This window comes from Pinus tabuliformis, chromosome Q (genome assembly GCF_031772625.1).
Source record: "Pinus tabuliformis cultivar Carrire ecotype Pingquan chromosome Q, CPIR1, whole genome shotgun sequence".
NCBI lineage: Eukaryota > Viridiplantae > Streptophyta > Pinopsida > Pinales > Pinaceae > Pinus > Pinus tabuliformis.
Genome location: NC_142296.1, coordinates 1,323,941,340 through 1,324,013,428, shown reverse-complemented (window position 1 = coordinate 1,324,013,428; position 72,089 = coordinate 1,323,941,340). Strand labels below are relative to the sequence as shown.

At 36.2% G+C, this 72,089-nt stretch overlaps 1 pseudogene across 1 annotated transcript; it reads right to left on the bottom strand.

Moving 5' to 3' along the window:
* Positions 1–45,032: 45,032 nt before the first annotated feature.
* On the bottom strand, positions 45,033–69,107 carry LOC149224719 (cytochrome b-c1 complex subunit Rieske, mitochondrial-like; annotated as a pseudogene). The gene is made up of 3 exons (XR_016249531.1): positions 68,952–69,107; positions 68,544–68,770; positions 45,033–45,853 (listed from the first exon to the last, which is right to left on the bottom strand). The product of XR_016249531.1 is annotated as a cytochrome b-c1 complex subunit Rieske, mitochondrial-like (transcript).
* Positions 69,108–72,089: the final 2,982 nt, after the last annotated feature.

The following is a 72,089-nucleotide window of genomic DNA, read 5'->3' as shown; positions in this document are numbered from 1 at the left end:
TGGAAATGCCCGAAACAAGATTTGGTGCAAAACCCCTTACTTGTGTTCTAAGGCCACAAGTGACTCTTGTGGTGCTTAAGCCTCCAATCCCCGAACCCTAGGGCTTGGAGTACCTCCTAAGCTACTCAAAAATCAACACTCCCTCTTAGCAAGCGAGGTACTTCCAAGACTAGGAAGTAACTCATCAATATCATCACTACTCGCAACACTTGCCCAAATCTTGGCACTCACAATCACATAAATCCATGTTCTGTGAACTACGCCTCTATTGGAAGTGTCACTGTCACTACTAGAAGCACCCTGCTTCTTCTTTTCCTGTAACGTCTTCCACTCTCTCCATGATTCCTTCTTGGCATCTATAGGAGCACCCTTTCTCCCCACTAACCACATGCTCTTCTTAGATTACAAAGTCTCCCTCTGAATCTGCAAGCTCCCTCTCGAACTCAACTCCCTCTGAATCTCTGGAATCTGGACCTTCTTGGGAATGTGAACTTCTTCTCGGGATCATGTACCTTCTCTCCTGAAGCTTGCAACTGCACCTGCACCTGCTCCTGCTTCTCTAGAACCTGCATCTGCTCCACCTGATGCTTTCCATGATCCACAGGCTTGCCCGTCAACCTGTAGAGACCATTCTCTCTAACTCCTAGTACAATCTCATCGGACTTAGAGCCTCCAGGCCTGAGTCTTGCCTTCCCATCCTTGAATAAGACCTCAAAAACTTCTCGATCATCGAGATAGATATCATGTTATATCTAAAACCTGGTACAAATAGTACATCCTAGACCTGCATCACTCATCCTTTCTCCATCCTAAATGGCGCAACAGCCGATCCTCGAATCTCTTTCTGACTCTTGTCACCCAACACCATGTGCAACTTTGAGTCTCATTCAGCTAGAGTCTCAAAAACCTCATGTGAACTTGTCATATGTTTCATCACACCACTGTCCATGTACCATCCATCCTCATCAATAGTACCCTACGAGAAATGAGAGATCATAGCAAATTCCTCCTCCTCCAATATCCTAGTGAGATCATCTATCATAGAAGAAGTGGCAACACTGGTGACCTGCTTTCCTTTCTTCTTTTATTCATATCCCTTCTTCTTCATCATACATCTCGACAAAAAATTACCCATCTCGCCATAGTTGAAACACTTGACCTTACTCAAGTCCTTCTTCTACTTACCCTTCATTTGTGCTGCATGTGCCATGTCATCATAGAAAGTATTCTTCTTTGGTTGAAGATCCTCGTCTCACAAATCTTCCTGAATGAAGTCATCCCACAGCCTATTCCAGTCTGGAAACTTATCTCTGGCAACAATCCCTTTGATGAAGGGCTCCCATTCCTCAGTGAACCCTTTCAAAGTACCCTACGAGAAATGAGAGATCATAGCAAATTCCTCCTCCTCCAATCTCCTAGTGAGATCATCTATCATAGAAGAAGTGGCAACACTGGTGACCTGCTTTCCTTTCTTCTTCTATTCATATCCCTTCTTCTTCATCATACATCTCAACAAAAAATTACCCATCTCACCATAGTTGAAACACTTGACCTTACTCAAGTCCTTCTTCTACTTACCCCTCATTTGTGCTGCATGTTCCATGTCATCATAGAAAGTCTTCTTCTTTGGTTGAAGATCCTCGTCTCACAACTCTTCCTGAATGAAGTCATCCCATAGCCTATTCCAGTCTGGAAACTTATCTCTGGCAACAATCCCTTTGATGAAGGGCTCCCATTCCTCAGTGAACCCTTTCAAAGCAACCCTCACCATATCTCCATCTGAAATAGTCACATCGACGACATCAAGTTCATCTTTGACCTGAGACAATCTCGTTAGATACGAGGTCACGCTTTCACCCTTTATCATCTTGGTGGACTTCAACTTAAACTCCAATACTAGTACCCAGTTCTCGTTCTTATTATGGAAAAAATTATGGAGAGACATCCACATCTCATGTCCATTGTTCTTCCCAAAAAAATGAGGTATTAGGGCATCCTTCACACCATCTAGGATGATCAATCTCGCCCTCGCATCCAAATCACCCTCACATCCAAATCTTCAAATATTTCCAGCTCTTTATGGTTTTTTGGCTTCTTAATCTCTTTCTCAGCAAACTCCCAGATCTTGTTGACCTGCAAGACCAACTTGATCCTTCCCTTCCAAGTATTATAGTTGGACGACCCCTCCAATCTATCCTCATACTGAAGACCTACCTGAAACTTCGACATTGTCACCTACAATGCGACCAACTCCCTCTTAAGTTGTACTTCATTGTGCACACTCTGAATCATTTTCTTCCAAAGTAGCTCAGACACGCTCTGATACCATGTTCAATTTCCACAATCTTGGATCTAGGTTATAATCTTAAAATATCTGATGCTACCAAACCAAGAATCTCAACAAGAACTACTTTGCACAAGTATACACAATTTTTAACAAAATTGTACAATAATGTACAACCTAATCTTCATTATATTAAACCAAATCTGAATAATACAGCAGTCTATGGTATACATGATACAATGACAAACTTCGTTGCAGCTTATATGTCATATCTTGTCCTGTTGGTCCTTTGCTTTGGTACTGCTCATTATTTTCCCCTTAGTCCTTCAAAGTACAACACATCGAGACTCCAGGAGGTCTACCACCTAACACTGTTGCAAGTCACTTCTATAGCATGTACACAGGTTGATCCAATCAGCTCTCTGGGTTGGCCAATTCCCAAGCTCCAAACTACCAGGCTAGCAGTCACCTTTGTCCATCAAGGTTCTGCACTTCAACACCAAACTTCACCCAATATTCAGCTCCTCTCATCACTTCAAGATAGTTCGTCTAGGGATGCTTTGGGCTATCAACACATTTCCCTCCACCATACCAATGATGCCCAATCCTCCACTATAGAATCTGCTCCTAATTTGGGTTTCTTATCGCTCAAGATAATCCCAATACATGGCTCCCACAGGCTGCTCTAATTCTAGTCAACTTCTTTGACCCAACACACCTCTAAACTCTACTCCAAATATTCTTGCACACTGTTGTTCATGACTATTTTGGTTAGGTCACTAGGGCACACTGCTACAACCCTAAACTCCTCGAACACTCCATAAACAGCCCTCTAGAAAATTGTGGTCTAGGCTGGGACATACACTCCTCCTCCATGTTGAGGTTAAGGGCTAAAACCATCCCTGAATATAGCCTATGCAAGCCTTGTTGTTGTGATATGGCCTACGGCCTACCACACAACTCTTCTGTTGCAATACGTTGCCCTTAAACACTACCATAGTCCATCCGCAATCCTCCAAATCAGCCCCAAACAGGCTTGTTTCCAGCTCTTAAGGCCTCGACCTAGCAACCAACATACTCAGCCTCCAACAACAACCTTCAGAGCCTGTTTAGCCCTCGAAACAGTCCTCCAACCCACGCTTCCCTAGACTCCCTTTTTGTAGCCTCAAAACATAGATCTCCCTTCCTCCATGAGTTGTCCTCAAGGTATGTGTTTCACAAAAGGATGAGTTAAATTGTCCTCCATTTATACACTAAATGAAGGGCTCCAAGACGTCATATTTTAGGGGCTTCCAACTGTCATATGCCTAAAATCACCTTAGGCCGACCTTGACACTTATGGTGTCAACCCCAAAAATAACTTCAAAATTTCATCTCTCCACTTCTACAACTCGGAATTCAACGATTCTTGAAGCGTTGGATTCTCCTTGCCGCCCTCTATCATCCCATGCAATCCATGTAGAAATGTGCTCATGGAAATTCCCAAAACATGATTTGGTGCAAAACCCCATACTTGGGTTCCAAGCCCACAAGTGATTCTTGTGACATTGTGTCCTCCAATCCCTGAACCATAGGGCTTGGAGTACCTCCCAAGCTACTGAAAAATGATCAACTTTGACCTCCTTGTATATATAGGCTTCTTGTGGGTCGAATGAGGGTCCTTAGGCCGACTTGATCTCTCTTAGGCCGACATGATGTGGAGGGTACATAATTCATATTTGACTTGATACAAAACCTTTTTACATGATTCAAAAGCCCAAGAATGGTCTCTTTGAATGTACAATGACTCTATAAACTCAATATTAACCCTAGGAGTTGACTAATATAGTGATGACCCAAGCATGAAACTTGTGCTTTAATAAGCCATTGTTACAATAATAAAAATTATTTTCTTTATTCTTTTGACAAGTACATTACAAAATGAATCAAGTACATTATTGAAGGTTGAACATAGTTACATTTTCAGCACTCCCTCTTAACTAGGGAGGTATTCATAATGTACATATACAATGTAAGATCTCAAACTATATGAAACATAAAGAACTTTTAGGCACCGCAATGCCATGGACTAGATTCCTAACCAAGGCAATCTATCTAAGTGGTAATAAGGTGTACTCAAGATTTCAACCTATCTAGGTACCATCATGCTTACTTTCTAACCACCAACCCAAACATATAGGTGTGTATCCAAAACAAAGCTTAATAATCAACACCATATTTTTAACTTTGGGATCTAGACATCAACACAGAGTGTCGGCCTAATGTCTCCCCAAGCAATGAAATCTCTTCCATTTCCTCATCATCAATACAATCACCAATATCTACCAAACCCAATAGGTTCCTTAGATATTCGAACTTATTTTTATGAAGAGCCTTTGTCAGTATGTCTGCTACATGTTCATCTCTCGGGACATACTCTAACTTCACAATCCCATCCTTCACCAAGTTCCTAATAAAGTGGAACTTATCATTGATATGTTTCATCCTCGAATGAAACACGGGATCTCCAGGCATCTTGATACAACTTTGATTGTCATAATTAATCATAGTGATACCCCGAGACTTCTCGAACAAATCTGTCATAAGCTTCCTTAACCAAATAGCCTCTTTTTCCACTTCACATGCAGCAACATATTCTGCCTCGACACTACTCAATGCAACGAGATCTTGCTTCCTACTCATCCATGATACCATAGCATCTCCCAAACTAAATCATCCACCACTAATGCTCCTTCCATCTGTCTCACTACCACCCCATTCAGAGTCTGTGAAGCCAGTTAGCTTGACTTCCTTACTATCATACTTTAGGAAGTGATGTATAGTGCCACAAAGATACCTCAATATATGTTTGGCAGCTATCCATTGATCATGACGAGGCTCCAACTGAAACTAACTAATAATGTTCACTGCAAAACATATATCTGGACTAGTATTTACTAGATACATCAATGAACCCACCAAGTGTCGATATGAGGTAGGATCCACGAGACTAGAGTCAGAGCCCCTCAACTTCTTGAGGTTGGTGATCATAGGAGTAGTCATCGGCTTGGAATCCATCATCCCAAATTTATGCAATAACTTAATGATGTACTTTCCTTGCCCTAAATATATCTCCCCAGGTCTTTTCCATACTTCTAAACCTAGGTAATAGTGCATCAGTCCTAGATCCTTCATTTCAAATTCAGCTGCCAACATCTTCTTGCATTCTTTAATTCTTCGCTCTACACCTGTGATGAATAGATCATCCACATATAGTATAATAACGACATGCTCATTATTCACGACCTTGATGTAGAGATTCGGATTAGCAAAACTCTTCACGAACCCAATTCTAAGTAGATATGCATCGATTCTTGCATACCATGCCCTTGGTGCTTGCTTCAAACCATATAGGGCCTTCTCAAGTCTTCAAACATGAGAGTCCTTGCTATTCACTTCAAATCCCTCAAGTTGTTCTATCTACACTTCCTCATCAATGGTCTCATTTAGAAATGCGGTCTTAACATCCATTTGATGGATATTCCAACACATTGTAGCAACCAATGAAACCAACAATCTAATGGTAGTGTACCTTGTTATAGGTGCAAAGCTTTATTCATAGTCAATACCTTCATTTTGAGAGAAACCCCTTGCAACGAAACTTTCTTTGTACTTGTCTATACTTCCATCAACACCACGTTTGATATTATAAATCCACTTTGATGTGACAACTGATTTAACACAAGGTCTGGGAACGATCTCCCAAACCCCGTTCATCATGATGGATTGATATTCTTCCTGCATAGCTTTCTTCCAAACCTCTTCATGTTCATCTTCCTTGAATGTAGATGGTTTGGCTTCAATTAACTTTTTCATATATGCAGGATAGCCATAATATCTCTTTGGTTTCTTACTTTCCCTGGAAGAACCTTTCATAGCTTCATGTCCTTCAGCATCTTCTAATGTAGCCTTCAGCCAATTTGGCCTCTTCCTTGTGGTTGGGACAACCACCGATTGAATATGCTCACTTGGTATTTCTTCTTCTAAATTTGTAGTAGAGTTCTCATGATGAACTTCTTCTTCTTAAAATACAGGAACTTATTCGTCATCACAATCAATAGGAATATCCTTTGATTTCTTGTAATCTTGATTTTCATCGAATATGACATCCCTAATTACTTCAATGTGTCTTCCTTCCTTTATGTAAATTCTATATGCTTTTGAGTAAATACTATAACCAATGAATATTCCCTTGATACTTGTCGATTCCAACTTCTTTCGCTTGTCTTTCAGAACATGGATATATGTTGTACTTCCGAAGATTCGGAGATGATCCACACTCGGCTTCTTCCCAGTGAATACTTCTTCAAGTGTAGAATTATCAAGACTCTTATGAGGACTTCTATTTTGAATGTATACGGTGGTCATCACTACTTCACCCCATAATAATTTTGGTAGATCTTGATCAAGGAGAATAGTTCGAATGTCTTCTTTAATTGACCTATCCTTCCTTTCAACCAATCCATTTTTTTCGGGATAATATGGAACAATGAGCTCCCTCTTAATACTTGCATCCTTACAATATGCAATCAACTCTTTAGAAGTGTATTCCCCACCATTGTTAGACTTTAGTATTTATCTTTCTTTCGGTTAGGGTTTCCACTTTAGCCCTAAACTCCTTGAACTTATCAAATACTTCATCTTTAGTTTTGAGTAAGTAGAGCCATGTCTTCCTAGAATGGTCATCAATTAATGTTACATAGTAGAGATGACCTCCAAGATATTTGCTAGACATGGGCCCACACACATTGGAATGGATGAGGTCTAATATTTCTTTGGACCTAGTTTCACTATTATGAAATGGCTTTCTATTATGTTTCCCCAAAGAGAATCCCTTACACACACCTTCATGATATAACTTCATATTAGGAATACCATGAACCAGTTGAATAAGAGTAGGGATGACCAAGCCTCCTATGCCATATCTCAATGGGACTTATTCCCATATGAACCAAGGCTTGAGGTGATGGTGTAATGACCTGGTAAAGACTTCCTTCACGAACTCCAATAACCCTAGCTTTATCAATGTTATAGTCTTTTCCCCAAACCAATACTTTTCCATCAACAAAATAATTTTTTTCCCCTTTATCTTCTAAACAAGAAATAGAAAGTAAATTCTTTTTCAAACCTAGAACATAGAGAATGTTATTGAGATGCAGCTTTGATCCATTATCCAACTTCAATGATGTTGATCCCAAGCCTCTAATAGCATATCTTTTGTTGTCACCTAATTCCACTGCATGAGAGGATGGCTCCTTTGATAGTGTATGAATTTTCTTGCTTTCACTTGTCATGTGTCTCGATGCTCCACTACCAATGATCTACGTATTGTCATCAGTGAGAGAACCTGTAAGGACAGCGAAGAATCCTTGACTCTTAACCTTGTTGAACAAGTAGTATGTTATGAAACCAACTCACAAAAAGATAGAAAAGATAGAAGAACGCCTTAGAAATAAGCCTCTTCGAGGGGGAAACCTCCTTTACATTACACAAATGAACAATTCTTGGATGATTCAAATGACAAAACCTCCTTTCTATATATAGGAGTCTAAGGGGTCACAATATAACCAAGCCGACCTAAAATTAATAATATAAAGGCACAAAAATAACAATAGAGGGATTCTATGGGGCACGGTAATAACAATATGGGGACAATAGGGGAACAACAATATTAATAAGCATAGAAAACAATATGGGGACAATAGGGGCACAACAATATTAATAAGCATAGAAAATTTTAGGGGCGAATGTTCGCCCTTTGGCGAAATTAAGGGATTTTAAATTTTTAGTGAGGAATATTTTGTATCATAGTACATTTTTACAAATCACCTCAAATAGCCCACCTTATTTTAAGGGAGAGGGTAGAAAAGGTAAATTTAGCCCTTGAAATTAGGAGTTACAACCTTCCATTCGCCCATTTTCAAGAATAGGTTTTATTTAAGTGAATCCTATGGGCCAAAGGCCCAAATACCATATTTATAAAAGAGGTATGGTAAATTAATAAAAATATAAATAAATGAGAGGTATGGTAAATAAATAAAACATTTTTTATATTTACTCCATAAGTCACCTTATATACATGCAAGGGTCTAAACAAATAAAAATATAAGTAAAGTGGAGGTATGGTAAATAAATAAAACGTATTTTTATACTTACTCAAAAGGTATGGTAAATAAATAAAAATATAAATAAACTAGACGCATGGTAAATAAATAAAACCTCTTTTTATATTTAGTCCATAACCCTCGTTCTATTTATGAAGGCTCAAGAAAGAGGTTTTATTTAAGTGAATCCTATGGGAAAAATACCATATTTGTAAAAGAGGTATGGTAAATTAATAAAAATATAAATAAACGAGAGGTATGGTAAACAAATAAAACATTTTTTATATTTACTCCATAAGTCACCTTATATTTATGAACACTCAAAAAATGCGTTATATTTAGGTGAAACCTATGGGCAAAATACTATGGGACAAATACCATGGACTAGATTGTTATTAATACCATGCAAAAAAACATTATTAACTCTAATATTAGTATTAATAAAAATAAAAATGGCACATGGTATTGACCCATGGTATTCACCAAAATGGCACATGGTATTGACCCATGGTATTCACCTAGAATGTAGCCTATTTAAATGGGGGAATTAAACCAGCATAGATCCATCTTTACTCTGGATCTACTAACCCCGGAGAGGTATCAAATATCGTGATATGCAAACTAGCATAGTACGTGATATGCAAACTAACATAGAGTGAAAAAATATTTGATCCGATCAAGAGTAAAAATGGATGTTGTAATTTAATGTATGTTAAACATTTTAGCTTGGTTAAAATAAAAAATAAAATAAAAATCAACTATTAATTTTATTAATTTTTATAAATTACTAATAGTAATTTTTAAGCTCCAGGTTTATGATAACCCATGGTATTGACCCATGGTAATACCATGGTATTCATGTGAGCATAGACTATTTAAAAAGGAAATTCTATCATCTTAGATCCATCTTAATTCTTGGTCTACCAAGTGCTCAGAGGGATAAATAGATTTCATCCCCCTAAGAGTGGTAGATGTGGAGTTAAGATGGATATAGGTTGGTTTTTATGATAATGAAGTTATTAAATAGACTTAGGAAATTATATTGTAAAAACATCTTTAGGTGAATGGTTAAAGCATAGACATTGGACAAGTATATTTGTATACTCTGTTTTAAACTGAAACAAATCCAGGGCTAAAAGGAATGGATTCATTGCACTAGTCATCCTTCTATAACTTTCCAACATATGTTGGAGTAAACAGATTGTAATTTGGGTAATTTTTCTAATTGCAAACAGGAACATACTTGTGTATTGGAAGGGTGGTTACAAGGTCCCTAGAAGTGATGAATTTGAATTTTTCTTGGTTTTATATATAGTATTAGGTTTTTTCTCATGCTTTCTGTGAATGGCACGGGTGAATTTTATCCTACACCCACTAGGTTATCGATATGTAATTTCGGTAATTTTGATTTCAAAAGATATTTTAAAGAAATGAAATGATTCATTTGTGTATTCAATAAACACAAGATTTTATAATTGAGTAAAATATTCGCCATGCTTGGTGAGAGATTCGCCAAAAAATTATATATACATATCATATTATTGATAAAATCGCCTTCCACTTTTCCTATATACGATGGAGATTCGCCCATTTACTATACATGTAAATTTGGGGGGGTTCTTAAAATTTTCCCTATTAATAAGGGATACAACTACAATAATAATGGGGGAATCACTAGTATTATAGGGACCTAACATGCCCCTCTCCTTCAAAAAAGTGTTTTCCTCAATGCTTGAGTAGTTTGGATGATTATGTATAAAATTCTCATCCTCCCATGTGGAATATCTAGCGGATAAGTTCTTCCACTTGATGAGATACTCTGAAATTGATCGATTTTGTAGCTGTCGAGTTCTTGTTTCTGTGGCTGCTTCCGGCTCCAATATAATTTTTCCTTCCTCGTCAAGTTTTGGAAATATTGTTTTAACTAGGAGCTTGTCACCTATAACCATCTTTAAACATGAAACATGGAAAACTGGGTGCACTCGAGAAGCTGCAAGAAGCTCCAATTTGTATGCCATAGTACCAATCTTTTGCAACACCTTGTACGGATCATAATAATTTGGTGATAATTTATAATCCTTCTTAGCTTGCTTGAGGGACATTTGTTTATATAGTTGTAGCCGTAGGAATAACCAGTCACCTACATCAAAACTTCTTTCGCTGCGATGTTGATCTGCCTGTTGTTTCATTCTATTCTGTGCCAACACGAGGTTATCCTTTAAGAGTTGGAGAACTTGTTTTTGATGCTCGATGTGATGTTCCACTGCTTGAACTTTAGAATTTTCTCTTAAATATGATGTGATGGATGGTGGCCAATATCCATAAAGTGCCATAAATGGGGTTATATTTGTTGCAGTATGGAAGGAAGTGTTATACCACCATTCAACCAGAGGCAACCATTTGACCCATTGTGTCTGTTTATCAGATACAAAGCAATGAAGATATCCTTCCAAAAATTTGTTTACTATCTCAGTTTTCCCATCAAATTGAGGATGATAAGATGAGATATGAGCTAACTGAGTACCAAGACAAGAAAATAATTTTGTCCAAAAATTTCTAGTGAAAATGGGATCTCTGTCACTTACAATAATCTTTGGGTTTCCATGTAGCTTTTGAATTGTTTCCATAAATGCAGTAGAAATTGTATTGGCTTTGAATGGATGTGATAATGCACAAAAGTGTGCATACTTGGTAAGTCTGTCAACTACCACCATGATGACACTCTTTCCTTCATACTTGGGTAAACCTGTGATAAAATCCATTGAAACCTCCTCCCTATGTTGGTTTGGAATGTATAAAGGTTCTAATAGGCCTGGGGTCTTAATTGTTTCAACTTTATTTTGTTGGCAAACCAAACATTCTGCCACAAACTTTTGAATATCCGATTAAAAGCCATCCCAAAAACATTCCTTCTTAACCCTGTGGTAAGTTTTTAAAAATCCTGAGTGCCCTCCTAAGGGAGAAGTGTGCAATTCCACAAAAATCTTTTGTTTGAGTTGCGAATTTTTACAGAGGTATAAGCAATCTTTGTACCATAACGAATCATTTTTCCAGCTAAATGTATTAGATGTATTGGAATCTTGTTGTAACTTTCGAATACGTGCCCACACTTCTTCATCATTCTTCCATTCCTCCCTTGCTTCGTTTATCCAATCTGGTTGGATAATATAAATGGTGCATAACAATGCTTCCACATCCTCATCCTTTCTTGAGAGTGCATCTGCCACAACATTTTGCTTCCCTTTTTTGTAGATGATTTCAAAGTCATAACCCAACATCTTTGTGACCCATTTTTGTTGCGCTTCAGAGGATAATATTTGTTCTAAAAAGTTTTTAAGGCTATCATGATCTTTTTTTACCTTGAAGTGTCTTCCCATTAGGTAGGGTCGCCATTTATTAAGTGCATGTAGTGTTGCCAACATTTCCTTCTCATAAATAGCTTTGTGTAAATACTTTCCCTTGATTGGACGACGTTCGAAAGCAATGGGTCTTTCATCTTGCATTAAAACAGCACCAATTCCATTTCCTGAAGCATCACATTCCATAAAGGTTTTTGTGAAGTCCGGTGTAGCTAAGGCTGGTGCTTAGCATATTGCCTCTTTAAGATGTCTGAAGGCCTTTATTACTTATGGAGTCCATGAAAATGCATCTTTCTTCAATAATGTTGTTAGAGGTGCTGCTATTCTCCCATAATTCTTAACAAACTTGCGATAATACTCTGTCAACCCGAGAAATCCTCACAGATGCTTTATGGATGTAGGGATTTTCCATTCCTTAATGGCTTTAATTTTGCTAGGGTCTACCTTAACAGCTTCATGAGATACAATATGACCCAGATATTCCACCTCTTGTACTCCAAAGAAACATTTGGAGCTTTTTGCATATAATTGTTTCTCCTCCAATAGTTGTAACACCCTGTCAACATGTTCAATATGATCCTTCCAAGACTTGTTGTAGATTAGTATATCATCAAAAAATACTAACACAAATTTTCTAAGGAAGGGTTTGAAAATGGAATTCATCAAACCTTGAAATGTAGAAGGTTCATTGGTAAGGCCAAAGGGCATGACCAAAAATTCATAATAACCCTCATGAGTTCTAAATGTTGTTTTCGGAATGTCTTCAGTCTTCATTCTGATTTGATGATATCCTGAATGAAGATCCAACTTGGTGAAGTAAATTGATCCATGCAATTCATCCAATAATTCATCAATGAAAGGAATGGGAAATTTATCTTTAATAGTGAGCTTGTTGAGCTCCCTATAATCTGGACACATGCGCCATGATCCATCCTTCTTGTGCACCAATACTACTGGAGTAGAGAAATAACTTTGACTAGGTTTAATTATACCAGCCTCTAGCATTTCTGCAACCATACGTTCAATTTCACTCTTTTGGGCATAGGGATATCTGTACGGCCTGATGTTTGGAGGAACACTTCCTGGAATCAAATGAATAGCATGATCTTGATCACGAATAGGTGGGAGACCTTTGGGAGTCTCAAATGCCTTAGAATGATTGTCCAAGACTTTTTGGAGATCTGGAGAAATAGATGATTTCGATGTGGAAACATCTAGCGAACATAATTGTGCAATTACACCTCATTGTTCCTTTTTTAGAAGCTTTGTCATACAGTTAGAGTTGATTATCTTTCCCGGTTTCCCTGCAATACCCCTTAATTCAACTTCCTTTCCTTCTGCAAAAACTTTCATGAAACGTTCTTGAAAATTAAAAGCTATTGTACCTAAGGATTGTAGCCATTGGACTCCTAATACAACATCAGCACCACCCATTGGAATGGAAAGCATTGGGCTATTCAATACATATTCTCCCATGGATAGCTTGATATTATGGCACTTTCCAGAGCAATTTATCATTCCTCCACTTGCAGCCATCACTTGACACTCTAGTGTTGGATATAGGAAGCAATTCAATTCTTTTGCTATCTTACAATGAATAAAATTGTGGGTACTTCCTTAATCAATCAACACTATTACCTTTTTCTTCTTGATATGTCCTTCTATCTTGATAGTTTGAGGCCAATTCATTACAAGATATGATCAAATTCATTTCTTCTTTATCTAGGGTTTGTTCCTGGTGTATATCCTCTTCTTTTGACATTTCTTGTTCCTTTTCTTCCTCCTCTTCACAATCTATGTAGAATAATTTCTTCTCAGCACACTTATGACCTTTAGTGTATTTGCTATCACAACTGTAACAAAGCCCTTTTGCTCTTTTTTCTTCCAATTGTTGTGGTGTCAACCTTATAGGTTGTGGAAGGCTAGGGGTAGCAGCACTTCCATATTTATAGTTTTGAGTGGTAGGCTTCCTAGTTGCCATAATTTTGCTTTCCATTTTTCTTGCTAACCTAAATGCCTTCTCCAATGAATCAGGTTCCCAAAGGCAAACCTCATGTTGGATATTATCCTTTAAAGTCCCTATGAACACATCAATCCTATGCTCCTCTGGAATATCTTTTACCCTTATGTTCAATTTTTGGAAGTCCTCAATGTGCTCCATCATTGAACTTATTTGTTTGAGACATATCAATTGGCTAAAAAAGGTGTTGCTTTTTGTATCCTCATAATGTGTTGTCATTTCTTCCATAAAAATTGCCCAAGTGACAATTTGTTTACGAGAGAAAAGCCATCGATACCATACAAACTGATTTGGTTCCAAATATAAAGTTGCAATACATACCTTTTGTGTGTTTTTCACATTATGGAGATCGAAAAATTGCTCCATCTGTAGTATCCATGTTGCGGGATCCTTGCCATCAAACTTCCTCATATCGATTTTTGGAATATGGTGGGTCTTCAATCCAACATTAGACTCTATGAAATCATGATTAACATTTCTTTTGTTCTTATCGTGAATTTCCTTTACTACCCTTTCACCATTAGCAACCATTTCTTGTAGCAACTTATTCAAATTTATCTTCAATTCTTCCATCTTATCATCCATGCCATTCATCTTAGCGTCCATGCCATTCATATTAACTTGCATGCCATTCATATTACCTTCCACGCCATTCATCTTAGCTTCATTTACCTTTAGTGAGAGTGAAATTTGTTGTACTTGGTCTTGTAATTTTGATATATCATGTTGCATTTCTTCCTCTTCTTCACGAGTCATGCTAGAGCTTTCAGGTTGCTTACTAGGTGTTTCCATTTTATTTCTTCGGGGAATTAATTAATGCTAATAATTATTCACTATTCCCTTTGAATTCCTTCAAACTAATTTTTCCAACCAATCATATGCAAAAAAATAAAATAAAATAAATAAATAAAAATTACACACCTTTTTTTTCACTTTGTAAGAGCTCCATATTGAATCTGTTGTATCTTTGTAGCCACGGATCTTGAATATCTGAAATCTCATCCTCTAGTAGCCCTTTGAGTCCTCTTTCTAACCCCACAAGTCTGATCAAGATTGGATTCTCCAAGGAAGAGTTATGCCAAATCTCCCACGGTGACCTGATTATAGACTAGTTAAGTAGAGCAAACTTGTATGACGTGCTGCATCTCACTGTTTCAACCTTAGGTTCTGAAAATGATACTCACAAAAACTACAGTCTATCCTCTTTCTGCAACTTCTTATGAAAATTCAATCTGATATTCAGAGCGAAAGTTATGACGATTTTCCCAAGGTGACCTGTTTGAAATGTAATTCGGGGGTCTGCAAAAACCCTAACGTCCACAGATCATATCTCCAAGAATATAGTGATACAAGCTCTGAAATTCAAACCCAATGTTCAGCGCGATTTTGTCTCAAATGGGTTTTTTTTTCGCTTCTGAAACGTCGCAAAAAATAAATAAATAAAATAAAAATAATAATAATAATAAATTATAGCGAAAATGCCACGATGTCTTGTTTGAAGCAGCGAAACCCTAGAATCCAAAGCTTTGATACCAAATGTTATGAAACCAGCTCACAAAAAGATAGAAAAGATAGATGAATGCCTTAGAAATAAGCCTCTTCAAAGGGGCAACCTCCTTTACATTACACAAATGAACAATTCTTGGATGATTCAAATGACAAAACCTCCTTTCTATATATAGGAGTCTAAGGGGTCACAATATAACCAAGCCGACCTAACAATAATAATATAAAGGCACAAAAATAACAATAGAGGGATTTTATGGGGCACAGTAATAACAATATGGGGACGATAGGGGCACAACAATATTAATAAGGGATACAAATACAATAGTAATGGGGGAATCACTAGTATTATAGGGACCTAACATAGTAGATGACCTTCTTGATCCAGCTTCCAGTGGTGTTGTCACCCAATCTTATGTAATTCACTATAGAGGGAGAATCCATGCCAACAAAGTGATCTTTGACTTCTCTTAACCATAGCTCTGAAACCATCATGGAGAATCAAAGTAATTATATTAGGTTTGATTCTCCTTTCTTGATAATTACTTGTGAGTGTGTTGGCTTCTTTTACTTCTTTATTATCATATATTTCATAAAGCAATTACCATATTATGTGTGTGTGAAGATCACAAAACAAGAGACACAAGATATAGGCACATGCCAAGGAAAAACCCCCCTCGAGGGGAAAATGCAATCATGATAATTCTTCCTTTCAATAGTATTCTTTGAGATTCTTTACCCTAGACCAAGACTAGACTTTCCCTCCACACCATGTCAGCCTCCTAGATATTTGACCCCTTCCAGCAACTTCAACTAGGCAATAGCTTCCAGCAATAGTGAAATCTTAGGAGACTTCGATCTTCCAGGCCATACCACGAAACGAATAGAGAGAGGCACCAAAATCTTGACTTTCTTCCTCTCTAAATAATTTCCCAAACTCACACTTCTTTCGACCTCCCAACAACAGAATTCGCACTTCTCCAGCTCTTCTTGAGATATCGAAATTGCTTGAGAGTGAATGCTCCAAATGACTTCGACCTCCTTGTATATATAGACTTCTTGTGGGTCAAATGAGGGTCCTTAGGCCGACTTGATCTCTCTTAGGATGACATGATGTGGAAGGCACATAATTCATATTTGACTTGATACAAAACCTTTTTACATGATTCAAAAGCCCAAGAAGAGTCTATTTGAATGTACAATGACTCTATAAACTCAATATTAATCTTAGGAGTCCAAAATGGGGAATCTGGCTAATATAATGATGACCCAAGCATGAAACCCATGCTTTAATAAGTCATTGTTACAATAATAAAAATTTGTTTCTTTATTATTTTGAAAAGTACATTACATAATGACTCAAGTACATTGTTGAGGACTGAACATAGTTACATTTTCTAACATGGCCATGGGTCGAAGCTTAGTCGAGGCCCCTCCCCACAGTGAAAAATTACATAGACTTTAACATTAAGTTGACAATTATGTATATTAAGAAACATTAGTGTGGCACAATGGTAAGACTGGAAAGTGTTGTGAAAAAGGTCGTGGGTTCGATCCCACCCGGGCCTGTGGCCGATCAAACAAAAGTTTGCACACCTTAGAGGTGCCAAGTGGAAGCCCATAATTAGGCCATGTGGCATCCTCCAATTCATCCACTTCAAAACACCTGAACCAATCAAATCCACCCATGTGCAAGAACCAAAAGAGGACACTTGTCATCACCTGATTGGATTGATGTTACACCCAGTTATTTTGCTAACTCAACTATATGGACTGTCAGAAAGCAGTCCTGTCAAAAACTTGCAAAATTTTTACCTATTTAGGAAAATGACCAAAACAAGATGTTTTGAGCATACGATGTCAGTTTTGAGATGTTCAAGTTGCATTGGATTCAGGACGGCGAGCTCTACGTATTAGAACTAGTTTCGATCACCTTTGAACACTTTCATTTTTTAGCACTTTACTAATCCACTGGATCACTCCTCCCCACTGGAATCTTTTGGACCACCAAAATACTATTTTCAGTCAACATATAGGTGAGGATACAGCTCCCTCACCCTTCCAATCTCAATCCATTTTTCCTTGCTTGGATTTGTTCCTTTGAGCCCCACACAAAGGTACTCCACGTTCCCTCTTCTTGAAGTTCTTGTTTTTCTGTCAAGGATAGTATCTTGCTGCAATTCTTCGAGATATTCAAGAGAGAAATATTCTATTAAAGGAACCTGAACATTCTCTCCTTGATCTTCAATCAAATGAGGCTTATATACCCTCGAGTTCGTAACATTAACAACTGAGAAGACTTGCATATATAGAGGCAAATCTAACTGGAAGGCATTATTACCAATCTTTTATAAAATATTAAAAGGTCCATATCTTATTGGTTTTAGCTTTTTACCTTCTCCTTGAAGCCTCTCCTTGCTAATGTAAAGCCAAAATTCATCTCCAACCTGAAAACTGTGGTCAACACGATGCTTATCATGTCTTGTCTTGTATTTGGCTTGACCCTTTTCCAACTATTCTTGAACCATTTGATGCACCAATTGAACTTGTTCAATGAATCACTTGGACTTATCTATGTCACTATGTCCATCAATAGAAACATCTTTCCAAAAGATAAAATCTAAAGGAGATTTTGGTAAGTATCCCAAGCATGCCTCAAATGGAGATGTTTAATTTGATGAATGCTTGGCCTGGTTGTAAGCATGTTGGAAGTAGCGTAAGTGTTCATCCCAAAGATTAGGATGTTTGTTGCAATAACCACAAAGAAGATGTACTACTCTTATGTCCACCACTTATGTTTGGCCATCGATTTGCAGATGGAATGTTGTGCTCTTCTTCAACCTGGCGTCCATGAGACCCTGTAAACTTGACCAAATTTTCCCGACAAATCGAGAATCTCAATCAGAAATGATAAATGTGGGAAACCCAAAATGCACCCATACATTTTGAAATAACATTTGTGCAGTCCGTTCAGATGTAACTTGCTTCTTACAAGGCATCAAAATACACATTTTGATAAAACGATCCACATCAACATAAAGATAATCATGACCTTTCCTAGACATAAGTATCCCTCCCACAAAATCCATTGAAACACTTTCCAAACTTTCTATTGCTAGGCTTATTAGTAGCACACAAATAACATCCTCTTACATATCGGGACACACTTTCATTCATACGAGGCCAATAACAATACCTTTGTAATTGTGCCACTGTCTTGCCTACACCAAAGTGGCCAGCAATAAGAGAAGTATGTGCTTCCCTTATGATGTTTACTCTTTCACCTTGTGGAATACATAGTTTGCCAAGATGATACGTCAATCTATCATGAACATGATAATATAATTCCTCTACTTGGTTGCCTTGACATAAAGTTGCATATACATCCTTAAAATATTCATCTAAAGCATATTGTTCAACATAGCTCTCATGTATGATATAATTATGCTTAAGAATAATGGATGCACTAACAATTGGTCTAGATAACATATCAGTAACTTTGTTATAGATACCTTTCTTATACCTTTTTACTAAGTGGAATTGTTATAAGAAATCCATCCATCTGATGCCTCACTTGTTGTAGCTTCGTTTGTGATTGCAAGTATTGCAAAGGTTGATGGTTAATGTGAATGATTGTTTCCTTACCCATCGGATAATGTTTCCATTTCTTCACACTTTGCACTAAAGCATACAACTCTTTCTCATATGTTGGATAGTTAATCATTGCACTGGTAAAGGTTTCATAATGGTAACAGACAGACTTACCATGTTGCATCAAAACTGCTCCCATGGCATAGTCACTTGCATCGGTTTGCATCTCAAATGGCTGCTTAAGATCTAGAAGTGTAAGAAATGGTGTTGTATTGATTCTCTCTTTCAATGCATCGAAGGATTTCTATTGTTTTCCTCCCCACTGAAAAACTTTTTTCACACTTGTCAAATCATGTAATGGAGCTGCAATTGATGAGAAGTTAAAAATGAACTTTCTCCAATATTGGGTTGCTCCAAAAAAGCTTCTAACCTTTGTTACATTATTAGGTTTAGGCCAATTCATAATGACTTTGACCTTTTAGGGATCAATCTTCAATTCACCCCGTCCAACAATATGACCCAAATAAACTAAATAGGTTTTTCCGAATTCACCTTTAGACATCTTCAAAAACAACTTTTCTTTCTTTAGGACATCTAGAACTTGCCTAAAATTCTTGACATGCTCTTCACCAGTCTTGCTGAAAAGTGGTATATCATCTAAGTAGACTGTTACAAAATTATCAAGAAATGGTATTGAAACATCATTCGTAACTCTCATGAATGTTACAGGAGCATTGCAAATCCCAAATGGCATAACCAACCATTCAAACAAACCTTGCTTTGTTTTGAAAGCAGACTTCCAAATATCACCTTCAGCAATCCTGATCTGGTGATAACCACTTCTCAAATCCAATTTAGTGAAATAAATAGCATCTTTCAATTGATCAAGAAAATCATCAATTCAAGGAAGATAACAACGGTTATTTACCGTGATTTTGTTCAAGGCTCTAAATTCCACACACATGCACCATGTACCATCATTATTTGGTACCAGAACAATAGGAAACCCATAAGGAGATGTGTTTGGTCTAATGATCCCTCTATCAAGAAATTCTTCGATTTTCTTCTTAATTTATGCATTCTCCATAACTGACATCTTGTACATGCCAATGTTTGGAAGAGGAGAATCCTGCTACAATTGTATCTCATGTTGGATTCCTCTTTTATGAGGCAATCCTTCAGGTTCCTGAAACATCTTATCATATGTGTTAACAACCTCAATCAAATCAGATTTAAGTTTTGCATCACATCCTTGGAAGGATTCATTTTCAGTATCAACTTTGGGTTTGATCATCAACAATACAAAATTCTTACTAGCATTAACAAGCCTCTTCATTCATCCAACATTCACAAGAGACAAATTCAATTTCTTGCGATGTGCTCTAACAATATACTCAATCCCGTCTTTAAACAAATGATCATTTTTCTCATGGCGATGAAATATGGCTTTCCTATCATATAAGTATGGGCTTCCCAAAACAATCCTACATATGTCAAGTAGTACTACAACAAGTTCTACCTCATCAAAAAAAATTGCAGTGATAGCGAATTTAAGTATGCATTTTCTTGTCACTTGCAATTGTGCATTGTCACACACCCAACCCAAAGGACAAGGTTTAGGATGAGGAATGGTTTCCAAATTTAGTTTCTTGACAGTGGCCTCTGAAATAAGGTTGGCTTGGGATCCATTATCAAACAGTGTATCTACTTTGTTATGTTTTTTTATGACCCTAATATGGAAAATTCATTTCTTTCTTTTTCATTTTGAGTTTCAATGGACTTGCTAGAAGAACTAGTACTTGCAATAGAATCCTTACCTTTCAATACCATGGCTGTGATTTTGGTTTCATCTCCACAATTAGATCCTAAATCATGTTAAGTTTTTGCAGCAATCTTTTGTTTCCCCTTGTTTCTAAAATTTTTGGGTCTCAACTCTGGGGGAAGTTTTCAACAATGGTCTTCATCATGGCCTTCCTTTAAATAGTGTTTAAATGTGAGTTTTTCTCCCTCTTTATTGATTGAAGCAATATTTTTACCCTTGCCTTTGAACTTCCCTTTTCCTTTGTCTCCACTAGTGAATGGCTTCTTGCTAGTTTATTGAGGAACATTTTTCCCTCTTGCTTCTAAATGAGTTTCTTGTACACAAACTTCATCTACCTTTGTATGATTAAACATAAGAATTGTATGCCTCAAGTAACTATGTAAACCACCTATGTATTTTCGGAGAGTGTCTTGAGAGGATAAATCTACACCCAAAATGAGAGCTCTTCTTCTAAACTCTTGGTTATAACTTTGAACATTCATCCCTCTTTCTTGTCTAAAGTTTTTCCAGTCCATTATTTCTTTCTGCATATAAACTAATGGATAAAATTGTCTCCTTAATGCATCTATGAAATCATTCCAAGAATAAATTATCTTACCTCTTTTATTAAAATCCTCTTGGGTTTTGGCCTCCCACCACATGAGAGCTACACTTTCCAAATGAGGAGAAGCAAATTGGATCTTAGTGGAATCATCATCAATTTGTTGAATCCTGCAGTAGACTTCAAGTTGAAGAACCCAATTATCCAATTTCTTGGCATTTACTTCTCTATTGTACATAGGAAATTCAAATTTGACATCAAGCTTTAACAAAGGTGTTTTAACATGTCCTTTTGGAGTTCCTGGAGGAGTGTGTGAAGGGGTTGAAGTTGAAGAAGAGGAGGGTGAAGATGGAGGTGAAGGAAAAGGTGTAGGTAGAGGTGGTGGTTTGTCACCATTTCCTCCATTTCCTTTAGGAGGATTTGAGCTCTCTCCTTGCATCCTTGTCACTCCTCTCTTCAAAAACTTTCACCATTTCTTACATTTCAAAGAAAGACTTCCTAAAATTTCTCCCATCCTCAAACATGGTTTCATGGCCCTCTTCATGTGCCATTATTGGTGAAGCTTGAGGTATGTGTGGCATCCTTGAACCCACTTTAGGATTTGGCTCTTCAAGCACTCATTCTCCTCTTTTCAACTTCAACCTTGTAAGCACGGAAAACACTTGCAAACAAAATCAAACATTCAAAATAACCATTAGCTTTGATACCAAATTGATCTGTATTACAAACTTGAAGGTTTATGGAAAATTTGCAAGTAAATTTTTATGTCTTTTAGGCAATGGATCAATTTGAAAAAGTATATAGATTAATGGTTTTCTTAAACTTAGTTGTAGCATAAAAACAGAGACAAATATACCATATGCAGCAACACAAGCCAGCAAAATGATAAAGGAGTTCACCCCTCCTAGGCTACATCTCTTGTTCCAACTTCCATTGTTGGGCCTCTTTCATTAAGTGATCAAATCTAGGATTTCAAGGATTTACAGTGCTCAGAATGAAAAATCAATGTCTCCAATGGCTCTATAAGACCCAAAATCCCCAAGTTGAGCTCTTGTTCAGCTCAAATTGGCCAAAAACTTACAAAGTTATGGCTCAGAGAAGTTTTGTTGCTAATTGATATACAAACTGGCAATTCTGGCTAATCATCCTATGTTTTCTGCCATTCTAGAGATCGTCGAGCAACAATTTCACCTGGTGTTAGCGAGATTCGCACCGATACGAGTGAATTTTTTTGGATAGTTAGTTTTCCCACTAATGCCTTAGCACCAAAAATTTTGCCTCTAATCCTGGTCATATGGCGCATGTGGTCAGGGGGTCGGGTTGACCGCTCCCCCGCCACTCTGCACCTGCCACCAAAATCTATGGTCACGTTAAACCCATAGGGTCGAGAGTCGGGGATAACAGCCCGCCCCCACCGGTAGCTCCAACTACCTCTGCTAGTAGGTTTTATGGCCGCCACGGAACCTAGGGCTAGGGCCTAGAGCCCCACCCCCTCATTGCACCTTTTGTCTAGTCATGTGGGCACGCATATGGCCATGGTCCAGGGCTAGGCCTGAGCCCTCTGTCGTCGCTCCCGCAGAGGTCGTGTGGGGTGTCGATGACCAAGGCCAGGGCTTAGTCCCGCCACCTCCCCCCAATGAAAATTTACATAGACTTTAACATAAATTCGACAACTATGTATATTAAGAAACATTAGCACGGCACAGTGTTAAGACTCAACAGTGTTGTGAAGTAGATCGTGGGTTCAATCATGCCCGAATTTTTGGTCGATCAAACAAAATTTTGCTACACCCTGGAGGTGCCATGTGGCATGCTCCCATTGGTGCACTTCAAAACCCCTGAACCAATCAAATTTTCCCATGTGCACGAACCACAGGAGGACACTTGTCATCACCTAATTGGCATGATGGTACACCCATTCAGCTTGTTGACTCAAATGTAAAACTCCTTAGTTAGCAGTCCTGTCAGCAACTTTCAAAAGTTTTAACTATTTATGAAAACAATCAGAACGCGATATCTTGAGCATATGATGTTGATTTTGAGTGATTCAACTTGCATTGGATTCAGGACGTCAAGCTCTACGTTTTGGCACTAGTTTTGAGCACTTTTGAACACTTTAACTGTTTAGCACTTTACTAATCCACTGAATCATCGAGTAAGGCACAACGCTTCTTCAGGGGACTAATTTGTTATCTTCCTCTTCTTGAAATCTCTCACTCATTCTACAAACTTCTCCACTAGAGAGTCAAAAATAATGGACTTGAGTCACTCACTAGCTTTCAAGGTTTCAAGATAATGAGAGTGTGTAGGGTAGAGGGCCTTGAAAAAGTTTGTAAGAGGAATGCCCATCTTAACTCTATTGGCATCTACATCATGCATGATGGGTCTAATTTTAGAGGATAGGGCCAGGGGATCATTGTATTTCAACTCAAGGTTGAAGATTTTGACCATCAATTGAACAACATCCAATTCGGAGTGTGATTCATATAGATCCTTCAACTTCTTCAATGCTCCATAAGAATTTGTAATTGAAACTATATACAACCCACCTCTTCACTTATAGAAGAAACAATCAGGGCATAGGCTTTGTTGTCCTTTTTCTCCCAAATGGTTAGTTTTTTATCTAATGTGGGCTTCATAGGTGCATTTTCCTCCTCTCTTTCATAGATGATTTTCCACAAGTCATTAAAAATGATGGTATGACTCATCTTTTTAGACCATTCTTAATAGTTCTCTTTGCTAGTGAGCACTACGTCAACAATGGAGATGACAGAAAACATCTTCAAAGGAGATGAGCTAGGTTTGAATAAGCTCAAGAATAAGAGGGAATAAAACTAGGATAGTAGAGATGTCAAGAAAGGCTTAGCACAAACTCAATTGCATGATATCAAAAATTAGTATATGATGTATTTTGCTAATATTCTTCCTTACAATATATCAATGTTGAGCAAGACATCAAAGACATAACATTCCACATTATTATGTGTAGTAAGATGTATAGAAAAATCAAACTGAGCCTCTTAGAGTCCTAGATCACCTCAAGGCTTGAAAATTTAGTTATAGATTGATATCAATGAGATCCCTAATCAACTTGGAGGAATACTTTAACAATAAACAAATCCAAGAATCATCCAACTGAAATCAAAGAGCAAGTGGAGGAAAACTTCAACTGATCATTCTATCAGAGTTGTACTCAGTTTCAACCCATGAAAACACAAATATATCATCCTCATGCCCAAACTTAGAAATGTTTACACTAGTTCTACTTTTCATTAGTTGAAAACTGAAACATGAGCACATGAGCCAAGGATCTTATGCAACTTCATTACCATGCAAGTCATCAATGAAATGGTCAAGCTCGTGCAACATCAAGTTAGGATATAGTGTGATACGAGTCGGTATACCACTCGTGACATCAAAGAAATGGTTGAGCTTTTGAAAAGAAAAAAAAAAGAAAAAAAGCTTGGGAAATAGTATTTTCCTTTGGGATAGTAGACAACTCAGACACGTGGAGAGTGAATAGGAAATGAGCACGACTATCTACTTTTGCAAGGAACCTCAAGTATGCAAAGAAATGGATGTGACTATTGATAACTTTTCTAGGCATCTATAATCAGGCTAAAGATTCCTAAGGGTGGCAAAGAACACTCACAAATACCAGTGAATAAAATAGAAAGAGCTACAACATACTTTAACACCATTGTTAGAAATAACTCCATAATTGTATTCCTTTTTCATTAATCAAACATTCCAAAATTTGATGTCTCTTCTTATTCTAATGATTCAAATTTCTCATATTTAAATATATACAAAATATTCATAATTCACCCGATCCCAAAGATAAATATCTTTGATATATTAAAAATTATAATTACTATACATAATCATTACGCTGATAAGAATGAAAATAATTGGTCGGGTTATGAAAATAATTGGTCGGGTTATGAGAGGCCTAATAGGTTAGAAAAAACCCAAGATTTTCTTTGCCCGTGTTTCTCAAAGGAGATTGTTTTAAGACTAAAGGCAATAAATGAATTAAGCATTTTAATTGATATAATATATAAAGGGCAATATTCTTGATAGTCTATTTGACACTATTGGTAGTATTAGGCATAAAAATTTATCTAAATAAGATAGTGTCTATACTATTATGTTATTTATAGTTTGTGTATTCATTAAATAATATTTAGATTTTGTTAATATTAATTTTGGGTATTATTTAAATATTAAAAATTTATTAATATTAGTTTTATTTATTTATTGAAATATTTTTATTTTGCCCTAATTTTTATCATATATTGTGTGATTAAAAATTAAGGTTTACATATTTTAAGAATATGGTTAGAAAAATATTTCTTATATTGCAAAAATTGATGTATTAGTTTATAAAATAAAGAAATGTGTATGAGTGTATCATTGAATAATTATATTTAAATGTGTAATATATGTTTATTTAAATCTGTAATTATATGTTTAGGTGTCAGATGGTGTTTGTGGTGGTGGGTAGTCTTATATTTTCATTATCAACACTTTTTCAAACATCAAATTGGATTGGGCAAAGGCACAAATAATTTTGCAAAGTTTCTCTTTTTAAAACTTTTTTTATGTTTCGTCATTGAAAAAAAGTGTTGAACAATACAGATCCTTGGTGATTCTATGAATGTCATAAACTAGTTCAACGAAACACAAAGATGCCTCAATCACACACTTCTACCTATTCTTGAGGAGACTCTTCATCTAAAGATGTCTTTTGATCACATTACTTGTCACCATATCCATAAGAAAAGAAATACAGTGGCAGGCGCCCTATCTATGGCAGGAGTTGAGCAAGCTTTAGGAATTTGGAAGGTACTGAAACAAATAGGTGAAGACATTCAAGAGTTCTACCATCGGTCATTCATGGAGGGATGACGACATACACAGATATTGATAGTTTATGTTTTTGTTATTTGTAGATGTTTTTATAGACCATTATAGTGACAGTGACATGATATATATATATATATGTTCTGTATTTATAGATATTAAATGCACCTTTCATGGTGCATCTACATACTTGATACTAGGCTTGAAAAAGACTTGTTTTTTTGGCTATGTTTTTCAAACTGCTTATCGAAAAGCATGAAAATGCATCAACAAATTTATGTAACTTTTTCATAAGTTAATGAAATATTACGATTTTTTTCCAAGGAAAAAAAAATAATGATTAAGTGTACTATATTTTAGTTTATTGTTTATTTATCTCAAATTCAACATTCAACTTATTAATTTATAAATTATTTATGTAATACATGTGGGAAAAGTGTTAAAGTGTCATGGAGATTTCCTTTATGTCAATTATAAAGAAAAAAATAACTTTATTAAATCATCTTATTATTTTTAAAGATGAAATTCTTAGTTGGTGATGGAAGAAATGTTAAGTTTAATATAAGGGAATGAATGATCTACATGCATGAAAATGATGGAACTATTCTATATATTTCAAATACATTAATGAAAATGGTGGAATTACTTTTAATAAATTAAATCTAATTAAAAGATTTTGGGTTTCTAGCCAATAAAATTATATTTCAAATACATTAATGAAAATGGTGGAATTACTTTTAATTAATTAATCTAATTAAAAGATTTTGGGTTTCTAGCCAATAAAATTAATAAGGGAAAATTTTGAAATCTCATTAAAGAAATCTTGAAGAATAATTTATAATGTTAAAGAATCTATTAAAAGTGTACAAAAATTGGCATATCAATGAATGTTTTTTAGAAGTCATGATATCATTCAATACACTCTTTTTTGGTGTAGCAAGGCATCCAACCAAGCAATACTCCTTTTTCTTCACAAACCAGCTCCCGCGCGCACTATAGGCCTAACCTAGCAGCCTTCGCTGCCTCCTGCAGCTCCTCCGCTTGGCAGCCTCCTGCTGCTGAGCTCCTTCGAGCACGGCTTTGCCTCTCTGAGCTGATACGGCCCTCTAATCTAGGCAGCTTTTCACTATCCTCCTTCTTCTCAGCAGCCTCCTGCTGCTGAGATCTTCCATACCATGCCTCTTTCAGCAGGGGGAGATTCTTCCTCCCATCAAGGGACTGATGATCATGAAGCAGCATTTGCAACTCTAATATCAGAAAATGGAGCTCCAAAAGCCAGGCCATCTGTCAGTAAATTTGTGAAGAAGCTAGCAGACATTCCAGAGATCTCATTACCTCCAACACTTCCAAGAAAAGCAGCTATATCATTAGCAAAACGTGGTTTGGTGGGACAATTTACAGGGTTGTGGCCTTCTCCCAGAGCAGTCCAGAAATGGGTAGAAAGAAACTGGAGTGCAAATATACAAGGAAAAATAACTATACGGTTCTGTGGAAGGGGATATTTTACCTTCTTATTTGAAACTAAGGAAGACAGGGACTTAATATTCAGAAACAAACCCTATTTTATGGATTCAAGAGGCTTATATCTGAATAGATGGTCACCAGACTTTGATCCAGAGATGGATATTCCAAGCGCGGTTCTGGTTTGGGTAAGGTTGTCTCATCTCCCCCTTCACTGTTGGGGCAATGATTCGGTGAGAGCTATAGGAAATGCGGTAGGAAAATACATAGACAGATGTGAACCCAAAGACAATATGCATGCCTATGCTAGAATCTGCGTGGAAGTAGACTTGGGAAAAGGTTTACCGGAGGCAATAAAAATCAAGGTGGACCAATGGACACACATTCAGCAGCTGGACTACGAACAAATCCCCTTCAAATGCAAGGTATGCCATGAATATGGTCATTTTGCAAATAGGTGTAGTAAAATAAAAGAAGTAGAGAATGTTGAAGCTCAAGAAGATACATGGGAACAAGTGAAAAGAAAGAAACCCCATAATAAACAAGCCGCAATGAACTCCTCTCAGCCTCATGAAAACAATGAAACAGCCTCTATTCCTCCAATAAATTCGGCCCCTCTAGTAATTCCTTCCTCAAACCCATTCGAAATCCTAGGAGAAGACTTTCCATCTCCTCGCTCTCCTTCTCAAGTTAATGCTTTAGCCCTTATTCCATCCCCCACTCAAAGTCCATCCCCCCCTCCACTCACAGTCGACCGAATACAAACAAGAAACAAAGCAAAAGAAAACAATCAAGCATGGGATCAGCCAAAAAAAGTAGGAAGGAAATCCAATAAAGAAATAAGGGATGAGGTAGCTGCAAAGGAAATGGCCATTGGCACTCAACAACCAATGGACTCCTTTCTCGGCAAACAGACGAGAAGTGGGGAAAAAATCAGCATAAAGAAAAGGGAGGGACTCATCACAAATCCAGTAAATAATGATTACGGTCTCTTGGAATAGCAGGGGTCTGGGATCCGCTTTTAAAATCAATGTAGTTCGGGATATAATAAACTAGGAACAGCCAGACATTCTTATGATCCAAGAGACCAAAGTTAGCAAGCAAGAAGTTCAAAAAATGATCAAAACTCAAAAAACTATGAAGGAACAGCCATAGACTCTAATGGAGCCTCAGGCGGTATATGTACATTGTGGAACAAATGGAAATGGGAACTTGCCAAACAAAAACTCAATAATTATTGGGTAAGAACAAATCTAAAAAATAAGAGTACAAATGAAGAGTTTAGCATCATAAATATGTACTCTCCTAATCACTATAGAGATAAAGCTCATTGCTGGAAATCAGTGAAAGAAGAAGTATTAAAAGGGAAAAGAGGCAAATTAATTATAGGAGGAGACCTAAATCTGATTAGAAATATAGATGAGAAACTGGGAGGCAATTATTTTAGTGACCCCTCAAGAGTAGCGCTGGAAGAACTCATAGAAGAGCATAAACTACTTGATATACCCCCAAGTAATGGAAAATACACCTGGAGCAATAAAAGAACAGGAATACACAACATAAAGGAAAGATTAGATAGAATTCTGATTCAAGAAAATATAGCAACAGCATTTTCCATAGTGAAAAGAAAAATTGTGCATGCTTCAGCTTCCGACCACAAGCCTGTGGTATTGACCTTGGATAGGCTGGAAAATCAAGGACCGATTCCTTTCAAATACAACAAATTGTGGGACAGCAAGGAAGACTTCGGCAAGCAAATAAGAGAAAGCTGGAAAAACATAGTAATAGGCTCTCCTCATTATGTATGGGAAACTAAGCTGAAAATTTTAAGACTTCTTCTAAAAGCATGGGCAAGAGAAAATGCTCTCAAAGAAAAGAAAAGAAAATAGAACTGCAAGAGAAACTTGAAAACATGAGCAAGGAAAAAGAAAATAAACAAGATAGCGAGCAAGAGTATGCGCATGAAAAAGAAGTTTTCTTGGATTTATACAAGCAAAACAGGCAAGAGGAAGAGGAAAGCAGGCAAAAGTCAAGATGCTTATGGCTGAAAGCAGGGGATAAAAACACCGCTTTTTTCCATAACAATTTAAAGATAAGAAGAGCAGGCAATCAAATTGACAAAATACAAGTAGAGGGGCAGGAAATAAGAGGAATGGAAGAAATTAAAAAGGCAGCACATAACTACTATAAAAATCTCCTCTCCATAGGAGATCAGCAAGTGGACAACAAAGAATTTCTTCGGCAAATTAGCAAAAAAATCACCGAACAGCAAAACAGAGATCTAGAGAAAGAGGTCACAGAGGAGGAAATAAGAGAAGCAATATGGAGTATGCACCCAGAAAAAGCACCAGGCCCAAATGGTTTCACAATTGCCTTCTACAAGAACCATTGGGTAACAATCAAGAAAGATTTGGTGAGAATGATCAAAAATGTTTTCCAAAAAAATAAAGTTGGAGAAAATACCAAAGCCTCACTCTTGGCTCTTATTCCTAAAGAACCAAATCCTATTTCCTTTGATAGATACAGGCCTATCTCTCTATGCAACTCTTCCTACAAAATAATCACGAAAATCTTGGCAAATAGATTAAAAAGAATTCTTCCATGCATCATCTCAGAAAATCAAGGTGGTTTTGTTCCAAAAAGACAAATTACAGACAATGTAATTATAGTGCAGGAGGCCATACACAGTAGTATACAACGAAAGGAAAAGGGTATGGTCATAAAGCTGGATATGGCCAATGCCTTTGACAGAGTAAATCATAAATTTCTTGTGGTTGTCCTTCAAAAGTTTGGCATTTCTTCCAAGTTCATAGATATTGTTATGGCATGCATCACCACCCCTTGGATTGCTCCATTTATTAATGGGAGGCCAAGTAGTTTTTTCCGAAGCACAAGAGGACTGAGACAAGGGTGCCCGCTTTCCCCTTTCCTCTACATTATAATAGCTGAATTGCTGAGTATACAGCTGGAAAATCAAAGGGAAAAAAGAAAAATTGCAGGGATTAGAATCACTAGAGGGGTCAAAGAAATAAACCACACTCTCTTTGCAGATGACACTCTTTGAGGAGCCTCCAGCATTATAGTCAGACGGTTTAAAAAAGTTTTAGATGACTTCTTTTATGCTTTAGGAGGTCTTTTAAATAGTAAGAAATGCAGAATTTACAACTAGAACGCTCCAATCAACATAATGCAGAGAATCTCACAAATAATGGAAATCCCGGTTCAATTAAAATGGAGCCATTTCATATATCTTGGATTACCATTGGCAAAAGAAGTGGTCAAGGCAGAAGTATGGAATAAACAAGTAGAAAAAATGAGGGGGAAAATCCAAAGTTGGGGAATGACGTGGCTAAATCTAGCAGGTAGATCAATATTAATCAAAGCCCTCCTCTCAACATTGCCAATATATAAGTATGCCATAATTATGGCACCGGCAAGCGCACACAAACAAATGGAATTAATTACTAGAAGCTTTCTATGGCAAGGAGGAAAACAAGAAACCAAAAAACTCAGCCTTGTTCGATGAGAACAAGTAACTCTCCCATTTGAAAAAGGAGGAATTTCAATCAGGATACCAGGATTGATGAATAATGCACTCGGGATCAAGTTAGTTTGGCGAATGATAAATGGGAAGGAACAATGGTGGGGCGAAGCACTATCAAGGAAATATCTAAACTGTCATCGGTCAAAGATGCTCACCGAAATAATTCCAGACCGGCCTTGTACTCAAGTTTGGAAACTTATCAAAAAAATTATCCCTCAAATTAGAGACCAAATTTCCAAAAATTCGAGGAATGGGAAATCTATCTCAATATGGGATGATAGAATCATGGGAGCAGCCCCTTTGAACCAACAGCAAAATTTAAGAGGCTTGAAAGAATGGATGGAGGAGAAAGGTATAACTTCTTTATATTCCATATCTGAATGGGAACATAATAGCTGGACAGCTTGGAGAGTGCAGACACTTCCATATAGGCTGAAGAGGCAGTGGAAAGAGTTGAAGCTCCTTTTAGTAGGATTAGCTCCCATAATAAAGAAAGCCAAGATAATTACATTTGGGATCCAAATGGAGGAAAATTTACAGTAAAATCAGGTTATAACTTCCTTCAAAATTACAACAATTATGACAACTGGAATTTATGGACAGTAGTATGGAAGAATGAATGCCTACCCAAAATAAAAAAATTTGCATGGTCATTGCTGAAAGGCAAGATTCTTATGGCGGAAAAATTAAAGAAAAAAGGTTTTCAAGGCCCCTCCATATGCGTTATGTGCCAAAGGGAAGAAGAAAGCACTCAACATTTATTCTTGAATTGCATTATGGCAAGACAATGCTGGAAGCAAATTATTAGTCCTTTAGAATTGAACATAGACACAATAGAGCAGTTGACAACTCTAAACAAAAATTGGGCTCAAAGTTACCCTTATGCAAAGAAAAAAACAATCATAAGTTGAATTTGGAAATGTCTTCCCTCTACTCTTTGCTGGAATCTATGGCTAGCCAAGAATAAATGTATCTTCAAAGGACAAAAGCCAATTGGGGACAAGTTTTGGAAATGATAAGTGTAAATGGAGCTTCAAGTATAGATCACAATAGACTGCAGCAAGAAGAAAAGGATTGGTTCAGCAAAGTCCTCATTGAAGGCACATCGAGGATCCAAAATCTAAACAAGGGAGGAGTAAAAATCAGAGATTGGAAGCTTCGTTGGAACGACATGGAAATGGAGGAATGGATTAAAGAACAAAGAAAACACATTCTTTTCTTCGATGGAGCTTCAAAGAACAATCCAGGAAGAGCAGGGGCAGGTGGATTAATCCTGGATCTGAAAGGCGAGACAATAACAACATATGAATGGGGCCTAGGAACAATGACAAATAACAGGGCAGAGGCATATAGTTTGTTAATAGGTACCAAGATCCTAGAAAAAAATCAGATAAAAGACCCTATAATAATTGGGGACTCGGTAATTATTATAGCAGTGATGGAAGCAGGGAAAGAATTCAAAAATGCAGCCTTAAATAAAATAAGACAACGAATTCTAGATAACACAAAAAATATGGGGAAAGTTGTTTTTAAACATGTCCTTAGAACACAAAATAAGGAGGCTGACTCACTGGCCAACAAGGCAGTGGACCAGCGAGCTGGAATGGTGAAAGAAAACCAAAATATCTATGAAGAAGCTATCCCATAAATCGTCCTCTCAGGAGGACTGGTATGAGGATCAAAGTAGAGCATACCACATCAAATCAACAGAAGCAAGAAATCATAATAGGATCAAGAAGCAGGAGATACACCTGCACATGACAGGAAGCAAAATCACAGTCTATCCTTCTCGTGCAATGAAGAAAATCTTCATAATGAAGAAAAGGTCGCATCGTGAATGGCACCAGACCAGAAATCATCCCCATGAGCAGAACGCAGCAGTTAAAGGTCATATCAGTCATGATCGCACTGATTTCTATCTGAATAAGGATACGAGCAAGCATGGAGGTTTGGGGGATAATCTCGTGAAGGCTGAGCAGATTCACGAGCCCAGCGATCTCAGACATGTCTATAAAAGGAACCATAAGCATAGGTGCCACCAACATCAGAGAAAACACTGGAAAATATGCTTTAGTGAGCAGCGAACAGCTAGTAAAAAAGAGTGCTTTGAACCAAAGGATCAGGCAGGAGTGCCAAGAGTGGTCAGCAATCTGAGGACCAATTCCACTACACAAGACCAGAACAGAGGTAAATGAGTAGCTTATATTATCAGAGAATATAATCATTGTAGAAATTGCTCTACTTTGCACGTTGATATTATCTACAGGGTAGTTGTTGTATTAAGAGTCTACAGGCCCCTGATTTCAGAGGCTCTGTTTCTATATCCCATCGCCAACAAAATAGAAAATCAAATCTCATCGCAATTCATTCCACTCAGAACTCTACCTTTTCAACTCCCTGATCTATCCCATCCTGAACAGAGTCAGTCCCATCTGATCAAAACTCCTGGCCAATGTTCTCACTCTCAGTGTGAACTCACTATTCCAGTTCCAGCATTACCTAGCCTCCATAGCTACGCTTTTGGACATTTGCAAAAAATCAGAGAAAAAACTCCTTTGAATTTCTTGTTGGTACTCCCGGACTTCGCCAGCCTCCTCTGCAATTCATCCAGCTGTAAATCTCAGTCTTTAAGCTCTGAGCCTACTACCCTTCCTTTTCTTATTACTCAAAAGCAGATCCCCAAAGTTCTCAGCATCAGCAAGAGGAAGCAGCTTCACTGGCACCCTAACAGGAACACTACAACAGTCAAGAAGAGAGATCAAAGTAAACAACTAGAAGGCCATCAAAACAAAAAGCACAGAAGCTCTCAGCCAAAGAATAGAGATCCAAAGAGTAATATAGTGAACAGTCCATCAAAGATGTCTTGCAACCCCTTAGAAAAAAGTGGAAAAGAATGAGAGTTGTGCAATGTGTCGTGCTAACAGATTCATGATAGGCCGATTTATTCAAACTCTCAAAGATCTTCGTTCAGAGATGAAGGGTATAAACAACTATAAACAAAGTGAAATTGAGAAGCAAAGAGAAGAGATCGAAGAGCTGAAGGATAAATGCAAGCATCTGGAGGATGTTGTAGACTACATCAACTCTCTGAATCAAAGCCAGCAAGGAGAAACTTCCTCCAGATACAGTAAGAAAAAGGGACAGCAACTAGAGGAGTCAGTGAACCAATTTTGGTGAACAACATGCATCCATCCACCAATGCTATGTAAATTTTGTAAGCTGATTGGGCAGTTTGTAAGACAGTATGCTTTTATAAATTTTTAGTACTTTAGAAACAAGGTCTCACAAGTTGAGGTATGGATTGCATTCCCATCTTATACCTCTAGTAAAGACCATTTGCTCTCGGAATGTAATAGGACTTAGTCCTTCTTCTTTTCGTTTTATAATATCAAAGTAACCGACCGTGTTGAAAAAAAAAACCATCCAACCATTATCTTAAAGTAATATCATGGCTTCGAGAATATCTCTTATAGGAATTAAACCTTACTCATTAGTAAAGTGTAGAAATTATGGTGTATATTTGCAATTGCTCATGAAATTTTAATAAAAATCACAGGACACAAACCTACACAATTTCTCTGTGGAATTCAATTCACAAATTAGAACATCAATCACAAACATGAAATAATAAATCACACACATGCACATAGTGTTTTTCCAGGGGAAAGCAATCTGCTAAAAACCCCTTTTCCTGCTTGCATTAATCTAATGAATAGAGATGTATTACAATTGCTTTGCCCAACTGAGCACAATCTGCAAGTGAATAACATATCCCTCTGCTCACTGAGCAGCTCTGACCCAGACTTAGTCATTTTCTACCTCTGCTTGAGCCCCTATTTCCTTGTGCAATTCCGGAGGAAATTTGGCCCCCATTATTTAGGAATTTCCTCCAAAATGATTGCTCAATTCTAAAGGTTGATCATTTGACACTTGAACACTCAAGACTAGTCTACAGTTGATGTTACATGCCTTGGAATCTAAACCACAGCTGGAAAACTTGAATTGTCTGCATGCACTAGCTATTTTGGGTTGATTGATTAGTTAACTAGATGATCATTGAGATAAACTGAAGTCTCATTCCACAACTGACCTTCCACTAGTTCCTCCAACAATTGGAACTAGTTTAACTAAAAACAACTTGAAATAATTGACCTTCATCGCTACAAATTAGCAATCGCACATGCTTAACTAAACTCTAACTCCTCCAACTAAAATTTACTGAGTAAACTGGGTGACACAAGCCATGTCACACAAGTTAACTACATCCAAGTTGTCTACTGATGTGGAAATTCAAATTTTCTCAATTTAATCAAGGCAAAATCAAATTGAGAATTTCTTGTTGCATTTTTCAACATAAAGATTTTATTGTTCATCATTAATGAATCTAAACCCTTTAGGATTTAATTTTGAAGGGCATGAGTGGACTTTGATCCATTTATTTGTGCATGAGTCATGGAATCACTTAATATAATGTTGTTGAGGAATCACTTAATATAATGTTGTTGAGTAAACCACATGTTTGACCACTACCTCAAAATGATCTCATGATTCCAAAAAAATCCCTCACAAGATTGAACCTTATTTATTAATATCCACTCACTCATCACTAATAAATCCAAACCCTTTAAGCAATTAATTAAATTATCTCTACAAAGTGTAAATGAATGTGTCAACATTTAATACTCAAAAACCTTAACTTGAAATTCGAAGCCATCATGTGTGCGATTATTTTTTAACATGACCTATTTTAATAAACAACCATGGATTGTTTTTACTTCCATCTTCATTATATGTATGTAGAAAGTGTTGCCATTTGAATTAGATGCACTGCTTGACCTAATATGCATTTTTAAAATTATTATAAATATGTATTATATAAAGATAAATCATTATTTATATCAATTGTTATAATACTATCAATTGGAATTCTCTTAGATGGTTGAGAGGAGTTATTGACTATCTTTCTTAATCAAACACTAAATTAATGAACATAAGTTATATTTTGTTATATATCTATCACAATTGATATATATTCAATTTTTTTAATAAATATTTTAATACATAAACATTATCAAAAATATTTTAAAATGTTAATTACATAGACATTTTAAAATGGACATCCTAAGCAAGGGCTCTCGTAGTTGTATAGGGTTAAGAAGTGATCATGTTACTTTATTTGTGTCGTCATATTTTTATGTAAAATTTAGTATTTTTATTTTTTAATAAATTAAAATATTAATAAAATTGATCTCTTTTGGAAATATTTATTTTGAGATATGTTATTTAAAAAAAAGTGTATTTTGGAAATATAATAATGTATAAAGAGCGGTAATGAATATTTAAAGTTGAGCAAGAGTCAAGATAAGGCAAAATTGTGATGGTATATTGAGAAATGAGTAAATGAAAAGTGGTAGAATTATGGGGAAACCAAATAGCATAGATTAGGTAAACATTTTTAATAAATTAATTTAAAAAAAAAAAAAAAAAAAAGAGATGAAATGTGGAAAATTGGTTAAGTGCTTATATGAATATAATTATTAGAAATTAGTCATCAAAGTAAGTTAAAAATAGCCATTGTGAGTACATCATCAAAAATTGTCAATGGTCATCAAAATAGGATATTTCTAATGGAAGACTTATAAGGGGATGCTCTAATAGAGAAATAAAGGCACACAATGGTACCATAAAAAATTATGGGAAAAACTATTAATCAAGAAATCAAATTGGTTGAAGCACCAAAAAATTCATAATGTAGGGTTTCCAATAGGTAAACCCATAGTAAAAGAAACAAGTAGAAGCAAAATCAAGGAAGGCATGGGATCTAGTCATCATGAATTAGAAAAGTATGAAGCATAAGGATGAATTAGAAAAGTAAGCGTAAGGCTGCTTTGATCTTGATGTTCAGACCTAATAATGGGAGAAAGTACAAAAATGTGAAAATTTGGGCAAGGTACACAAGAACTCAAACATCGGACATATCCATAAGAAAAAGTAAGTTAAAGAATCATTGAGAAGATGGATCTACTTAAGGCGATGAGATTCTCCAATGGAAGGGTTTGTATATGCGATCCAATGCATAAAAAACGAAAGAAAAAAATCAAACAAACAAACTTATAATATTTATGTACCAACAATATTGAAACCATCCATATGGGCTAAGTAAATTTGTCATTGGGAAGAAAGAGTAACATGGGGAACCAAATCTTCCGATAAAAATGTTTATTGAACATAAGTTATTATGTTCTTATTTCCATGAAATATAAAACCTAAACTGTAATGGATAGATAATTTGATTTAAAAGTATTTAAATTTAAAAATGTATAAGATGAAATTCTTTTGATATTTTTAAAGAGATGCGAACTTCTCATGAGAAGTGAATGGATGAAGTTGACTTGCCATTTATGGAAAATTGACTAGTTTGTAATTGTTAAGCTTGACAATGTTCGTGGTGAGAATTGAGTACTTGAAGTATGTAAAATTGAATGTAATAGTTATTAGCACTTTTAATTTTGACCAATAATGTTTAATAGTGGTTGTTAGCTTGTAAACATTATTGTGCTAAGAGGCACATTTTAGAGCTTGTACAAGGGGATGTGTAATCCCTTCATGTTCAACTTGGAGTTGGCATGTGACTCTTTTAAAATAAACATAAATATTCATTAAATAAAAAAACAATCTCTGCTATAATCAAAAACAAAAATAAATATATGTATTTGGCTAGTGTTCACTAAAAGCATTATAAAACATTAATAATCTCACTCACACTATGATCGTTTGGTTCATTGACTCATATTATTGTTATTGATATTACAACCTAGTATGAAGGAGATGGGGAAATGTATAATTATTTTGTGATTAATATAAAGTTTGGCATGGTATTTTAAAAAAATATTAGTAACCAAAAATATTTCACTCTTAACCATAAATAAATTATTTCAACATCCATATTAATAATATAATTTTATATCGACTTTATATAGAGATAAAGTAATTAAAAATAAATTTAAAAAACCTTATATTTTCACTTTCAAATGGGAGATATATGTGCAATTCTTTTACTTCTTTAGAATATTTTTAATAGAATTTTACTAAAATATTTGAATATCCATATTAATTAAGATATTTTAATTTCAACATATATATATATATATATATATACTATTCTATTTTTTTGGCTCTTTTTTAGTCAATTTTGTTCGAAATCAAGCAAAACTTTGTTGGAATTACAAGTTTAGGCGATATGGTCTACACAATTCGAGTGCCCAATGGGATTTTGATCAAAGCATTGAATCGATTTATGCATTCAAAAATGCAATTTAAACAATGAAAAATTGCAATCTCATAAATAATTCTATTGCCATAACATTTTATTGGTGTGTTGCTCAAAATGGAAGAATGTAATTCCTATCATCCTCAGCATGGAGTTGATTGATGGTGTATCTATATAAAAAGCCAACTTTCATCCATCCTAATCCAAAATCTATCAAGTGCTAAGAGGGATCAAATCTATCGAGGTGCAAACATTTCTTCAAACTTTGCATTCTAAAAGAGGTTTGCACCTCAAAAATTTGATCCCTCTCAACACTTAGTAGATCCAATATTCAAATGGACCTATGTTGGTAAAGACGATAATAATGAAGACTAGGCATAATAGTTTGTTAGAAAGTTGATGATGTAATAAATTTAATGAGAATTCATGGTTTTAATCTCTATGGGTGTTATTACTTCATCTTTGTTTATATCATTGTGTTTTTATACATAATGCACTATATATATATGGGGTTTTAATTTCTATGGGTGTTATTACTTTATCTTTGTTTATATCATTGTGTTTTTATACATAGTTAGTGCACTTAATCAAATATATATATATATATATATATATATATATAATTTTCACTATACCCATGTCATGGATCAACATTAATCAACTTATGTAATTGAGTTAATCTACTTGGATATTGAGCAACCATAGAGCATCAAATTTTAAAGATGTGAAGTACTCATATTGGTTTGTAACTAAAAGTTTCAAAAACATAATTAGAAACAAATGTATAGATGGAAGGAGTACCCTTTCTAACTCATCTATAGAGGAAAGAAGATTCTACCATCACCATGTATCTGATTGGAATGTGCGTAGCCATATTCTCCTCTATTTTCATATCAGTGTTTTGATCCAAAATTCGAGAGAAAAGGTTGATGGCTTCAAATCGTCACATTGTGACATGAGAATAGATTCACTATGCCCATGTCATGGATCGACATTTAGCACTTGGTTTTCTTATTGCATATTATAAGAGTTTTTTGTTAACCATGTTTAATAGCTCTTTAGGTACAATTTTGTGGGTTATATGATATTCATGTGAATTTGTGCTCAGATATTAGGTTGTGGCATCTTAAGCTAGTTTTATAACGAACACCCAAAATGCACAACATTATGAGGGTCATTCCAACATATATGAACAATTTTTGTTTGGTTTTATTTCATCTATATTACATTGTGTAGTGTTTGGGTATTCTAAATATATTCGTGAGGACACGCTCATAAATGTTTATAGTATAAAATATGTTGCGTTGGAAACTATTATAGTATAAAAAAAAGTTGTGTAAGTCGTTCTTTTTTTCCATTCCTTAAATTTTTAAAGCTAATATATATGAGCTATGAGCTTTTGATGTTGCTCCAAAAGTGTTTTCACCTTGTTCAAGACTAATAGGTCTTCTAGTCCCTTGTTGATGCTTTATGGGCACATAATTGGCTTTGTTTGGATGGATACTTGACTTTCTTTTAGGTACATTTTTGTGGGTTATAAGATATTCATGTGAATTTGTGCTTAGATAGGTTGTGGTATCTCATACTAGTTTTTACAAACAACACCCAAAATGCACATTTTGGAGGTCATTCCAACATATATGAACATTTTTTTATTAGTTTGGTTTTGTTTTGTCTATATTACATTGTGTAGTGTTTGGTTATTCTAAATATATTAATCAGGACACGCTCATAAATGTTTATAGTATAAAATAAGTTGTATTGAAAACTATTATAGTATAAGACAAGTTTTATAAGTCATTCCATTTTTTCATTCCTTCATTTTTTTAGCTAATACATATGAGCTTTTGATGTTACTCCAAAATTGTTTTCCCCTTGTTATGAGAGTAATAGGTCTCCTAGTCCCTTGATGATGCTTCATGAACACATAATTGGCTTTTGTTTGCATGAATACTTGACCTTGGGTAGGAGGTTGTTGTCTTAATTGGCTTGATGACTAAAACTATTGCATGCAACCAATGAGTCTTCATCAGTTGGCTTATTAAGAGTAGAACCTCCATGGGACAAAGATCATTGGGCACTTAGAGGGTACCTAGCCCTAAGACCTTGGGACCATGTGATATACATCTTGAAGGTTGAATACTTAACTTTACAATGCTTAGGTTGAGCAACAGAGTTCAAGCAAATTTATTGTGGACTCAAACACATGCTGAGAAGCATAAGAGCGCATTAACCACCTTGACACACATTTTGATGAGCATTGGGCACAAGAGGATTTGTGGCACATATTGAGAAGAAGAACATATTTCAAGGGAACTCTTGGATAACAAGCCACCATGTAAGATGGTTGTTGAGCCCAAGGAGGATCATCTTGGAGTACACACCATCTTGGCATCTTATAAGGCCCTAGTATGACATTTGTCATCCTTGTACTACATAGCACTCCATATCGGGTTGTCTTGTTGGGTATTTGTATGGACCCAAGTTTATGGTTTATGTTAGCCTCCTTTAACACATTGTTATTTGAAATCTTTATCCTATATTTGTAGGTGTACAAGACGAGTTATGATGCAAATCTTGGGAGAAGACAAGAAGAAAAGAGAGAATGCTTGGATGTCTGAGAAGAGATTACTCTTGAGACATGTGAGGATGCTAGGGCTTATGCTATGCAAGTAAACCCCAGAGAAGAACATAGCACTAGAATAATTCATGGTTGCCTTGTAGAAGTCATGGCTCTTGTTGTGAAGCGAGAGGATGTAGTGCTAGAGTTCAAACCTTGAGAAAACATGAAGAGAAGCAATAATGACTTGGATGATATTGCAGCATTGTTCTTGTGTGCTACATAGAGATTAAGGATAGATTATTGAGAAACTAACTTGATGAGCTTGACCTTAGTGTGACACCTTGCTTGGAAGAAGACTTTGTGTAGTCTTGATGTTTCATGTGATCTTGGTGCTTGTGTTGATGTAAGAGTTGAAGAGCTAGGATTTGAGGACACAAATCGTATGATGGACATGTACACTCGGAGGCTAACATTACCATTGTCTAATGAACTATGTAATTGTGTAATGCAAATTGATTAGACTTTTCACATCATAAGGAAGACAAAAGCACTCACATCAAGACTATGGTGAGATTTTTTGCTTGAGGGATTGGAGTTTGATGTGATGTCATGCTTGATGGTGCTTGATGAGATGCTTTGATTGGCAAAGTAGTTGTCAAGTGATGTGATGTGATGATGCAATTGTATGATGCAAATGATAGAGTGACCAACTTTAATTCACAATGATTTTTTACTAATAAGAGTTTGGTGTCTAAGGTTTTCTCAACTTGTAAGTGTGATAAATGGTTGGCATGTACATGTGCTTCATCTTTTTTATATATATATATATATATACACACACATATATGTATAAGGTTTCAGCAACTTATAAACAGTTAGCATGTACATGTGCTTCATCTTTCATGCCAACCATTTATAAGTCGATAATATATATATATATATATATACACATATCAAAGATGAAGCGTATGTACATGCCAACCATTTATCACACTATTATAAGTCGAGAAAACCCTAGATATATATATATATAAGGTTTCAGCAACTTATAAACGGTTAGCATGTACATGTGCTTCATCTTTCATGCCAACCATTTATAAGTTGATAATATATATATATACATATAAAAGATGAAGCGTATGAACATGCCAACCATTTATCACACTATTATAAGTCGAGAAAACCCTAGATACCAAACGTTCCCATTTTACATCTTTTGTGTAATTGCCCAGTTGAATTCAACATATATTATCTTCATGTCAAGGCAGATTCTAGCATTGTTTATCCCTGTTGATTTGATATAATATTAAATTAAATTTGTTAAATGATTTTACACATCTAGAAAATAAAAGGGCAGATTTATTGCTATTGTAATTTGTTAGACATTTCTATCCTTTGAAAAGTGCCCCTAATGGCTATAGCTTTGTGATATTGAAGCACATCCAAATGTGGCATATATATCTTTATTGGGCTGCCTTGTGAAATTGAATTTAAAAGAAGTAAAATATTGCCCCAAGACCGAAATTTCTTAAGAATTAAAGCAAGGAAAGCACAGGTTGAATTGAAATCTCTAAACTTGCAATCAAAGTCAAACCTTGGAAACTCAAAAATGCATTGTTGCTTAAAGATGGGCATTGATATCTGGCACATTGTTGTTGGAACAAGGATAATGTTGCTTTAAGACATTTTTCTCTACCAAAACACCCTCTCTTGTTATCTTTATTCATTCTTACATTTATGAGAGCTCAAATGGTGCTATTTAGAGTTGAGATCAGAGTTCTTGTAGCTAAAACAAAACCAGTATTGGTTGGAGAAACACAATTATGATACATATTTGCAGAGATATAAACTTGTTAATTCATGTGTTTCTTTGTCTTGTCAATTCATTGCAAAAATCAAACATATTGTTAGTCCTCTATTACGGTTTGGTTTGATGACGTAAGCGATCCACTAAGAGCATGCCATCCACTAAGATTCCGTTATCACTGTCTGTCCTCTGCACCACTTACATTGCAAGAGTATCAAACACAAGTGTGCAAGAGTCGAAAGATTTTGGCAAAACCGCTACCCTTCATACATGGCACCCAAGATAAAAGAAGTCTGCTCCTCACAGTGCAACCACTGAAGACATATTTCTTAAAGTACTTCCAACAAATTAAGTGTCCAGCCCCCAGTACAAACATAACCCTACCCTAGAAACAGATCTTATCCCTATTGTCGCATGATTTTTTCCTGTGCAGGCTAGCTAGCCCTTGTCTTGCTTGTGTACTTCTACCTGCCTTCAACAGTTTTATAACTGGTTTACTAATTTCCTAGGCTGCTAGGAGATTTTGGACATTATGCTCACGCTAGCACATAATGCAACCCAGCTTTGTGTATAAAATGCCTTGTACACGTTTGATATATTAATGATATACCTAAAAACCTCCACTTTCGATATGCAATTTCAAAGCGACAAGTAGATAGTTCGTCTTGACCGCCGAAGGATTAATCATAATGTGGATAAATTCCAGAGATGGTATACCAAGTTAACATGGTAGTACTAAATTTGGTGCTCGTTACGACTTTGCCACATGCCACGGAACCCATCATGAAATTTTGGACAATAACAAGTTATCGTTTTGAAGTGTAAGGGTATAGGAACCAGAGTATAGCATTTGGCAGTGCACGATTATGAAAAGCAAGTTTTCCACATGAAACAACAATGACGGAAATCAAAGGAGTCGAGGACAATGGCTACATATTACTTGCTAACTTTAAGGTCTTCTGCTAAATTTCGCAAGAAATGGTATCAATAAAAGATCTAAAGTAATCTAATAAAGACGGTGATTTTTGTTAATTCAGTGTAAACTCACCATAGTCGTGTAACACGAGAATCGACCACCTTAGAATCAACTACTAAATGAGAAACAAGAAACTAACTCCAAAGGTTTCTAATCGAAAAAATAATAATTTAATTAAACAAAAAATGGAAGAATAAATTAACTAATTAAAGGGAAAAAAAATCGAAATGTACTTGACAATATTCGCATTGAAAACACTAATTCAAACAAATGAAATCTTCATGGAGCAATATACTGTGGATTAGGGAAAAACAACTACTACCACCGTGAGATTGCTAGAAGTGACCTACAGAGAAGCAGCACCGATTACACTAGAGTGAAAATCTGTAGTTATGAATTGCATTTTAAGGGATAACCCATACTCGTGAGGATTGATAAATCATCTGTTGTGATGCAATAAAGACGGTGATTTTTGTTAATTCAGTGTAAACTCACCATAGTCGTGTAACACAAGAATCGACCACCTTAGAATCAACTACTAAATGAGAAACAAGAAACTAACTCCAAAGGTTTCTAATCGAAAAAATAATAATTTAATTAAACAAAAAATGGACGAATAAATTAAATAATTAAAGGGAAAAAAAATCGAAATGTACTCTACAATATTCGCATTGAAAACACTAATTCAAACAAATGAAATCTTCATGGAGCAATATACTGTGGATTAGGGAAAAACAACTACTACCACCGTGAGAGTGCTATTAGTGACCTACAGAGAAGCGGCACCGATTACACTAGAGTGAAAATCCGTAGTTATGAATTGCATTTTAAGGGATAACCCATACTCGTGAGGATTGATAAACCATCTGTATCATGTATGTGATGCAATAGACCATGCATAAATGTCTATATTCAGAAAACCCAATAATGTGGACTTTTCAATGTCATTCAGTCCAAATATTTGGGATAGTAGCACCACAGATTCGTTCATGATAAAGCTTAATGAAATAATGCAATTTTCTAAAATAATTCCCCAAGCAAGAAAACTTGACCCATTTTTTTAAAATGATGATAATCATACTCATAATTCTTTTAAATAATCATATATCTGATGAGAATGCAATCATTAGATGCTATTTTCTACCACCTCGAGTTTCTCACGAGATCCCATATCCATATATTCAAGAGTTGCACAGAACTTATAATAATCAGTGCACTTTATGTAGGAAATAACAAATCAATAGGATCCGAGACGGATAGGCAATGGAAAAAACCAAGCTTGCCAAAATAATAGATATTCTTAAAATGAATAACAGAAACAAGATGTATCTAAAAATTTATTGAGAATAACAGCATGGTATGATTTAATCAGTGGCAAAAAGCTTCCAAAGATCACAACAGAAAAACGATCTGGTAGCATAATCCCGTGTTCGGACATAACTTGCTTCGTATGTGCAGATCAACCAATTAACATCTTATTATCCTCTAAGAATTTGTATGTTGGAACCTCAAGGTTATAAGGTGCAGGACCCTTCCTAATTCGGCCAGATATGTCATAATGAGATCCGTGACAAGGACAGAACCAACCTCCATAATCCCCAGCATTTGGCAAAGGAACACAACCAAGGTGGGTACAAACACCAATCACAACGAGCCACTCTGGATTTTGAACCCTTTCTGAATCTTGCTGAGGATCACGCAGAGAATTAACATTCACACTGTTTGCCAACTGGATGTCATCTTCTGTGCGTCTCCTAATGAAAACAGGCTTTCCACGCCACTTGACTGTGACAGTACTGCCAGCCTCAATACTGGATAAATCCACTTCAAGAGATGCCATTGCAAGAACATCCTTACTTGCAGACATGCTCAAAATAAATTTCAAAACCAGCAATCGGATAAAGGAAGCATATACAAATCTTCCGCCCGTCAAAACAAAGTAGGTGAATGCTCTCTTACTGGGATCCCCAGGGGCAAAACGCTCATGATTAGATTCATCATACTCTATTTTCGATGTTGGGTTTTTAACTGCTGCAATAGTGGCAGGTATATCCGAGAATCCTAGCTCATGCCTGGGAGCAAGTGACTCGGAGGAAAAACCTGAGATTTATCCATAACAAAAAACGGTAAGAATACCTGTTATAAAAACTGTGAAGATGAAAATATAAACACGACTCAAAAACACCTGATTACAAATTTCGGAAAAAGAGCTGACACAGACCCACGGAGTCACTAATACAGAACCTTTTAGTCGAGGAACACCGTACACAAATATTTCAAAATTTATGACTAATACAGGATGCAACATCTTCTAACCATAGTTAACCAACCACCGGCTTAACCTAGCAAGTTCAATTTCTATAAATTGCCACTGCAAGAGACTTGACGGAGTAGAAATTTCATAATTCCCAACATATTTTTGAAATGCTGTTTAGAGCAGTTCTTCAGCGAAGTGGCCCAGCTATGAGGGCTGTTTCTATGGCATTAAATTCACCTATAACTTGTTCCTTGCCTCCTCCACTTCCATCCAGCTGGGGGTTCTGAACCCTAACCTCAGCAGTAATACAAGTTTGATTACCTTGCAATTAGACCAAACACTAAGCTTAGGACCATATTTCATAATGCATCGAAATAGGTAGGTAGAATAGGTTTTCCAAAAGATTAACCATAAAACTAGGAATGGGAAAATCATGGGATAAAGGAGAAACAAAAGTATCATGAGACTTTATTGAGCCCCAAGAAAGAACACTACAAAAAATTGTGTCCTTGATAAAGAATCCAGAAAATAAATTTCTGGTTTGTCATCATTCTAGTATAACATTGTCGATTTTCTCTTTGGGAATATGAGAAGAGGCTTATACTAGGCACACAAAATAGAAAGCATCCTACATGAGCTCTGTTAATGGACGGGAATTTTCTAAATGTCAGGTACATAAAAGAAGTTGAAAAATTGAGTTTGCAAAAAATAGAGATGCAAGAACATTAGAAAGAGAAGGGCATTCAAGTCCTTTTATCACCAGGGGGGCTGCTTTATGCTGTGCACCAACAATCCCAATTATCTATTCAAGGATCTCCCAAATTCTTGCAATCATGAAATTGAACGACACGTGGAGGAAAAATAAAGGTGAGAATATGCCTCTAAGGAACCCATCAAATATGAGACTAAGATTTGTTAGAATTGTGCTATGATTAGTAGGGGTAAAAGTAAAATGGTTTCTGCAGACCTGCAAGGAATAAAGTGAGTTGTTGAAAATCTCAGTAAACGGGGAAATCCACCAGACCAGGTTTGAAATAGGTTATTGCTGAGACAGATCAATTTTTCTGAAGCACAATCACGCAGTTCACATAAGCCCTCTTGTGCATTCAAACAGGGAAGGATACAACAAGGAACAGGAAACATGCAGAGAAAGTAAGCTGAAAACAGTTTCAGACTGCAAAATTTATTGATACAGGTTTCTATTGGATTGGCTTGCTCAAATTATCAAGCATGAGCACACAAGATATCTAGCTCAACGTCGACTTTCAAATCTGAGAAAGATGAAACTGCAAAGAATTCTCAAAAGGAATATGAAAATGTTAGAGAAAACACAATGCAGAAAAGGAATCCAGAATTCTCCTTTCAACACAGACATGGCATTACAATTTATATTATCCAGTGCAAGGTAAATATTAAGGTTATTTGGAAATCAAAAATATATTAGAAAGAAAGAGATCTTAAAAGGATTTGGAAATAACAATAGAAATTAGAATTTAAATTCCTAAATTTACATACCAGCCTAAATCCGTTTTAACTCTGGGTCTACCAAGCACCGAGAGGAATCAAATCTCTTGAGATGCAAACATCTTTGAGAGTGAAAAGAAGATCAAATCTTGAGATGCAAACAACTTTAAGAATGAAAAGAGATTTGATCTCTCTCGGCACTTGGTAGATCCAGAGTTAAAATGGATCTAGGCTAGTATAACATATATTTAGTTGTCATTGAAATATTTTATTCATAATTCAAATTCTCCGCATTATATTTAATTATTTTTATTATTAATATTTTCTAAATATTAAAAATCAAATCCATATTAAGCATTGAAAGAATTACAAATATTCCTCATATATTGAATTAGAAAGTAGCTATTAATGGAATAAGAATTCTCTCAAGCTTTCAATCTTTCCTTTTTTATTATATATATATATATATATTCATGTTAAAATCTTTTACTCAGCAAGGGTATTGAAATATTTTATTTATAACCTTTCTTTGTTATTGATATTTTTAAAATCTTATATATCAACTCTATATTAAAAATAAAATAAATTACACGTCTCCCTAGTTATGGAAAGTGAAAATATAAGAAAAAATTTAATTTAAATTACTTTATTTTTCTCTATATAAAGTAGATATAAAATTATGTTATTTAATATGGACATTTAAATATTTTTTGTTATTAATATATTTCTGGTTTAAATATCACAAGTAAAATTCTGGTTTAAAGGAGAAGCATTCTAGAAGTGTACTCCCCTCTGAAGCAAGCTTCAGTAGCTGGAGCATGAGAGGGTGGGGGAGCTTCCCCTCAGCTATGCTCCCACATATACAAATGCAGTTAAACAATTATTCAGCTCCTCACTGGCCATGAGAGAGAGAATTATAAAAACACACGTAAGGTACACCAAACAAAGCACTGGGATCAGAACCCTCACTGACCAAGTTCAGCTGCTCTCTTCAAAGTCTCTCTGAATATCAGATACATCCTACGGATGTATCTTGCTATCTAACCAATTTAAAGCATTATCCAAGTAGCTAAATCACTCAGAGCAAGAAGTTTGTGAGGAAGAAGCATCCACCTTTCAACCAATCTTGACACGAGGATGGACAGGAAAGAATATTGGAGATAGATTTCTCACCCTTCTATTGTAAGAGGTTGTATGGATATGGCTGTAGGCCTCCTTTTTTAATAAAGCAATAACCTTTCGCATCAAATATATATATATATATATATATGCTATTTAAAAAATAAAGTTATTATATCAAACCCATGAACAATTCAAAATAAGATAATGACTTGTAGACTATAGTAGATTAATGGAGTGCAAGAGGGATTTCTAATATAAATGATAGCTTAAGCTCAACATCAAACATAAAAAATATAATGTAAAAATATGCAGCAATAATAAACCATTAAGAAAGGCATCCAGTCACAATAACTGTAGAGCTTATTAACACCTCATAAAATATTCATATGAAGATTGTCAAATCACAGGTTCTCCTTCCCAATCTTGTAGCAGGAAAGCTGCTCCAAGAAGCAAATAGCCAATTCAACTTTCTATATGTTAACACCCAATCCCAACCAACCATTGGGGATGTGATATGGATGCAAGTTGGAACATCCACTGGAACGAAAACCCTGCAGGCAAGATCTCCAATGTGGTATAGTTTGCACTTGGTGGTGGATGACGCCAACTGCCATTCATGGATGAATTGACAGAAAAGATACCCCACAATAATGGCATGTAGGACAAAGGTACTTATTGTTGATAACAATGTAAAGTGGAGTTGGAAGCATACTAACACAAAGGACCATTTGTCTACCAAAAAAGGGTCCGAGGCCAACCCTGCTACTATAGAGACAAAGCAATGGCTATAATGCAAGCCTTCAAGGACATGTATCCCTTAGCTAATGAGATAAAAGATCATGTAAATATTTGAGAATTATCAATGTTTAGAGGACACTTGTCCACCAAAGACATGAGAAGCTAACAACATTAAATGATAGTGCAATTCATCAATACTTACAAGTGCTCAAAGAAACGAAAAAGCAATTGGACTATATATACATGGTAACATCTATATATATGTGGTAACATCTAAAGTAAACATAGGTTCAAAACCCTGTGAGCAAGCTCCCCATGGTAGTGTAGCTTGAACTTTGTAATGGATGATACCAAGTGCAAGTCTTGGATGAATTGACAAATAGATACCCCACAATCATGGTATAGATGCCAAAGGTACTTCCTAATTGCCGATGACGATGTAAACAAATTGGGAGCACACACCCAAAACCGAGGACCATTTGTCTACCAAAAATAGGTCCAAGGCCAACTCAACTACTATAGAGGCAAAGCAGTGGTTATAATTAAATCTTTCAAGGACATGTATCTCTTGGCTGAAGAGATAAAAGATCATGTATATCTCTAAGAATTGTCAATGTTTAAAGGTAACTTGTCCACCAAAGATGTGAGAGTGATTCAACATTAACTGAGACTGCAATCCATCAATACTTACATGTGCTCAATGGAACAGATAAGAAATTGGACTCTTCTATATGGTAACATCCAATCCTGACCAACCATTGGGATGTGTGGTATTGATGTAAGTTGGGAACAAAGTGTAAAGAAAAACCAAGTTCAAAACCTTGTAAGCGAATAGACCCTGCAATCATGGCATTTAGGCCTGTTGAAAAATGTAACTAGTATCGGTCTTCATAATTGTATTTGAGTCATAATGTAATGTATTTGTCAAAAGAAAGAAAGAAAAAAATTATAAAAGAAATTGACTTATTAAAGCATGGGTTTCATGCTTGGGTCAATGGTTAATAGGCCAACGCCTTCATTGTAGGCTTCTAGGGTTTATGTCAAGTGTCCTTATCCATGTCATAATATAAAAGAGCCTCCTTGGGCTTCATCTATCAAGAAAGAAATTTATTTTAATGTAAAATAGGTCTTTTAGGTCTCCACCAAGTCAGCCTCAAAGAAGGACAAGTTGGCCTCATCAAGGGAAATAGACCTCATACAAACATTATATAAAGGCAGCAATTCGACCTCATTTGGAGCATCAACTCAAGAAGTTCGATCTGCAGTTGTTGGAGGCAAAAAAAGGGTGTGAGGTTCAAGGAAGAGGAAAAAACCTAGCGAAGAAGAAGGAAGGCTTTGTCAAGCAAGAGGAAGTCGAATTTTATCTCTCCTTGTCTCACACGATTGAAGTTCTGGATTGTTGTTGGGCCGAAATTTTGTAGCTAGGGGTTGAAATTTTGGGTTGTTGCTAGGCTCGTCGTTGTAGCTGTTGGACAAGAAAAGACTACTGAAGTTTGTTGAATCATATTGGAAGGTTGACTTGGTGGAGGAGGAAGGTCTTTTGGTCAGGTTTGTGAGGCCTGATATTTTGATTTCATCTATATCAGTTAAATATTAATCATAAGTTTCATCTATATCAATTAAATATTAATCATAAGTTTCATCTACATCAATCATATGTAAATCATAAAAAATTCATTACTACATGTATAAAATTAAACAACCTCACATACCTAGTTTCTCTTGGTTGACGAAGTTGATACAGGGTTGAATCTTGAATCCAATCTTGAGCTTCCACTTCCAAACCGACTAATTCCTCCCAGCCAATTTGGGACAAACCTCTCCGGCTCCCAGACCCAAAAGACTTCAAGAATGAAGTCTTCTAGCCCCCGTGACCAAAACCCCAAGAACAAGACCTAAATCGCATAGGTATATAGTTAAATATTATAGATATATAACTAAAATCTGAGTCCAAGACTCATTCCCCAATCCTTTCTTCCAGAGTCTCCATTTCTTCCATATATTCCCCATTTTTCCTAGAAGAACCCCCTCTTACTTCTCCTTTAGATTTTTATATAGGGAAGGTTTCTTCCCTCCGAAGAAGCCCCACCTTCCTTTCCTCCAATCAATCTTAAGATTTAACCTTATCTATTAAGATATTATTACTTGAGTTGGTCATTATACATTAAATGAGATTTTTAACTTTATCCTCTCAACCGACTTCGAGAAGAGGATTTTCTTTTAAATACCTTACCATGACTTGCCCAAAGATTATCAAGTAAAATAAATCTTGTCCATTATAATAATAATTATTTATTATTTAATTAAAATTTTATTAATGAAATTAAATTAATATATTTTATTGTATTACTTAACAAATAAGGTATTAATTAATACTTTTAAAAACTAATTCATTTTCTTACATAGACATTTATATAATTAAATTAGTATGTGTACTAGTGTAATGCCTGCGATGCATGTGTATGTAGCTATCATACACACGTCTCGTAAGCATGCTAATAATCGGTAACTTAAGATGGGTCACTACAAGGTCTAAGTTCTTGGACTATCTCAATTTGATTAGTGGAAGAGTTTGATTGGGTTTTCCCCTAGAGAGGGGTTTTACTATTTAGCCCTCGCTAAGTGCCTACATCTGGTGTCGTTGATCTTCATGTTTTGATTTGAGAATTGCTTGATGAAACTAAGATAAAAGAAGAACATAAAGAGAAGATAATAAAACTACAAGAATATCACAGGTAATTATCAACATTAGAAAATCTTTTTCCATTTCTGATTTTCTAACATGGTATCAGAGCTAAGGTGAAAAAGGAAGGAAAAACAATAACTTGAAGGTCAATTGAAAGAAGATTTAAGGAGGAAGGAACAAAAGAAAGTCATTAAGAAAAGGATCATATAAGAAGAGAAGCCTTCTATCTATAAAGACTATGACAACCGCAATGAAGATGGAAAACAAGCTAGGAGGAGCCTCCAACTACAAGGCATGGAAAAAGAGGATAGATCTTATTCTCGCTAAGCATTTTGGATCTTGTTCAAGGAAAAGTTAAGAAACCTACAGATGATGCAGAAAATGAGAAGTTCTGAGAAACCAACATCTTGGTCATAAATCTGATAGTAGATAGAGTAAAGCACAATCTAATCCCATACATATCCAATATAGATTCCGCTCAAGAAATGTATGAAGCCCTCTCCAAGTTTTCACCATCAAGAATATTGGTCAGATTACTAGTCTCAAGAATGAACTAAGAACAATTAAGATGACAAAAGATGATATTGTTTCATCATATTTTGTAAGGATCTCTAGGATAAGAGATAAACTCCATGTTGAGAAATCTATGATATAGCAATTAGGAGATTTCTCTTCTAATGATAACTACTTGTGAATGTTTTTTACTTCTTTAACATAGGATCTTCTCTTTTATTAGATTATTATAGTGTTCCTCTTCATCAAACAACTAACAATACATAAACAATAAATAGACAAGAGCCATGAAATGTAGGCGATCAGCCAGGGCCAAAACCTCTCCAACTTGAGAGGAAAACCCAAACGAATTCTTCTTCTTATATAAACTACTTACATTATGTGTTCTTCTTCATCAAACAACTACCAGTGCATAAACAATAAAGAGACAAGAGACATGGAATGGGCGATCAGCCAAGGCCAAAACCTCTCCAACTTGAGAGGAAAACCCAAACGAATTCTTCTTATATAGACTTCAATTGACAAATACCAAGACCAAGACCCTTGACCTATTAACCTCTCCGAGACCAAGTCACAAGACTCTCTTGTTTAACTTCTTCTTCCTTGAGTCAATGATAGTCAAACTTCTTCCTCCTCCCACTTCCCTCAGCTAACCTTTGGATTTCGGTCCTTGGCTTAGATCTGCACTTTTCGACCCTTCTTTAGAAACCCTAGTTTCAGTTTTTGAGTGATTTTGTCCTTCAACTTCCTTTACTTGGGATGGGGATTATTCTTCCTCAACTTGACTTGAGGATTCACTTGATCCCTTCCCAAATCTGCCTTCTTGAGATGACTGTAATATTTCGGTCCTTACTGCAACAAACAACTCTAAAATCTCGAACATGTGGAAGTGTTTAGCCCAAAAAGAAATCAAAAAGTGACTTTGTTGTCTTCCCTTCTCCTTCGCTTGGTGATGATGCTTCTCTCTTGAGTTTTTCGCACTTCTTCTTCTTCAGATTGCCTTTTCCGAATTTTTGTCCTCAAATGGAGGTCGAGCTGCCTATATAGTGGTTTGCCCATGTAAATAAGCCAACTTGAGTGAGTCATAGGCCTACATGTCATTTGGTGTAGGAGGCTCATTGCTCCATTTTAAGGTTGACTTGCTAGAGGTGCTTGAGCTTGGTCTTGGAGGGTCTTTTAATGACTCATATACATATGTAACATCCCCAATAAGGGTCTTTCATTGACTCAATTGACTTTTATGACATGATGACTAATCCTAAAGGCTCACAATGGGAGCCTTCTAAAAATAAAATTCCTTGATCATGAAACCCATGATTCAAGCATTACAAAAAATTATTTTATTTTTCTTCTTTACATAAATTACATAAAATCATAATTACACATGTCATTATGAAGACCAAACCTAGTTACACTTTCCAACACTCCCTCTTAACTAGGGAGGTATTCATAATCCATACAAGGTACTTGGACATTCTCAACCTTGAAAAATTCTCATGAAAAGATTCAGATTGGTAACCCATTTGTGTAGCATCATATCATCCAGCGTTGTCACATAGCAAGGCCTTTAATAACAGCACTATCTCTCCACAAGATCAGAGCCCAATGCTAGCAAGACTAATGATGTATAGACACCCTCATGATTGTCTCTCTCGGGACATACCCCACCTGGGTTCTCTCAGAGTATGTTCCACGAGGACTATTCTTATCCTGGATTCCCATTCCTCAAAGAATATCGGTCCTCTATGCCTACTCTTATCTTGGATGCCCTAACTCATCCTCAAAGAGTATCAGATGCCAGATATTTACCCAATCCTCCATTTTGTCTTCCCAAGTGAAGACAGAATGATGTGTCTATCTCTCCCTCTCAATCTAGGGAGCACATACCAATTCCTACAAATAATAATATACCCAAGCTCCCTCTTAACTAGGGACTTGACCAAGCTCCCTCTTGACTAGGGACTTGCTTTTAGCAGCGCTTCAGGTGGCAATCATGGGACAACCAACTGCTTGTAGAACTCCTTCCTTTGATGTCATGAATTTCTTCTTTGTTACAGAGTCTACATCTTTTTGGGACTTCTTCGTAGGACATAGACCATCCATCACTTTTATTCATGAGTCAATCATGTCATCATTTATTTCATCGAAAAGTGATCCATTAGTCGATAACTAGTCTTTCTTCATGCTTTGTTACCTTCTTCATGCCATGTTTCCTTAAGGACCTTTCATCCAGCTACTTGGTCATTAGTGGTGGAAGACATCCAAAGTTCTTCCCTTGGCAGCCTTGCATAAGCCCATCCAGATATTATTCAAAAATAAGAAATGAACATTAAATCAAAATTACCTTTGTGATAGTCTTTCACCATGACATCTTCTAATTTGCATCAACATCCTGCATTAACACATCTCCAAAAGATATATAATGTTAAGGGTCTCTTTCTTTTTCAAACTCCATCAGAGTCTACATATCTTTCATGGAGATATCCTAGTCAAATCTTTCAGTCCTTGGATGTTGACTGCCTTCGTCATAGTTGCATATTTCACGATCTCTTCCTTTCTTTCTTCACACATTTCCTTCCAAGAACTTTCGATCATAGTTCCTCCATTTATTATCAACCACCTCATATTTCATATGAGGACATATTATGTTGATTTCATCTAGTCAATGTGTGACCCATGCCTTCCTGCATCTTTTCAATGGAGGAGATTCTTTTCTTTTGATCATGCTCTCGAGATAGAGCATTTATCCATGTTACCTGCAACCATATGACATGACTCTACAATATTGAATACAAGCATACATACTTCATTTTCCTTTAGGTCATTTAGACTTCCTTCGGCAGCTTCCTTGATTGAAAGAACTTCAATCCCTTGATTTGCTTCACCTCTTTTGTGATCATACCATCATCCCATGAATTCCATAAGTTGGAATTCTTGATGAAGCACTTGCTTCCTTTTAATTGGTGAACCTTCAGACGAAGATTCCAATAGAGAATCTTAAGTATCCTAATCCAACAAATACTTCCTTTTGACTGATGTATGATGAGCTTTGTTCTAGATGACTTTTCCCTTTTTCTCATAAATACCCTTTATGCTTCTAATGAGGTTACCAAGAGTTATACCCTTCCATATGTGATTGTCATAGACTTCTATCTTTCATGTTTCTCTATGATGATTTTACGAGCTCTTCTTTCAATGCTTCTATGATGCCATGATGCATAATATCATGCTTCTAATGATTCCTAACATGATAGATATACTCTACAACAGAAAATAGAAACTTGAGAAGAACTAGGTGAGGAAAAACGTATCTCAATAATAGTAGAGATCTTTTACTTCCTCCTTGAATTTCTTCTTTTCAGCTTCTTCCTCTTCTTTAGTGATATGGGCTTCTTCCCTTCTTCATTGGTAATTGTCCTTCTTGAGCTTAGGACAGTCTCTCTTAAAGTGCCCATAACCTTCACATCCATAGCATTGGATCTAAGACATTGATCTTCTTCTTTTTCTGAGGACCAAACTTGCCAAATATCCCTTTGCTTCTTGACATGACAGCAAATGTTTGACCCTGCTCATTTGATCCTGTATCACTTTTTGCCTTCAACTTGTTTTCTTCACTCTTGCATAGTGACCACAAATTATTGAATGGGATAGCTTTCTCCTCTTCATAGGCCTTTGATACAAGGTTTCCTTGTTCATCAATTAGAGCATTTAGAACAATGGTAATCATTTCTTTATCGGATATCATCTCTCCTAGATCTTGAAGTTGATTCCTTATTAGAGATGCTTTTGTGAGACATGTAGATATCCCTTCATCCTTTGATGCTTTCAATTTGCATAGATCAGATCTTAGTGATATGATTTTTCTTATCGTGCTTTCAGAGAATAATTCTGCTAGCCTATCATATATCCCTTTTGATGTCTCCAACTCTGCTACATATGGGATGAGAGAATCCTTGATGGATTCTATAAGGATCCTTTAAGTCCTTAAATCCTTTCTCATATATTTAGATAGTTCTTTCCCTTCAAATGGTTTGGAGACTTTGACATTGACATGATCAATAACTTCATTTTCCTTGAGGACTAAGTCTATCCTCCTTTTCCATGCAAGGAAGTTCGATGACCTAACCAACTTGTTGATCTCCTTGCAAAATGAAGTCATTTTACTAAATTTAATTTATAGGAATAAAGATACTTACTTGTCAAGTGAAGATGAACTCTTCAACTTGATCCCTTTGTTGATGATGATTGATGACTTCTTGATGACTGACATCTTGATGATGTCTTGATGCTTCTTGGATGATCTTCTTCAAGGATAAGGATTTTTATTTTGAGATGAAATCCTTTGCTTCAAAGAGGAGATTGCCTTAATATCTTTGATGATGATAACACCCTTGATATAGCTACCCTTGGATGAGTAGTCTTCAAGATGCTTTAACTCCAAGTCCTTCCTTTCTCGAGTGGAAATTGGGTCTTTGAGGTCCTTTTTCTTTGATGATGACTTGAGCGAGGATCCCAAGACTTCTTTTGGTGAAGACTTCTTCTTCGATCTAGGGTTTTGACACTTCTTTGTAGACCTTCACTTCAAAATGATCTTCTAGATTTGCTTTGATGCCTTCCTCAAGATCTGGTCCTTGAATGTCCCTTAATGAGATGCCCTTTCCTTGATTTTGTCACCTTAGCTCTGATGCCATGTTGAGAAATCTAGGGCATAGCAATTAGGAGATTTCTCTTCTAATGATAATTGCTTGTGAATGTTTTTTACTTCTTTAACTTAGGATCTTCTCTTTACTTAGATTATTATAGTGTTCTTCTTCATCAAACAGCTACCAATGCATAAACAATAAAGAGACAAGAGACACAAAATGTAGGTGATCAACCAGGGCCAAAACCTCTCCAACTTGAGAGGAAAACCCAAACGAATTCTTCTTCTTATATAGATTTCAATTGACGAATACCAAGGCCAAAACCCTTGACCTATTAACCTCTCCAAGACCAAGTCACAAGACTCTTGTTTAACTTCTTCTTCCTTGAGTCAATGATAGTCAAACTTCTTCCTCCTCCCACTTCCCTCAGCTAACCTTCAGATTTTGGTCCTTGGCTCAAATCTACACTTTTCGACCCTTCTTTAGAAACCCTAGTTTCGGAACTTCAGAGATTTTGTCCTTCAACTTCCTTTGTTTGAGATGGAGACTATTCTTCCTCAACTCGGCTTGAGGATTCACTTGATTCCTTCCCAAATCTACCTTCTCAAGATGATTGTAATATTTCGGTCCTTACTGCAGTAGACAGCTCTAAAATCTCACAAGTGTGGAAGTTTTTAGCCCAAAAACAGATCAGAAAGTGACTCGATTGTCTTCCCTTCTCCTTCGCTTGGTGATGATGATTCTCTCGTGTTTTTCGCACTTCTTCTTCAGATTGCCTTTTCCAAAATTTTGTCCTCAAATGAAGGTTGAGTTGCCTATATATAGTGGTTTTCCCATGTAAATAAGCCGACTTGAGTGAGTCCTAGGCCAACATGTCATTTGGCGTAGGCACATTGCTCCATTTTAAGGCTAACTTGTTGGAGGTACTTGAGCTTGGTCTTGCAGGGTCTTTTAATGACTTATATACATATGTAACTTACCCAATAAGGGTCTTTCATTGACTCAAATGATTGTTATGACATGATGACTAATCCTAAAGGCTCACAATGGGAGCCTTACCTAAAAATAAAATTCCTTGATCATTACGAAGACTAGACCTAGTTACACTTTTCAATACTCCAAGCTATAGATGAATTTGTACCAAAGAAAGAACTCGTGATTGCTACACTACTAAGTCTACCAAAATCATGGAGCTCATTTGCATCAAGAATTAGCAATTGGAAAGACACACCTACTTTTGGCAAATGTGGAATGCATCTCATTAGTAAGTGACAAAGAGGAGGATGGAGAAGACAACACTTTAAATACCTACTTTTCTCATCACAAAAAGAAGGAAACATTCAAGAAGTTCAAAGGACCAAGGAAGAAAGTTGACCTATCCAAAATTGAATGCTACAATTGTCATAAGATGGGTCATTACAAAAATCATTGTCCTAAAGATCCAAGGAATAAGAAAAGAGAAAGAGAACATGCAAACATTGATGATGAAGCTCCACCAAAGAAGAATAAGACTGAAGAATTTGTAGTCAAAGACTCATACTATTAAGCCTTTCCTTACCTATCCTTCTAGATTATTGTTTTAAGGTTTTGTAAAGCTTTTCATTTATGTTTTGATCTAATATATCTTGTTAGAACATTTTTGAATTGTTTTGATAAGTTGTAGCCGTAGATATCCCTCAAAAACACTGGATTAAGATGGAGACTTCACCATTTCACCAAAAGATAAGTATCTTGTTTCTTGTTTTTCCTCTTTTATGTTTGGTTTCCTCCACACAATGAGATTTGTTTGTAATATATACTAATAACGTTTTATTTATAATTTTCCTTGATAGGAAAGCTTGCAAAATACACAAATGTTATGGAGGAGACTTCAAAGGAAAGACTTGAATCATGAAAGAAGTCTTGTTGCAAAGGAAGCCCTTCAAGAATTGAAGTCCTACAAGGTTTGTTAAAGAACAACTCAAGGTATGTCTTAGATTACAAGTTTTGTTACAATGTCCTCTTCATACTAAAGGTATGATCATTTTTCTTTTGAAATTTGCTTTACACCACTAACATATGTATGTCTAGGTTTTTGAATCACAAAATTATTGTTAGGGTGATTAATCATTAGATTGAATCTACCCTCGTTATATTATCTCTTGTCATTTGATCATTCTTGTGAAACCCTAACCTTTAGGGTTCACTATAAAACCCTAGCCTCTTAAATGTTAAGGGTGTGTCAATCTTGATTATGAAACCCTAGTCTTCTTTGGGATTGTTGATAAAGTCTAGAACATATGATGAAATCCTATTCTTTTGAAGTTTAGGGTTTTGGTAATGTCATGGTAAAAACCTTAGTCCTATAGGGTTTGTTCTTAATGTCTAAATGAATCCCTAGATTTTTAGGGTTTGGCGAATTAGGGTTGATGAACAACACCCTTGCAATAGTTATAGTAAGATCCTAGGAAAGAAATCCTAGGTGTATATTCTTCTACATGATTAAAACCCTAGTCTGGTCAAAATTGTTGTATATCTAACTTTGATGTAATGATGTTTGTCTAACTTTGATGTAATGATGTTTGTCTTGGGCTTACCTAGTAGTTATGGATATTGATATGAGATGCTAGTGCATCATAATGAAACCCTAGATATGAATATGCAAGTATGTTATCTTGATAGTTGATGAAATCTAGGGTATATACAACAAACCCTAGTAGAGTCTAACATGTAAATTCTAAAAGCATATTGGTGAAACCTTAGATGTATAATACTATGATTGAATTGATATCTTGATTGAGTTGCTAACATCTAAGGCTTTGTGTCTCGAAGATGGAGTCTAGGGTTTGTGATAAAATCCTTGCAAGTTGTTGAAGTCTAGTACATAAAAGATAGGCCCTTGTTAATGATGAACCTAGGTTTAGGTATTTGATGTCTAAAGCTGATTATTTTGATATTTCCATTGTACTAACATGATTTTGATATAGTTGACTTTATATTTGTATTTGGTTGCACTTGCTATTAAAGTTTTGTAGGTATATAATCTTCAAGATATTGAAGATGTTCATAATTGAAGATGATAATAATATGGAGCATGATGAAGGAAGCTATAAGGATGATGATGAGCAAGATGGCCTTGATGACATAAGAAGAATGAAATATATCTTATGTTGTTGTTCTCCCTAAATTGAGAGGGAGCTTGGATAGAAGAAAAGGTACATCTCCCCAATTAAGCGGAAGGGCATATTATGACAATCATAGCAAATTTCCAGAAGAAAGAATGAAAAAAAATAACTACAAATGGATGTTCGTGAAAAAGAATTGAGAAATGTTTAAGTTGTATTTGGTGATACTGAAGAAATGAAAGAAGAGAGGTTCCGACAAGTTTGAATAACTTGATAATGATATAAGTAGCATCAGAATGATTGAGCACCCTGAAGGTTTGCGTTTAGTTGTATATATATTTGAAGGTTTATCATTGAATGGGATTGTGTCTGTGCTAGATCTCTCTGTAAAAAGGTTGATCGTTTGGAATGGTAAATATATATTTGATTTAGTTGATAAGGAGAGATGAAGCATCTTGTGACAACATGATGCTTGGGGGGACATTTGGTCGGCCTATGTGTTGATGTCTATATCCCGAAGTAGGGAGGGTGGCGTTGGTCATAGAGATTTGACCTTGCATACGCACCTAGATCCCTGGGTTGGTATTAGAGTGGAAACTTGATGGTACCTATAGAGGCTGAAGCTTGGAACACAACTTAGTCCCACCCGATTAAAGTACCCTGGTAAGGTATCTAATCTGTAGCATTGCGTGTGTTGTGAACTCTTCATAGAGTATATCATCTTGAGATCTTCCATGTACTTTTATATATATGTAATTATGAATCCCTCCCTGGCTAAAATGGAGTGTTGAAAAATGTAACAAGTGTCGGTCTTCATAATTGTATTTGACTCATGATGTAATGTATTTGTCAAAAGAATGAAAAAAAAATATATATTATTATAAAAGAAATTGACTTATTAAAGCATGGGTTTCACGCTTGGGTCAATGGTTAATAGGTCAAAGCCTCCATTGTAGGCATCTAGGGTTTATGTCAAGTGTCCTTATCTATGTCATGATGTAAAGTATCTTTCTTGGGCTTCATCTATCAAGAAAGAAATTTATTTTAATGTAAAATAGGTCTTTTAGGTCTCCACCAAGTCAGCCTCAAAGAAGGACAAGTCGGCCTCATCAAGGGAATTCAACCTCACACAAACACTATATAAAGGCAGCAATTCAACCTCATTTGGAGCATCAACTCAAGAAGTTCGATTTGCAGTTGTTGGAGGTAGAAAAAGGGTGTGAAGTTCAAGGAAGAGGAAGAAAACCCTAGTGAAGAAGAAGGAAGGCTTTGTCAAGCAAAAGGAAGTTGAATTTTCTCTCTCCTTGTCTCTTAGTCAAAATTTTGGATTGCAGCTGGGCCGAAATTCTAAAGTAGTTGGGGGTCGAAATTTTGGGTTGTTGTTGGGCTATAGCTGTTGGACAAGAAGAGACTATTGAAGTTTGTTGAATCATATTGGAAGGTTGACTTGGTGGAGGAGGAAGGTCTTTTGGTCAGGTCTAAGGTCTTGGTCTATCTCAATTTGATTAGTGGAAGAGTTTGACTAGGTTTCCCCTAGAGAGGGGTTTTAGCCCTGGTTGAGTGCCTACATCTGGTGTCATTGATCTTCATGTTTTGATTTGATGATTGCTTGATGAAACTAAGATAAAAGAAGAACATAAAGAGAATATAATAAAACTACAAGAATATCACAAGTAATTATCAACATAAGAAAATCTGTCTTTCTGATTTTCTAACAAGGCCAAAGGTATTTCCTATTTGTTAATGACAATGTAAAGTGGAGATGGAAGCACAGTCCCAAAATGAAGAACCATATGTCTACCAAAAAAGTGTCCAAGGCCACCCAACTGCTATAGAGGCAAAGCAGTTGTTTTATAATTAAAGCTTTTGAGCACATCTCTTGGTTGACAAGATAAAAGATGACATAAATTGTGTGGAAAGTTGTCAACATAAAAAGCTATCTAGGCACGGTGTATCACTATAATGACATCAACATTACACAATATCTTATAAATATATTGATAAATAGCTGTCTTGATCTTCCTTTCATCCACTTGATATGAGAGGCATCCAAAGGCCTGTAAGTTCTTCATATATCTACATCGAAGACTATCAAGCCATGAAAGACAACCACAAAGAAGAGCATAATGCTAGTTAGAGATATCTGGATTCTGTGCCATTCTAGACCTTGTCACAACCTCATCTGACCTTGTCAAGAGTAGCAATGAGTTTTTTGTTGTGCATCAAACTATACTAGTACACTACACTACACATTGCTAATTTCAGTGTTGTCAATGAATGCCCACTCCTTAACCAAAACCCCGCATCTACAGACCATATACATAGTCAAAATTTTATCTGGACATATTAAGAAGAGATTTATAAAATTAATTGAAATCTCTGCAGCCATTCCAGAATTATAGTACTACAAACCATAAAATAACCTACTTATATAAGTTAGCTATCATGTTTCTTTTGCTTAGGTTGACTATCAAAAACATAAATTAATAAACTTAGAACAGAAAGACAAACCATAAATTCAATCACTCTAGAGCCTACAGTCGAACTGTATAAGATAGAAAAGTATTGCTTGTAAATATGCAATGCAGATCAAATCCTTGCTAAGGTGATGCTATGTGCACTTGCACTGTGCAGTCTCACAGAAATCTTATTCCAACTCATTGACTGTACAAGTTGAGGGGCAAATGCAAGCAAGCGCATCCCTGTTTGGCTCTAAAGATGCTCTGAATGAATAGACAAATTTGGATAGATGTGTAAATGCAACCTATCAAGATCTCATATAATGCCATCACTTTTGTTGTAGGGAACTCAAGGATGCAAAGGGTGGAAACTTGGAAGTAACTTGGAAGAAATAGGTTTGAGTTAAAACCATTCAAATTCTATAATCCAAAAATGAACTTTCATATGTAACGCCTCATAATAATGGCACTGGCCATAAACATATGTCCAAACATCCACATCAAAGACTACCTCTATCAAAACACTAGCAAATTCACTAAATTACGAAAGCCTACTGTTAAGCTCACAAAATTGATGGGCAATATTTAGATAGCTCATATGATCCATTTCTATTCCTGGTGGTGGAAGAAATTATGGAAACTCTGTTGCCCAGCAAAAGCACTATTATTTCATTGGTGCATCCTGGAAAATAAAGTCCCCAGAGGAGACAATTTAAAAAAAAAGATGCATCGCAGGTCCCAGCTGGTGTGTTCTATGCAAAAATGCAGGGGAATCTATGGAACACCTTTTCCTTTTCTGCCCTCTCTCTGGGAGTGTGGAACTCAGTTAGAAACTGCCTGGGTTTCGCCAAAAGACAGGGAGAGTCTATCATTGATGCCTGGAAACAGTGGTGGGATCAGACAAATCCAAAAAAAAACATAAGTTTACCTCCACTCATCTGTTGGGGAATTTGGATCTCAAGGAACAAAGAAATATTTCAAGATAAGTCTTCAATTCCTAATAGGGTGGCAGCACAGGTCATTGCAGCATTCTCCCTTCTACCTGCTTCAGAGTCTATTCATTTTCCGGGAAATATTATTGCTGAAGAAGTTGACCAGTCTTACCCTCGGGCATTTTTTGATGGGACTGCTTTAGCTGGTGCTGAATCTGGGGAGTGGGGGGGACTTGGAAGTAATTTGGAAGAAAAAAGTTAGAAATCCCCACAGGGGCAATTTAAAAAAAAAAAAAGATGCATCGCAGGTCCCAGCTGGAGTGTTCCATGCAAAAATGCAGGGGAATCTGTGGAACACCTTTTCCTTTTCTGCCCTTTCTCTCAGGGAGTGTGGAACTCAGTTAGAAACTGCCTGGGTTTCGCCAAAAATTAGCAGGGAGAGTCTATCATTGATGCCTGGAAACAGTGGTGGGATCAGACAAATCCAAAAAAAAACAGAAGTTTACCTCCACTCATCTGTTGGGGAATTTGGATCTCAAGGAACAAAGAAATATTTCAAGATAAGTCTTCAATTCCTAATAGGGTGGCAGCACAGGTCATTGAAGCATTCTCCCTTCTACCTGCTTCAGAGTCTATTCATTTTCCAGGTAATATTATTGCTGAAGAAGTTGACCAGTCTTACCCTTGGGCATTTTTTGATGGGACTTCTTTAGCTGGTGGTGAATCTGGGGAGCGGGGAGGACTTGGAAGTAATTTGGAAGGAAAAAGTTAGAAGTCCCCACAGGGGACAATTTAAAAAAAAAGATGCATCGCAGGTCCCAGCTGGAGTGTTCCATGCAAAAATGCAGAGGAATCTGTGGAACACCTTTTCCTTTTCTGCCCTTTCTCTCTGGGAGTGTGGAACTCAGTTAGAAACTGCCTGGGTTTTACCACAAATTAGCTGGGAGAGTCTATCATTGATGCCTCGAAACAGTGGTGGGATCAGGCAAATCCAACAAAGAACAGAAGTTTACCTCCACTCATAGTTCTATAGGTGCAGGAAAACCATTTTTTCAAGCTTCAGATCAGTTCGGGAAGAGGTTCAAATAATTATGCAGAGTTACTCGGCCTCAAGCTTCTTTTATTTGCTATTGAGAAAGAATGACATCATTTACATATCTTTGGTGACTCAATGATTGTTATAAATTGGTTTAATGAGATTCAGAGCTGTCACATGCACATAGTGTTTCCTATCCTTGAAGAATTTTTCCTATTAAAACATGCTTTTGATCAGGTCTCATGTTGCAACTTGCCATATTTACAAGGAAAGAAACTCCACAGCAGATTCCTTATCTAAAGCAGGCGCCTTGCAGGTTCTGGGCACCTGGAAAATTTTTGAGAAGTTAGGTGAAATTCTGTCGGAATATTATCATAAGTCCTTCATAGATGGCCTACAGCCAGAGCATTAACAAGACTGGTTATAAAGTCCATCTTTATTTGTTTTACTCTGAAAAAATACCCAGATGATTGGGAGATTATGTATTTAATGTTGCTTTTCTATGTATACTTTTGTATGGTGAACTAATTTTGGACATGATATGAGCATGTTTCAGGCCCGTTTTTTTACTTTTTGGATGGCTATATGCACAATGGTGCATAAACAGAATAAAATTTCCATTTTATAATAAAAATTACGATTTTTCCTACAGAAACAAATACTAATGCATTGTTATTGACCCTTGGTTTTCATCTTCCAAGAAGTCTTTTGGACTTCCATGATAGTTCACATTTGTTGACACCAACCCTAACGAATTAGGTGTCCAACATTTCCCCTTAATCCAAAGGGGTGTATATGAGTCCAAGAAGAGAACTGAAATAAAAAAAAATGCATGGCAGCCAATGGCTAGATGTGCTCTCTGAAAAGGTGGTTTAAGGAAGACCACAAACCAAGTGAGGTAGAAAAACTCGAGGTCTCTATTGGTGGTGTTTAAGGCTGACCACCAACTCTGGAAGTAAAGCTTGAAGCAATTCCTAGAACAGTTCTGAATCTAGCTAGAAGTTGAAGTCTGCTACGAAGTGGAAGTGCTCCCTGATGTTGGTTTAAAATTGACCACAAACTGATGTAGCAGAAACCTATGTCTTCTTCCAGTGGTGGTTTACGACAGGCCGCCAACCAAAAACATGCTCATGGAGCAGTATCTGTCTTCGGTTACAGCTCTAAATCTAACTATGGCTAACTCAAGCCTAAGCTCTGGAGCTTTGGTTTAGGCCGTGGCTCAGTCTCGCTTGATAAATCTCTGAAGCTTGTAGATGATCATCAATCCCCCCCCCCGGTCAGATACAAGGTGAGAAGATGAAGATGCCTCCACTGCAAGACGTGTAAATACTCCAGACTGAACTCTAAGGTATGACTGATATATCTTCGTGGTTGTTGAAGACCATTGCCAAGGTAAATCTTTGTTCTTGTAGCAATCTTATGTCTAGAGCATCTGTCTAAATGATGAATGTGTTTTCCACAGTTCTTACAAGGGTGAAGATCAAAACACTAATCTTTCACATGGCCAACTCAATTACAATGTTGGCATTTGACAATTTGTGGCTGTGGAGGAGCAAGATGTTGAGCAGGTGAAGATGAACCATTCTGAAGAAACCCAACGCTCTAAAACTTGATGGGTTTAGAATAGTCTGAAATATAAAAAGACACATCCTTGTCATATCCAAGACTGGTTCTGTTATGATAACTGATAACTCTTCCCAAGGTCTGATGATGGCTTGGGAACTACAACCTGAACCTCTGCATTTACATGCAATTCTGCTCCTCAAATAGGCACTTGATGGGAATCAGCCTCAACCTCACTATAGAAGGGTGCATTCTAGAGATGGTATTCAATGGTGTTATCGCCATCATGCTCATGACTCTTGCTCTGCAATTTTTGAAACACCTCCTTGAAGTCCTCACACTCTGAATATGCCCCTGTGTGTATCATGGGTGAATGGCTCCATATGCATTAGAGTTCCCAAAGTTTTGACCCTTGATGTGGATAGCCTTGAAGGCATGTCGTCCAATTTGTTTGTGTTTCCCTTCTTATATTTTATCACTAAATGAAACTCCTATAGAAACCCCATCTACTTGCAACGTCTGGCCTGTTGTAGCTTACTCTAGGACTGCAAGTATTGTAGTGGTTAGTGATTTGTGTGGATTACAGTCTCCTTCCTCATCAGATAGTGCTTCTACTTCTTCACAACTTGCACTAGGGCATAGAGCTCCTTGTCGTAGGTAGGGTAGTTAAGAAAAGCCCCATGAAATACTTCGGAATGGTAGCATACAGACCTTCCTCCCTGCATCAAAACCGTCCCCATAGCATACCCACTCGCATATATCTCCACTTTGGTCACCAAATGAGGCCCTCCACTAGATGACCATTACCAACCACTCACGCAACCGCTATTAGTACTTTCTGGTCAAGCTTTTTTTTTTTTGTCGGTTATGATTTCATGTCTTTGATTTCTAGATAGTTTCCCCAAGATACAATGGCTATTTTGGCTTAACCCTGTCCATGCAATTTTTTGGTTTGAGCTATGCTTGTAGAAGATACATGCACAACTCACTTTTTTGTATGAAAATCTTGTAAATGTTGTTAATAGTCTTTCAAAGGAAGCTTTTATTCAAGATAAAAAATGAATTAAGACTATCAATTGATTTACTTGATATCATAAAGCACTAATATATGTCAGTCAATACTTGCAGATTTCAATGCAATTCAAGAAAGTCAAGATGGAAACAACAGGTGCGCTAATTGTTTGATTATTCAAGTGATGCACCATGCACAATGCATAGGGAACCTCCTACATATACACCCCTGCCTATCTGCTCAATCTCACCAATCTCATTATCCTAGGCATCGTGCCAGCAGAGCTATCAAGATATGCCAAGAGAGAAGCCAGAATTGAACTCGTGCTCTTGTTCCTCCGAACATCCCATATGCTTCATAATTTATCAGATTTTATTTTTCAGTAATTGCTCCAGCAATTGCTTGAGTAATCCAAGGCATCCAATTTCCTCAATATATGAAAATTTTTAATATTGAAACTTGCTACCCAGATGTCTACATCCTGAAAAATAAAAATAAAACATGATGTCCTTGGGTGTTATAGGTCCCCTTCATTGCTAATATCAAAAAGTTTAAAACCCCACGACAATCAAATTCCGCATCCAGGGAAATAAGTATATTCAATCTTTGAAATGGAGATATATTATATATAGCATCCTCATTGTTTGTCGGTATCCCTGTCTCTAAACAGTACAACAACTGGATCTGTTCTTCGTGAATTATGCCACCTACCCCTTGCTTTCCTGGATAACTCTCGAAAGCATTGCTGAGATTTTAACAAAAGATTATGGGGTTTCCATGCAAACTGATTAGGGCATTCGTATCCAAAATTCCCACATACTTCCTTTCAGCAGAAAAGGCCTACGAATGTTGCACGCATCGGGAAAACGTATAAAAAAGCTGCACTACCGATTTTGGGGTACAAAATCCATACAAGGGTTGGGAGATTTGATCAGTAGTTATGCCATAAGAGCAGATCATGGTAACAATCTGGTGCCGTTATCTACATCAACGTTTGGTTTACATGGATTGATATATCTACCCAAAATGGGCAACAACACTCAGTTGTTTATTATAAATCCGACCAGACACAAATACCCTAGCACACTGGTATTTATCTAACTTTACCCCAAATCAACTGTCCCGCACGGAGTTACTTATTTAACTTACCCTAAATCAAGGTGACCTCCCTTGGGAAACCACCTGAAATCAATATAATATGACACATACTGATATAACAAAAAAAAAATTGCTATTTTTAAAGGGTGTATAATTTACTAACCGCGGAAGAGAAAGTGAGATTTCCACGATGTATTCAACAGCTGTAAACCCTGAGGGATATTAGCAGAGGAAATAACGGTATCGTCCCTGAGTGCATCAGAGCTCACCAACGCCAGCGATGATGATGGAGATGTATTCCTCGTCAGCCCAGAAATGGCGGGCAATCTCCGTCCCACCGTTCGCAACATCTTTCCAATGATCCTGTACCTCCAAAGCCGGATCGCCCACCTGCGATTATCCCACATAAACCAACATAAATGCCAAAAGAAGATGATTTCAAGGTATGGGTTGTTACCAGAGAAAAAAATACCCAAATTTATTACAGAGACGAAAAAGAATAAGCCTAACAGCTCCAGCTAGTTGAAACGAAGCTAATGGAAGACGATGAAGGACCTTCAGATAAGGATACCTAAGTGAATTGTGCGATGTAGGAAAGGAAGAAGGCAATTTAGGGCATAATATGTGGTACTCCTCCAGATCTTACAGGATACTCGACAAACTCGGAATGAATTTTGTTAAAGAATGGTACCTTCTACCGACTACTCCGGTCACTCAATATCTCGACGTACACGTGTACACATCTTAAGGTCAACCACGCATCTGTTAAAAAATGTTGAAAATAGCCTCGGAAAATTTGGTAGGTCACGGATAAATTCCATGCGTGGAAGATGATTTTATCAATGGTAAAATTTACTATACCATTTGTAAAATTTATTATCAATGTTAAATTTGTACAATTTACCAATAGTTTAGTTTATTTCGATTTATTTGTTAATTTATTGAATAAATAATTTTAATTAACATGAAAATTGTGATATATTTAATGTACTGCGAGAACTCTCACTATTTAATATTTAATAATTGTTTATTTAAAAATTAAATTAATAAATATTTTTTATTCAAAAATAATTTTAATATTAAAAAAATTATTAGGATAATGAAATTGTTAATAGATATTAAGAATAAATACTATTAGATATCATTTTTTGGGATTCAAGTGCATTAAGTAAGTCATTTATTTATGACCATTTCCATGAGATAGGTGTAACTGACTAATTTCTCATGCTTTTTGAATAGTCCACTTAGCACTCATTGCAGTGGGATTGAAACTAGTGAAATGAATCGCATAACATCAATCATCACTTATGGGGCTTGCACCCAGTAATCAGGACTTCTTGGGAGGTCACCCATCCCAGGTCGCCTCTGGCTCAAGCGCGCTTAACTGTGGAGTTTTCCCCACAGTCAAGCCCACTTAGCAAGCACGCTTGAGCCAGAGGTGATCTGAGATGGGTGACCTCTTGGGAAGTTCTGGTTACCAAGTGCAAGCCCCGAAAGTGATGATTGACGCTATGTGATTCATTTCACTTGTTTCAATCCCACTTCTTCACCCCTGTGAGCATCACCCAATGCAATCAGTGCTAAGTGGAATATTCAAAAATCATGAGAAATTAGTCAGTTACGACTACCTCTCATGAAAATGGTCATAGATGAATGACTTGTTTAATGCAGTTGAATCCCAAAAAATGATATATAATATAATGCACTGTGAAAACCCCTAATTCTAAATAAATACTATTATGAAGTTACACATATGGTTGATTTTATTGTACTCATCAACCGTACAGGTTTAAATTTTGATTTAATACAATATTCTCATCACGTTTAAAAAATATCAAAAAAATAAAAGTAAAATATTTAAATTTTTATACAACAATAAAAATATTAAAAATAATATGCATAAAAGATCATTTTCAATTTTGAAATTATTTTTTAATAAAGTTGTAAGGGGCTATGAAGGACTAGAGTTGTGGTGTTGAACTATGCAGATGAGGGTTTAGCCCTTACTAGACATAGGGCCTGCAGGCCCAAACATCTCTGCTTCACTATGGACATAGATCTGATCGATTACTTGAAGGATCTTTATGAGGGCCTCCAAATATGGTCTGACCCTGGGAGGCCCTCCCATCTGACTCCTTAAACACCTCGAGAGCAACCCCAGTCTTGTCAAACCTCCTCCACTGGTATGGTGACTACTCCCCTTAACACATCGAGCACTCCTTCTCTAATCTCATCCACCTGCCCTCTCCTTGACCTCCACGCCTTTCCCTATTCACCTTCTCTGTCTGTGGACCCCTCCTTCTCCCGAGTTGCTCTACTTGAATTTTCCCTTAATGATGAAAGACTTTCCATAGTACAATTTTCTTAAACAAAATTATCCAAGGTATGGTCATAATAATATTGTACCTCGTAACAAAAAATCATAATTATTAATGAAATGAGTAATTTGATTTTCTTCAATATTTTCCTTGAAAGTTGTAGCTTCTAGTATTGTCAAGACTAATTATATTATTTCTTCATCAATATTCATATCAGCAATCTACTGAGAGTTTATAATTCAATTAATGATTTTGCAGGTGGATATAAGGTGAATTAATTAATTGAATTACAATTTGATATTGTCATGTCACCTAATCTACAACTAATAAATGCATTCGTCGTAGCTAACCATGGTCTTTCTAAGATTTGTAAGTGTTCTCCCAAATTTATACAAGGAGTTAAAACCATAAAATCAATGAGATACTCCCAAGAATCTAAAGAAACTAAGACATCTTTTAAAACTCCTAGTTTCATTACAAAATTGTTTGTTGGTTGTAAAACCATAGGTGTGTGGTGAAGATTACTTAATTGAAGATCGCCCATTATGCTTTTTGTCATTATATTTATTGTTGCTCCTAATCTATTAGAGTATTTTGAATTGCAATTTTGTTTATATGAATTTTAACAATGGGACTACCTAGATAAAGATATTTTTCAACATAAATTTTACCCATCACTATATTTGTCAATTTTCTAATAAAATGTACTATTTGTGGATCCTTTTCTTCCTTCTAGATTTTCGTAAACATAATTCCTTTACTATTTTTGGATAAATAAGAATGTCTTTAATTGATGGTAATAACGGAATTCAAATATATACATTCTTTAATTCATCTAAGAGATCACAATGAGGTTGTAATACTTGCTTATCTACATTCAACCTTGCTAGAAAAGGAAGAACTTGAGATGTTGTTGGTTGATCTATTGAAGGAAAGAAGACAATTGTTTTATTATTGTTTGATTGATTAGGAGTTTTCTCATCAACTTGTTCTTCGATAATAATAGGAGAATTTCTTATGAGGTGCTTTCCTTTATCTACGATGAATATCATTTAAATCAAGATGAGTAATCATATAAGCAAGAAAAGTCTATAATTCAATATTGTAGGCATGTTGAGCTACTTTAATATGGGGGTTTGGAATTGGTTATAATTGAGTAGGTTGGGTAGGAGGTTGCATTGAAGGAAATTGTAATTGTTGTGATCGAGGAACTTGTGTTTGTGGAGGTTGAGTAGGATAAGGTTGATAGATTTGAGGAGAATATTGGAGAAATTGTCATGGAAGTTGGGGATATTGTGGGTATTGTTGAGGATATTGTGGTAAATCTGGCATGTTTCCACAAATTGACCCTCTCCATCCTTGTTGCCAAGATTGTTTATGAGTCTACTAAG